At 42.9% G+C, this 72,089-nt stretch overlaps 1 protein-coding gene across 1 annotated transcript; it reads left to right on the top strand.

Annotated features, from left to right (window-relative positions):
- The first annotated feature begins 25,552 nt into the window (after positions 1–25,552).
- On the top strand, positions 25,553–57,879 carry rimbp2b (RIMS binding protein 2b). Its single transcript, XM_056284632.1, has 23 exons — positions 25,553–25,657; positions 28,241–28,291; positions 28,937–28,957; positions 31,412–31,616; positions 32,577–32,725; positions 34,036–34,115; positions 34,903–35,012; positions 35,108–35,983; positions 42,551–42,702; positions 43,080–43,718; positions 43,800–43,949; positions 44,602–44,763; positions 47,550–48,338; positions 49,605–49,713; positions 50,253–50,378; positions 51,790–51,971; positions 52,321–52,489; positions 52,675–52,737; positions 53,138–53,241; positions 53,713–53,739; positions 54,248–54,319; positions 55,137–55,271; positions 57,685–57,879. The coding sequence occupies exons 1-23, from the start codon at positions 25,556–25,558 to the stop codon at positions 57,877–57,879; spliced, it is 4,668 nt and encodes a 1,555-aa protein (XP_056140607.1). The 5' UTR covers positions 25,553–25,555.
- The last annotated feature ends 14,210 nt before the right edge of the window (positions 57,880–72,089 follow it).

The raw sequence follows: 72,089 nt of genomic DNA, 5'->3' as shown, positions 1-72,089 counted from the left end.
TAACCTGCTGCACATCCTTCCCAGCTCAGTCCCTCTGTCTAGCCAATTGGTACAAGTCTTTTTCTCCTTCCTTCGTGTCTAACCTGTCATACAACTCATCATACGTCTTTTGATTGAATTTTGTGTAAAACAGAAAATATTTGAAAAAATAAACTGCAAGGTGTTCAAGGCACTAGATAACAAACTGAGTGGAATTCTTCTTTAATTAAAAATAAATAACTTCCAAAACATGAAAATGGAATAAATTGAACTGCATGGACAGCAGGAAGTAAACTTTGATCAAATTGAATAGTTATAATATTAAAATAACGCCAGATAAGTTGGTTAAAGTGCTCACAGCAGGCTTTGACTGAACTGAATTGAAAAATGTACATTAGTGTCATTATTTTCCCTTTCTCTTATCTTTAAAGTGATAGTTCAGGTTTTTTGAAGTGGGGTCGTATGAGGTACTTATTGATAGTCAGTGTATTACCTGCAGTAGATGGGAATCTGTGCACTCCCAGTTTGGAGATTCAGCAGGAGTAGCCAGCACGAAAGTTGAGGAATGGGACACGGATAAAACCCATTTTAGCCACTTAAAAAAAGGCTCAACTAAAAAAATAAAACTCGTTTAAGTGTATGCTATGTTTTGATAATTTTCACCACTTTTATCTTGCCGTCAGATGGCCCTTTCATGTGGAACTACATACTCTCACCCAAAGATGTCCGTATTCCTTCGCATAAGTGCACCTATGCAGCGCACATTATTACGGCGTAGATCAGCTGAACCAGATGGACGTTCTGCGGTTGAGAGAATGTTGTTCCACGTGAAAGGGCTGTCTGACATGTTCATGCACAACACTGACAATAACACTCTGTATGTACCTAAAATATTATCTTTTTTCTTTTAACCTAGTTACATTTGAAGGTTAAGCAGAGGAAACTGTTCTCTGTTGTCGAGTTCATGCTGGACCGACATTATGATTATGCTCTTTGGTGTGTGTGTGTGGGAGGGGGAGAAAGACTAAGAAGCTAAGGTTAGAGTTTAAAATGAACTAGTTCACGTTCACTATTTTGAATTTTACACGAAGTTCATGTTTTTTTTTTTTTAATGAGCTGCTCTGAGCTTTAAGAGCCTCCTCCTACCAATCCATCCTCAGCCTGCAATCATTGCCACCAGTGCATAAGTAACAATGTGTCCCTAATAGGATTTTGGCGTTACCACCTGACTTCATGGTCTGGGATTAACGATGTTTTATATGACATCAAAATATGTTGTACACTAGAAGAACCCCGCTACAATGTAGTGGTTTGGTTATCCACCCGTCTAAATCTCCCTTCTCTTCATCCTGCCAGCTAACCGCCTTCCCCCTGCCCCTAAACCCCCCCCCCACTCCAACTCCCTCCCCCCAAACGCTCAGAATCATCTGAAATGCCGAGAAAAGTGGTTTTTAGCCATTTTTAGAAAAATGCATATTTATGCATAATTATGCATAATTTTAATTTTCTAGGATTTTCCCCTTACTCTCTGAGACAATACCTACCACCTCCAAAAAGAATTAGGATCATAAGCGCTTTAGTTTTCGGTCCCGCTATCTACACTAACTAACACACACACACACACACACACACACACACACACACACACACACACACACACACTACCATACACACACATTCAGAAAATATATGAGTAGACTAGAAGAACCCCGCTACAATGTAGCGGTTTGGTTATCCACCCGTCTAAATCTCCCTCCTCTTCATCCTGCCAGCTAACCGCCTTCCCCCTGCCCCTAAACCCCCCCCCCCCACTCCAACTACCTCTCCCCAAATGCTCAGAATCATCTGAAATGCCGAGAAAAGTGGTTTACCCCCCCCCCCAAATGCTCAGAATCATCTGAAATGCCGAGAAAAGTGGTTTTTAGCCATTTTTAGAAAATGCATATTTTGCATAATTATTATAATTATTTTAATTTTCTGCTATTTTTCTGGTCCTCTCTGGAACAATACCCACCACCTCCAAAAAAATTAGGATCATAAGTGCATTTTTGCAAAAATGCATATATTTTACATCATGCCAAAACATTTCCAAGTCCCAGAACATTTTTTTTATATAGGTGAAAAAATCAAAGATGCTCAGAATCATCTGAAATGCCGAGAAAAGTGGTTTTTAGCCATGAAGCGGGAGCTGAGCCAGAAGGCAAAGCTCTCAATTTACCAGTCAGTCTTCGTTCCAACCCTCACCTATGGTCATGAGCTTTGGGTAGTGACCGAAAGGGTAAAATTGCATACAAGCAGCTGAAATGAGTTTCCTCCGAAAGAGTGTCTGGGCTCAACCTTAGAGATAGGGTGAGGAGCTCGGACATCCGAAGGGAGCTTGGAGTAGAGCCGCTGCTCTTTCGCATCGAAAGGACCCAGTTAAGGTGGTTCGGGCATCTGATTAGGATGCCTCCTGGGCGCCTTCCTTTGGGGGTGTACCGGGCACAGGCAACTGGGAGGAGACCCTGGGTTAGACCCAGAATTCGCTGGAGGCACTACATGTCCAATCTGGCCTGGGAACACCTTGGGATTCCCCAGGAGGCGCTGGAGGGCATTGCCGGGGAGAGGGACGTCTGGAGTGCCTTTACTTAACTTGCTGCCACCGTGATCTGACCCCAGAGAAGCGGCTGAAGATGAATGAATGACTATATTCTGAAAGGCGCCTACAAATAAAATGTATTATTATTATTATATAACATCAAAATATGTTGTACATGATACCACGTTGAATCAGACATACTTTATATCACTCCCTTCAGGTAATATACAACACCATGGTTCTTCTGTTACTGATGGATTTCCATTCCATCCATTATCCAAACTGCTTATCCTGCTGTCAAGGTCGCAGGGATGCTGGAGCCTATCCCAGCAGTCATTGGGCGGCAGGCGAGGAGACACTCTGGACGGGCCACCAGGTCATCACAGGGACCACACACACGCACGCACACACGCACACACACACACACACACACACTTCGGGATAATTTAGTACAGCCGATTCACCTGACCTGCATGTCTTTAGACTGTCGGAGGAAACCGGAGCACCCAGAGAAAACCCACGTAGACACGGGGAGAACATCAAATTTTAGCACATCCTCGCAATGCTTGGTTGCAACAGTCATTATTGGGCTTGTCTAATTTCGTATATGGGTATGATGTTGTTGTTTTTTTTTAACATACTCTGTAATGGTTTTTGGATTTCTGCCTCATTCAGGCCATTTCTGCATCTGCGTGAGTTTCCTCCGGCCACTCCGGTCTCCTCCCACCATCAAAAAAAGACATGCATGTTAGGGTTAATACTCCTGTCTGTGCCCCAAACCACGGCAATAGGAAGAAATAACTGGAGTTTGTCCCTGGGTGCTGCATGGCGGCTGCCCCCTGCTCCTATACAATAAGATGGGTTAAAATGCACAAAGTAAATTTCATTTATATGTATGTACAAAATGACTAATAAAGAGTATTCTACTCTATTTATGGTGCAAATAATGTTATTTAGCATTACGTATTGAATTGGGGTGTGAGTTGCATTCAGATTTGAGCATCAGTGTGAGGGCTATTATGGCATTTGTAGGCCCATGTCTATCTATGGTGTAAGGTTTCTTGGTTTTGGTCTTACATTTTTCTGTAACATATGTGTTGAATCTGTACTATAGCTATAAAGTCACGTTAATCCGTGTTCTTTATACCTGTTACAGGTCCCAGGGTGTTGGGATCCCATGAACAGGTAATAGTTGTGGACAGCCTGTTAGGAAAGGGGGAAGAGAAATGATAAGGGGGGCCAGTGCTGTTCTTCAGTTCTGCTCGTCAGCATCTTTTATTCAGACAACAGTTAAATTAAATCAAATTAAAAAGTTAAAACAATACCGACTAGCGTTTGACGTACTAGCTAACCAGCATGCTTTGCTACGATCAGAAAACCCAAATTAACATCAGTGAACAGCGAACGTTTACACCTAATGCGGCCTGTCCAGGGTGTTTCCCCGCCTGCCGCACAATGACTACTGGGATAGGCTCCAGCATCCCCGCGACCCTGAGAGCAGGATAAGCGGTTTGGATAATGGACGGATCACACCAAAAACATACTCTCAATGACTGCTACCATGGTGGTTACCACCCCATTTAAATATGACCGGGAGCCATTAATTTGTAAAACACGTTCACATGACCGAGTTTGAATCACAAAATGAAACAGCAACGTGCGGGCGGCCATTTTGTCTCATTGACTTCAACTACAACTTGCTAACAGTGCTCTAGCCCCATTCATTCGAGTAGCGCACTGTAACCTTTGTTCGTTAGCATTTCCTTTTTTTTACACCAAAATCAAGGGCTAACAAGTTTGATGTATTCGTTAACTGATGGATTTATTCATCTTAATTGTACTTCATTCAACATCACCGTCATCAAATCCACCGTCGAACTGTTAAAATACACGACAATGTACTGAATAAGCACGCATTCATATCACAGACAAACTGTAGAAACCTAACTATAAATATGCGCGACGAAACATGAAACACGTAAATAAACATACCTCGCTGGCTGCACACAACCAAGAGGGAATTAGTCTACTTGAACAAACATAAAATCTTCAAACGGGCCTTTTAAATTCAAACTTTTAAGCGGAGTACTAAAAACTCCCACTTCACGTTGCTTGGGAACTAGCCTCTACCCTTTCTTCTTGGAGGAAATTGCAACAACTAAATGTGTCACTGTACAACACAGAACGTAAACGTACTTCCTGCGTAGTTTTAATACAAAACGAATCAATATCCATGAAAATAAACCACATAAACTATATATGCAAACAAAACACATCAAACAATGACACAAATAACATCGGTCGCAGTCAAACTCTATTCATCCCCGAGGGGAAATTGGGTAGCAATGCGTTACCACCCGACGTCATCGCCTGGGATTATTGATGTTGTATATGACATCAAAATATGTTGTAGATGATAGCGAGTTCATGCACAACACTGACAATAACACTCTGAATTTAACTAAAATATCATACATTAGCGTTTTTCTTTTAGCCTAGTTACAGGTGAAAGTTAAGCACAGCAGTGGAAATTGTGTTCTCTGTTTGAATTGACAACCTGTTGACGAGTTCATGTCGGACCGACGTTATGCTCTTTGGTTTGTGTGTGTGTGTGTGTGTGTGTGTGGGAGAGGGGGCGAGAGACGGAGAAACTAACGTTATGGAGTGAGTTTTGTAACTAACGTTATGGCATGCTTTTCTTACCAACCGAATGGGTTTTATGGCACCTGGCATGCTCCTCTTACCGCTTCTCTTCTGTGTTTGTGCGGTTGGAGTGAGTGTCGTGCTGTGCTTCGGGAGAGTGAAGGCTGTGTCGGAAGCGCGCATGTTGCGCAGCAGACTTTCATTTTTTCTTAAATCGGGTGGCCGGTAAAACTACGCCGATAACGATAATGTGAAAAATGACGAATATCTAAACCGATAATCGGTCATACCAATAATCGGTCGATCCCTAGCACAAACTCACAGCTGAGACACAGCCACTCTTCTTGACCTTAGTAAAAATCTGCATGTTGACCTCCGTGTTTTTCTGATGCTACTATGAAATGATGGGATGTTGAGCTCTAAAGGTAGTATTTGTTTAGTTAAATGTGGTTGTTTAGAAAACCATTTATTACTTTCCAGCAGAGTTCAGGTTGTGAATGAACACCTAGTTCCCAGGAGAGCCCGCTCCAAGAGTAGCAGTCAAATAAATGGACAGACTGTAAAGCAGTGAAAACTTTTTATAACAAGTCACCACAGAAAACACGACAGGAAGAGAGGAGAGCAAAGAGAGAGAGGGGTGGGGGCAACAAGACAGACAGGAGCAATTAAATTAATGAAGAACCGTTTTCCAGTAAATTCATCTTTCATAGTCTTACTTTTGCTCACCAATCAAACTGTCAGGCATGAACACGGATTTTCACATAAAACGTTTACCTAACTGAGACCTTGTGCAAAAATCAAACGTTATTGAGAGATGAAAAATATTGCACTGTTTGATGTTATGGCTCAGCCAGGGGAAGAAGAATGCTACCCAACAGGCCAATTAGTCCACACTATGGAAAATGTCCCATGTCTGCTCCAAGGACTCTGGTGGGCCGAGCAGCAGTCTGGAGTACACATGATGACTCCCATTTACTCTGCTGCACATTGGGAGTCATGGATAGAATATAGAGCATATCCATTGTACTCGCATTTGCTTTAGTGCCATTGTGGCACAAATGTTAGATCCAGCTTAAGGGGTTTGTTTCCCTCATCTGTCTTCATCTAATGTGCAAAACGCCTCTTCACTTATCCTGGAGCTCATTACTCACAATGGCAGCCATTTGAATCTTTTATCAGGCGGATTTTTAATTTAACATTGGCAAATGTGTTCCAAACAAATGGGCCCGAGCAGCCCGAGGTGTGTGTGTGTGTGTGTGTGTGTGTGTGTGTGTGTGTGTGTGTGTGTGTGTGTGTGTGTGTGTGTGTGTGTGTGTGTGTGTGTGTGTGTGTGTGTGTACACAAGGGAAGTATTCATATCACAGCTTAGCCGTCTGGTTCTGAAAACTGTACACATTAGATACCAGTGCACAAGGGAGATGGCAAGCTGTCTGCTGGGGGTGTATATGTGATTCACTGGAAGAAAGTAATGGAAATAGAATGTGAAGTGTACAGAATCACCTCCATCGTGTCCGCAGGGTTATTCATATGTTACACCTGCAAATGCTTTTGGTAAAAAAAAATATCCTTATTTCCATTACTGCAGGCCTGTTCATGGTTTAGGATAACACAGTGTGGAACCCAGTACCTTGTGTGCAGCTGGCTGGGATTTTGTCTAGTGAACTGCTTGCAAATTTAAGCATTCTGTGAAAGGTAAATAACTAAATAACCCAATTAGCTAACTGGCAAATCTCATTACTAGCTAATTATGTGAATGGATATAAGGGGATCATTGCTATAGCATAACAAAGTGTGTACATCTTCTATGTTTATTAAAAGCATTTGCATCTGTAATCAGTGTTTAAGGCATGAAAGATTAAAGTGTGTCTTGTGGGACTTAGTGATGGCAACATACACAGTTTCCTGCTGCAATAGTCATGAATCATGTTCATGAGTCATGTTCACGCACACATATGAGCAGTGCAATTTAATAAGAGGTCTACTCATTTATTCAAGAATGAGACACACACACACACACACACACACACACAGAGTTTAGCATGAGCATGGTCTGGTGGATCTTCTGTGACAGATAAAAGGTCAAGGATGTAATCATGTCAGTGCCTGAAGTGAAGCAATACTAGGTTAAAGATCATGAAAGGGTCAAGTCAAAGCTGGTTCCTCCTTCTCCATCTACTCTATCTGTGCTCCGACCTTATTGCTCACTGTCTTAGTAAATATAGCCAACACTCTAAGGTCAAAGAGAGAACCAGCAGATGTGGCTGAACAAAGTGTCTTCCATTTGAATAGATTACAGTAGCTCTTTGCTGTCGAACCGAGCTGTCGCTTAGGAAGTGCACATTCACGTAGGCTTATGTACAGTGTGCATTGTGTGTTCTGGACTTCTGGTGTCCTCACCAGTGCTTATTTCCATCCTGTCTAGGGACACCGTTACACACTACCAAAGTGTGCACACCGGTTGAATACACTGACACAGATAAGATCCCTTTTAATGCTACACACTAATCTTAGCACATCCGGCTGCACTTCAGCACCCTTTCATTCCCATCCTAAGTAAGGATGTTCTTTAAATGTTGACATGGAGCTCATTCTGCTGATGACCAGAGGAGGTGATTAGTGATGTAATATCACTCACAGTTGGACTGCCCCACTAGACTATTTTTCAGCTGTATCGGGGTAATTAAAGCGGCTCCACTACTAAGTGTAATGCATCTGAGGAACCTAGATCGGAGCTGCGCCCAAAGAGGAAACACCAAGGGTGGTCTGACAGGGGCGGAAGCAGGGCAGGCTAAGCTAACTGCTAGCCCATGCAGACCGGCAGTTCCGATAACACCGAGGGCAGTCTGGCAGTGGTCTCACCTAGCGTTGGCTGTGTTGTTGGTGTCATCGTGTGGAGTGCGGGGAGATGTGTCTAAGGTGTCTGGCTAGGAGAGCTGGTGTTGGATTGGCTGGGGGAGCCTGGTCTGCTGCGTCTGGTGGGCCCAGGGACCACAGCCCTGTCTGGAGCTGCACCCGAGGAGGAAACACCGAGGGCAGTCTGACAGCACGTGGAAGTGGGGCAGGCTAAGCTAACTGCTAGCCCATGCAGACCAGCAGTTCCCATAGTCATCCTGGCGTTTGGATATATGTGTTCTTCTAGTTTGGATATGTGTTTTTGTCTTTGTGTTGCACTGCTGTGGGCTGGGAGAAACGATATTTCATTTCATTTCATGTACGCAAGTGCCTGAAATGAAATGACAAATTTCAAATGTTCTTGATTCCCGATTCCTGACATTTCGGTGGTAAGCTATATTTAAGTTTGTTCTTTGAGGGAACTGTCTAAATGCCCAGAAAGACAGCTGGTATGCTCTGTTTAAACATGCATTTTTTCTACCTTTTGCCACTGGATCTACTGAGTTGTCAGGTGGATGAAATTGAAGTGGTAGCTCGATTGGATTAGAGCCACAGCCAGATCAGGACAGAACACCCAGGCAGCTTTGATGGGAACATCACTGTGGGCTGTCTGATCTTAGTGACTATCCCAGTGGTGATTATGAACACACGGGTGACTATATATGTATATACACTGGTAGACTGTACAAATCAGCCCCCATGATAACTACAGCAGATGTCAACTGTATTTTGCTTTCACTGTGAGTGAGATGAAGAAAGATAAACTCCTTTCCTTTTTAATTTACCACATGACTTGCTCAATGGAAAATTAAAAACAGGCATTCGAAGTCTTCGGAAGAGAACACCATATGACCAGTGGACATGGGCAAACGATGACAGGGCTTGCAATACACAGTCGCAACTTTTAGAGGAAAAAAAGTATCTTTATTTCATTTTTAACTACCCACACTGTCGTTTTGAGACCAAGGGATGCATTAAAGAGGGGCACCTGATCAAGACAACTGCATCGCTACGAATGAGCATAACAGCCATAAAAAAATAAAAACCTTAGGAAGTCATTGATAATCTAAGGAAATAATAATGAGTAATTTCTTTCTCTATCTCACCCGCCTTAATAGTTGTGAATAAAGAAATGCTCCGACTGCATTTTCTACTGCTTAATTTCACCATCCAACTGAGTTCTCACAGAAAGCCACTGGTCCTGTGAACCCGTATCAGCCATCTTATGCTTTTTCTCTCTCCTCAGGAGACTGAGATCAGCACCAGAAGAAGGGAGTGTCAAGCACTTGCGGCGGAGGTGAAGAGAAACAGTCAGACATGTCAGACTTTGGTAAGTGCTCGAAAAATATACTCTGGCCTCTCAGTGAATGGAACAGACAATAAAACTGATTTGTACCTGAGAGCCTTGCCTGCTATCATCACACGCGAATGTCCCCAGACCAAACGAGTCGCATTCTGCTGAAGAGTGAGACATTGGCTCTCTCAATTACCAAAACTGGGGAAAAAAAAGGTTGCATGGAAATTCATTCAATTCAGGTTTGCACTTTGTCAAAGTGGGAGGCACAATTATTAAGAGAGACACACTTAAATGTGGGGATTATTTGCTGAATGTGATACTTCAGTTTCACTGGCCTTTTATCCAGAGGGAGTACAGTACATGGGGCTCGGTAAACACCACACACGTTAGGTAAGTCATCCTCTCAGGCTGCAGTTATAGTGGTTATACTGCAGTTATAGTGGTGTCTAGCATAATTAGTAGCACTTCATTGAATAATTCTTGGGGCTACAGCAGTGCTTTTGATTATATATACAGCATAGTTGATAAAGTACAAGTAATGGTTGCCCCCTGAAAAAGGTCAAAGGTGTGTTATGCAAGTCCTCTTCTAACGCCTGTTGTTCTATGCCTCTGGAAGCACATTTTCTGAAAGTGTATCAGAAATGTCACTCCTTGACTTAAGACAAAAGGCCAACGAAGGGATGAGAGGATGAGGTGGAGAGAAACCAATGCTGAAGAAAAAAAGGACATGCTTTGTAAAGTGGCCCTTGTCTACATGTCATACTGTGACATTTTAAGGTCTGGATCGTTAAAGAAAATTGGGCACAGTAGATGCATATATTGGAAAAAGCAGTTCCCTGTTACTCCCATAGGCCATGCTCTGAACCTAATATAATAATATAATCCAAATATAATGAATAACTGCAGTTGTATCTGGTATGGTTGAAGTAATTGACCATATCCTATGTGTTTTATCTGGCTACAAACTGATTGAGTATAATATTACTCTCTCCATCTTTATGTAATGCTATTGTAGCACGGCTAATACCGTGTGAAATGACCCCTTGGTGTGAAGCTGCCCCCAAGTTTCAGTTTTCCTGCTTCACCATTTCAGATGGATTGTTTTTGAATCCTGGGTTAGATTCACCCCTGACATATTCCTACTTTGATGGTGGAATAGGATCACATAAGATGAACTCTATACGCAGGATGTTCAGATTTTATGCTCAGGTAGTGCAGTAGTGCTGGTCAGTGTAGAGTTTGAAGTTGGCTGAGCCATGTTGAGAGCAGGTGCTGAAGAAAATTACACATTCATTTATTGTGATAGTTTGTTTTGTTAAGTCAGACACACACACACACACACACACACACACACACACAATAGGAGCTGTCCATTACTCTGACTGTTACTGCATAAGGACAGCAGTACTGTGAGTTACAGCACAGCTAATGCCAATGTATGTCAGTGACTCAAGTCTGAGGGGTTTCTCCATCACTTCCACAGGGGTCTCTGTATATACAATGGCTAATCACTTCACATCATGCTGAGATGAAGAGAGACCCCTTCCAGAGCTCTGCCCAGCACACAGCTGCTGAAATCAGCTCTCCCTCTGAGACAGAGTTATCATAGCAATACTTGTTGTGTTGCAATTATAGATATTTCTGCTTTGTTGCTGATATTTCAAAGGAACATTACAGGTTTTATTGTTGTTGGCACATGAGCCTCTTCCTATAAGAAAGCAAAGATTGAGCATAGCATTCAGAATTTTATTTACTGGTACAATTATATCAGCACAATAGATCCACACAACTTGTGGAAATAGTTGGTGGCTGTGATCGTTTTTTTTTTTTTTTTGTCGGTTTGTTTGTTATTTTGTGAAAGGAAGGAGAACTGGAGGGCTCCATCGGTAAGTTAAATCACTCTGTTTGGTCCTGGACCATTCGAATTCATTCCCCCATGCCCTCGGGTCTTCTCCTTCAGATGAGCTGTCTTTGTGTGTGGGTCTCTGCCCCAAATAAACACTCCATTAGGGATGGTTTTCTCTGCTCCTATCCTCTCACATCCCCTGCCCACAGCAGCACTACCCTCTTCTACCATTGTCAGCCCCCTCTGTGCGGGGAAGCTACCTCAAAGCACAAACTGTCCCCAAATGGCGTGCAGAAATGGCAGGCTGATCTCTACAGGCTGCACCGCAGCTCTTATCTCCTCCTGCACTGAGCTTCAAGAACAGAGACGCAAACGGAGACAAGACCAATGAACACCAATGTGAGGGAATGGTGGGTTGACAGCAACGTCGCTCCCTGTTTGGTCTCAGCTGGCCTCTCTCTCTCGCGCATGCTCTCTCACTCTCTCTCTCTCTCTCTCTCTCTCTCTCTCTCTCTCTCTCTCTCTCTCTCTCTCTCTCTCTCTCTCTCTCTCTCTCTCTCTCTCTCTCTCTCTCTCTCTCTCTCTCTCTCTCTCTCTCAGGTAAAACTAAATGCAGGGAAGGGGGTGCTAAAAGTTAAGAGTGCAGCTTCTAGCCTCTCTCTGCATTGCCTCTCCGATTGTGTGGGGTGATCATATATTTATTAAACAAGGAGACCCTATGTAGGAATGTACAGTACATCAATGTTTAATATCCGATTTACAGCTGGCTTCAAAACTTGCCTCTTGCAGCAAGCATCGCTGTTGTGTGTATAAACACAGTCTGAGTGAGTGTTGTGAGTGATAATAAACACTGGCAAATCCATCTGGCACCTTCACCTTCCTGGGTACTGTGTGATTATCAGCTGCCATTTTTTCGCTAGTGCATGGCACCAGTGTTTAAGGCCCGTTACACGCTGACAGGCAATTGCCGTGGCATCGCCTCCCGAATGCATAGCACCACTAATCGAAGATCAATAGCAAGGCGGACACCAAGCACAGTCAACAAGTCAAAGCACATAACTGTGTAGCCATGCTCTTTCATTTAGCCAGGTGGGTGTGAAATGCCGGTGTGGTGCACAGTACCTCTGCTTTATATAAAGGATTGCTGCAAATGCAAATACCTTCTGTTGGCATTTTGTCGGGGTGACTGCTGGGATAGGCTCCAGCATCCCCGCGACCCTGAAAGCAGGATAAGTGGTTTGGATAATGGATGGATGGATAGATCCATGATTTAGCACAGTGTGTGTGCACAAAATAAAAACTCAGAGTCATATTGCAAGGTTGCGAGGCCTGTTTTGTAGCTGTCTCAAAGGTTTTGTATTGTGGTGTGAATTCAGTTTCACAATATATTACAATGCAATTTAAGGCATTTATAGTGGCCAATCCTATCCACAATGACTCATGATGAGCCCCACAGTAGTCAAGTCAATTTTATTTGTATAGCCCAATGTCACAAATTATAAATTTTTCTCAAGGGGCTTTAAGCAACACAACATGCTGTCCTTAGACCCTTGCATCGGATAAGGAACAACTCCCTAAAAAGGCCCTTTAACAGGGAGGAAAAAAATAGGAAGAAACCTCAGGGAGAGCAACAGAGGAGGGATCATTCCCCTCATCATATTTTCTTTTTATTAATCCATGTAATTTTTTCTTTCTTTTTTTATATGGTTTTATATGGAGATTCCTCCTCTGTTGCTCTCCCTGAGGTTTCTCCCTGTTAAAGATTTTTTTTTTTAGGAAGTCCGCGGTGGCGTAGCGGTCTAAGCATCGGCTTGGTGTCGATGCAGTTGCCCACTGGGGACTGGGGTTCGCGCCCCGGTCTCGTCAGATCCGACTATGGCCAGACTCGATGAAGCAGCAATCATTGGCAACGCTGTCTTCGGGAGGGGGGCGGAGTCGGCTTGTGTTCGTCATGTGAATGCGTCTCTGTGTGTGTCGGAAAAACAGTGGTTCGGCTTGGATTCGCCTTGTCACGAAAGTGGGGAGGCGCTTTCCTTCGAGACTGCCGGCCGGAGAGATGCAGTTGGCGAACGCATGCAATACGAGGGTGGGTGTTTGAATTAAAATAGGGATCAATTGGCCACTAAATTGGGAGAAAAAAGGGAAAAATCAGAAATAAATTTATAAAAAAAAAAAAATTTTTTTTTAGGGAATTGTTCCTTATCCGATGACAAGGTCTAAGGACAGGATGTTGTGTTGCTGTTAAACCCACTGAGACAAATTTGTAATTTGTGATATTGGGCTTCACAAATAAAATTGATTTGATTTGATTTGATCTCTCTCCCATGATGGACAACGTGCAATGGATGTTGTGTTTACACAATTTACACAATACAACATTGAAAGAGGATAACAGAATTATAATGGAATTATAAAATATACGAAGAATATGATGAAGAGGATGCCAGGCAGTGTCCAGATGCCACTGCGACAGCCCAGGACCCAAGCCACGCAACCAGCATCACCATGTTAAAAAAAAAAATATATATATATATATATATATATATGTAGTATAGTCACACATCTTAGTGAGAGAAAGATATAACATTAAAACAGGATAACAAAATTATATGGATTTATAATGTGTATATAAAAAGAAAATGTGATGAGGGTGATGCCCAGCAGTGTCCAGGTGGCGACCACCATTACCATGGAGACCTGGGAGGAGGACAGACTGCTCATGCACACAAAGGAGACTCACATTACACCACACATACAGAAAAAGAGAAAAGAAAAGACATCATTCAGAGAGAGAGAAAAGACGTGTGAGAGAAGAGAACAGTTGCCAATAGTCAATAATCTGAATGCTGGTCATCCGGGTAGCATAGCAGTCTGTTCCGTTGCCTACCAACACAGGGATCAGCGGTTCGAATCCCTGTGTTACCTCCAGTTTGGTCGGGTGTCCCGACCGACACAATTGGCTGTGTCTGTGGGTGGGAAGCTGAAAGTGGGTATGTGTCCTGATCGCTGCACTAGCGCCTCCTCTGGTTGGTTGGGGCACCTGTTTGGGGGGGAGGGGGAACAGGGGGGAATAGCATGACCCTCTCCCACGCGTTACATCCCCCTGGCGATACTCCTCACTGTCAGGTGAAAAGAAGGGCTGGCGACTCCACATGTATCGGAGGAGACATGTCTGCAACCCTCCCAGAATCGGCAGAGGAGATGGAGCAACGACCGGGATGGCTTGGAAGAGTGGGGTAATTTGCTGGGTGCAACTGGGGGGAGAAAAAGGGGGGAAATTTAAAAAAAATCTGTACGCTATAATCTCATTGGCAGAACAGTGCTTGATAAAATCATTAAGACAAAAGCCGACCCGTCATGCAGTACAGGTTGTGAAGTACTCAACTTAAAGGCAACTAATTGTAGGTTAAGGCAAAAAGACGAGTTTTAAGTTTGGATTTAAAGGACTCAACAGGCTCTGATTGTCTGACGGCAGCAGGCAGGTTATTCCACAAGAACGGAGCCCGATAGGAAAAGGCCCTGCCACCAACTGACTTCTTTTCAACTTTGGGTACACACAGGAGCCCTGTATTTTGAGAGCGAAGAGCTCGAGATCGAATGTACAGTTTAAGATCAGACAGAAGATGGGGCAAGCCCATTTAGGATTTTATAAGTCAGCAGAATCACCTTGAAGTCTGATCTAACATGGATAGGAAGCCAATGAAGGGAGGCAAGAATTGGTGTAATATGGTCAATTTCCTAGTTTTAATTAGGTTTCTAGAAGCAGCATTCTGAACCATCTGAAGACTTGTAGTACTAGCATGTGGCAGACCTGAAAGCAGAACATTACAGTAATCAAGTCTGGATGAAACAAATGCATGTATTAGAGTCTCTGCATCAGCCACGGACAGGAGGGACTGAATTTTAGGTATGTTATGTAAGTGAAAAAAGGCAGTCTTGGTGATTTCTTTAATGTGCTTATCAAAGGAAAGGAGACAAAGCAAGAGAGGCAAGATTGAGATGGCTTGGACATGTGTGGAGGAGAGATGCTGGGTATATTGGGAGAAGGATGTTGAATATGGAGCTGCCAGGGAAGAGGAAAAGAGGAAGGCCAAAGAGGAGGTTTATGGATGTGGTGAGGGAGGACAGGCAGGTGGCTGGTGTGATGGAGGAAGATGCAGAAGACAGGAAGAAATGGAAATGGATGATCCGCTGTGGCGACCCCTAACGGGAGCAGCCGAAAGTAGGAGTAGTAGATCAAAGGAAAGGCTGGGATCAAACGTAACACCAAGATTTTTGGCTGCCACACTGTGAAATCACAGAGTTGTCGATTGTTATTGTTACCCCCCCCCCATTTTGCCCCTTTGTCTCCCTAACTGTATCTGGCCAATTACCCCGCTCTTTTTGAGCCGTCCCAGTCGCTGCTCCACCCCCTCTCTGCTGACCCGGGGGGGGGGGCACCCCGACCGACCAAGGGAGACGCTAGTGCAGCGACCAGGACAGATACCAACATCTGACTTCCCACCCGCAGACACAGCCAATTGTGTCTGCAGGGATGCCCGACCAAGCCGGAGGTAACACAGGGATTCGACCCAGCGATCCCATGTTGGTAGGCAAGGGAATAGACCACTACGCTACCCGGACGGCTGTTGTTATTGTTACTTGATCAAATTGGTGTCTGTGTCTATCAGGGCCAATGACCAGCATCTCGGTTTTATCCGAATTTAGAAGCAGAAAGTAGAATAAGTATATAGGAATAAGTAGAGTAAGCTTGATTCTTTAGATCAGCGACATTACACTACAACTTTCAGTATTGGCACTCAAGTGACAAAGCCACAGTGCTCCTACATTGTGTTATGAATGTACACTACCGTTCAAAAGTTTGGGATCACCCAAACAATTTTGTGTTTTCCATGAAAAGTCACACTTATTCACCACCATATGTTGTGAAATGAATAGAAAATAGAGTCAAGACATTGACAAGGTTAGAAATAATGATTTGTATTTGAAATAAGATTTTTTTTACATCAAACTTTGCTTTCGTCAAAGAATCCTCCATTTGCAGCAATTACAGCATTGCAGACCTTTGGCATTCTAGCTGTTAATTTGTTGAGGTAATCTGGAGAAATTGCACCCCACGCTTCCAGAAGCAGCTCCCACAAGTTGGATTGGTTGGATGGGCACTTCTTGCGTACCATACGGTCAAGCTGCTCCCACAACAGCTCAATGGGGTTCAGATCTGGTGACTGCGCTGGCCACTCCATTACCGATAGAATACCAGCTGCCTGCTTCTGCTCTAAATAGTTCTTGCACAATTTGGAGGTGTGTTTAGGGTCATTGTCCTGTTGTAGGATGAAATTGGCTCCAATCAAGCGCTGTCCACTGGGTATGGCATGGCGTTGCAAAATGGAGTGATAGCCTTCCTTATTCAGAATCCCTTTTACCCTGTACAAATCTCCCACCTTACCAGCACCAAAGCAACCCCAGACCATCACATTACCTCCACCATGCTTAACAGATGGCGTCAGGCATTCTTCCAGCATCTTTTCATTTGTTCTGCGTCTCACAAACGTTCTTCTTTGTGATCCAAACACCTCAAACTTGGATTCATCCGTCCACAACACTTTTTTCCAGTCTTCCTCTGTCCAATGTCTGTGTTCTTTTGCCCATCTTAATCTTTTTCTTTTATTGGTCAGTCTCAGATATGGCTTTTTCTTTGCCACTCTGCCCTGAAGCCCAGAATCCCGCAGCCGCCTCTTCACTGTAGATGTTGACGCTGGTGTTTTGCGGGTACTATTTAATGAAGATGCCAGTTGGGGACCTGTGAGGCGTCTGTTTCTCAAACTAGAGACTCTAATGTACTTATCTTCTTGCTCAGTTGTGCAACGCGGCCTCCCACTTCTTTTTCTACTCTGGTTAGAGCCTGTTTGTGCTGTCCTCTGAAGGGAGTAGTACACACCGGTGTAGGAAATCTTCAATTCCTTAGCAATTTCTCGCATGGAATAGCCTTTATTTCTAAGAACAAGAATAGACTGTCGAGTTTCAGATGAAAGTTCTCTTTTTCTGGCCATTTTGAGCGTTTAATTGACCCCACAAATGTGATGCTCCAGAAACTCAATCTGCTAAAAGGAAGGTCAGTTTTGTAGCTTCTGTACCGAGCTAAACTGTTTTCAGATGTGTGAACATGATTGCACAAGGGTTTTCTAATCATCAATTAGCCTTCTGAGCCAATGAGCAAACACATTGTACCATTAGAACACTGGAGTGATAGTTGCTTGAAATGGGCCTCTATACACCTATGTAGATATTGCACCAAAAACCAGACATTTGCAGCTAGAATAGTCATTTACCACATTAGCAATGTATAGAGTGTATTTCTTTAAAGTTAAGACTAGTTTAAAGTTATCTTCATTGAACAGTACAGTGCTTTTCCTTCAAAAATATGGACATTTCAATGTGATCCCAAACTTTTGAACGGTAGTGTACCTTCTGACAATATTTATGTGTGCTTAGAGGGTTGCTTGGTAAAATACAGTATAAACGTAGCTCCACACCAGCACAATACACTTGTGATAGGTTCCCTATGTTTTCTGTTGAGCAGGACGGGTAAACGGTCTGCACAAGGCTGAGTGAGTCGAAAGAACAAACTTCCTGGATGAAATGTTTTTTGTGTTCGTCTATTTAATGGGAGCGGAGCACTGCTTCATCTGTCTGGCCTGCTCCTATTATACACACAGGTCCAGCACACCGGGTCGAGCCAGACCGTGTCTGGACTTAACACATGGCTGCCTCTGCTCTGACAGGCCTTCAAATGGTAGAGAATCACTGGTTTTCTCCACCATGGACCTAATGACAATGTGCCATAGTGCAACATGCATTATTCACAAAGCAACCCTGGCCCTATAAGAGAGACTAGAATACATTTTAATGAACTGTCTCATTAGTAAAACATCAAGTGAGTTATCTTTTTATTTTTCATTTTTGGGGTGAAGTAAGGGGTTTCATAATGATAAGGGTGACAGACTTGTCCAAATACATTAATCAGCATGAACCAAAACTTGCAGAAGGCTTTTTCAAAATTTCGAAAAGCTTTCAATGGTAAACAACCTGACAAGACTCCAGTTTTCTTCAGCAGGTGCTCCCATGGATGGAAACCTGGAGGCATAGCCAACCCTTATTAGAACTGAATTGATGAATCAATGCATATGAATGGGAAAACCAATGCAATCCAGCCTTTGAGTGGGAAAGATTAAAACTGACAGATCACAATTGATGCTGGTTAAAATGCCAAATGTTTGGATGAGATTACATTGAAATAAGTGGAACAGCAGGTCTGACTTGTCTCTATGTAAGCGTCCAGGGTCTGTTTGCTCATGGACTCTTTGGCAGGTGACTGTGAATGTTCTCATTCATCCAGGTCATGGTTATCCAAAGGAATTGAATCAAGTGCAACTGGACTTGGTATATATCCGTGAAGACATTTCGCCTCTCGTCCAAGAGGCTTCATCAGTTCGTGCCTTTCTGACTAGACCATATACCAAGTCCAGTTGCACTTGATTCAATTCCTTTGGATAATCTTTGGATCCTTTGGATAATCTTTAGTTCCATCATTTGTAGATGGCACTTGAGTCTAATCCCAAAACAAAATGAAAATATCATAACAACCCTTATGATGTAGTCACACTAAATCTGTTTTATATTGCAATATTTATTTTAAAAATGTTAATCTCATATTTTTATAATATACTTATGGTGCTTTATAATACCTTATTTGCAACATTTGAGACAAACTACTGCTTCACATTCTTGTATTTAGATATGTGGAGTCTTTGTGTGTGTATACACATGTTAGTTTGTATGTTTACCTGAGTTTATGTTTGCCCTCTGTTCAAACAGCTGACCCTCATAAGTAAAACATTAAAGAACAGTTGTGCAATGTTCAGTAGCCATTAAGAAGCACTATACGCACTGTAAATCCATCATGCATGAGCAGCGAGGTTGCAACGCTGCCCATAAGAACAACACAACACTCTCCTTGCCTGCTGCTTTAGTTGAAGTAAAAATGCATACATCAAAATGAATAAATAAATAAATAGAGAAATGTCCAGTTGGTGAGGAAAATTGCATCCAGGGCATAACTCATAGCTGTTGATTGAATGTAATTAAGTTTTCCTCCTCTGCAGTGAAGAGATGCATTTTAATCTACCCCTGCCTGACACACTTGGTGGATAAAGGGGCTGGGGGCTAGATGATAGCAAATCTGATATATGCAGTAGCAATATGAAGACCTGGGGAAACATTATTCTATTTTTAGGAATTTCTCACTCCAGCTGTTGTACATCCAACACATCCCAGTGAAAGATTTCATTTTTGTAATTGTTCTTTTGGTGGCTATCATGTGGGGGAAATTAATGCTTTTTCATGACGCATGCATCACATCCTTTTAGTTTAGCTTTCCAGGACAGATGAGAGAACCTCAGGCAATCTCCTCAGATGAATAATGCATGGCCTATCGCTAATACATGTTGAGATGAGTCCTGTGCTGTGCTCCTTAATCTCAACCATGTGGTTTTGTGGGGCCCTAAATACTGTTTTCTTCCCACCTCTTTTGCCTAGGAGAATGAGCTTCAAGATGGTCTTCAGGAGAAAAAGCACTTGAGTCTCCAGTTTTTCAGCACTAGCCAAAAGGCATCCGAGTATGAGAAGGTAGGGTTTGACAAGGGCTAGAATCTTAACTGTACAGTAAACTTTGACTAAACTTTTTTCTTCCCCGACGGTGTCTTCACTAGTTGTAGGCAGTGGAACTTCACATCTAAATGGCCAGTCTTTTCTTCATATATTAAATCTCCTCTGCCTTTATACTGACAAACCATCAGAAGGGTTTCTATTCCCACTTGCCCTTGGCCTAAGCTGCCATATTTACATTTACATGTACTCATTTGGCAGACGCTTTTATCCAAAGTGACTTACAAGAGAGTCAGTAATTAGTAGATAAAGTTCAAGTGTTACCAATTGGAATTATAAAGCGCTTCATAGTAATCATGTCACAGCCAAGAGTACATGTCACATCGAGTTCATAAGTGTTTCTTGGATCATCAAGAGGCTGCAAAGAGAAAAATCAAAATACAAAATAGATTAATATTTCCACAAAATTGTAAAAGTGGCCACCAGGGGTGACTTACACATTAAGCTGGCTGGGTCGGTAAGAGGAACGTTTTTAGGTTCTTGAAGGATGTAGCTCTGATGGAAACTGGTAGTTGGGTACACCATTTTGGGCTCAGGTGAGCGAAAAGTCTGGACCTAGAGCTTGTCACTTTAACGGAGGAGACAGATCATAACCTGGAGTGTACATGCATTAATATGTGTTTGCAGGTCAGTCAAAGTCAGTGCAATTCTATGAGCTGCCCATTGTGCCAACAACAAGGTTTCGAACCTCATACAGGAAGCCACAGGTGGATGAATATGGATAAATGTGAGTATGTTGAGTTGTTTCTACTGCGTCCCGTACTGCATATCAGCACTAACCTTGAGCTCCAAGTCTGTTGGAGCACTACTAACTTTGTTTCAGCCCATAAACCCCCAAGGTTTGCTCAGCTGATAACACAAAGGCAGAGGGCACCAACAAACAAAGAGTACTAGCCCTCTCTATGGAGAGGAAGACAATGGCCTGGTGGAGTTTGACTGGCAGTTAGCTGCCTTGGGGTTGGAGAAGGGCAGAATGCTGGTTATTGATGTCTTATCAGGGCCGGGGCGGCTTTTGGAGCAGCTATCCTTCACTGTTATCACATGGGCGGATATGAGAGCAGCCCTCTTTGGGGCAGTGCAGATATTAGCCCTTGCTCACACCCATGTGTTCGGATCTCTATCGTCTCCCTTTGAACTAGGAGGGGCTGTAAATGGCACCTTCCACTTTATATACTAGTTTGCCCATTGACCCGCTTCTGCTGCATTCAATATTGTTTTGATGTATCTGTCCAGATTAGACGTGAGAGTCATTCCTGTCCACACAGATACTTAATACTGTATAGTGGTGGGCCATTCAGAGGTGGCCTTCCTGGTTGTTATTGTGTGTTGTAGGAGCTTTATCCAGCTGTCATTAGTCATCCATGGTCTGCACTGAAGAAGGGACATTGCCAAATTATAGGTGCTGGAACCAGTCACCTTGTTGCTGATTAGGGACATCAGATAGCTCACTACGATACACTGCCTTCTGGGTAGCAATACAACCGGCCCCCTGAATGGATTGCGCCTGAAGAATTTGCACAAATCAAAATGGTCCCACATTATTCAGAGGTTATGAATGGAGGTGGTACAAGACTCATTGCTACAATAGTTTTAAATTGTTGTATGAACATAACATTCAATCTCCTCAACTGGTATTTAGCTCTTGGTTAACAATGAAGAATGAATAATTTATTTGTGCTTTGGTCTACAAGTGTGAGAGTGGACGAATTCTGTTGTTACAATATTCAAAGGCTTTATCACTGAAACCATCTGGCTTCTGCGTTGCCTCATAACCATTCATAGCATTTACTTACAGAAAACATAAAATATAGCATTGGTTATATCTTTATGTATTTTCTTATCATACAGTCAGCATACAGCTTGAAGGCAGAGCCATGGATCATATGTTGGAAGTGAAAAAGGAAGACAGTTGTGTGGAGTTCAGGGAGGAGTTAAGACAGGCACTGGGTGGTAGTGAAGAGTTGCCGGATGGCTGGGCAACCACTGCAGAAATAGTGAGGGAGACAGCTAGGAAGGTACTTGGTGTGTCATCTGGACAGAGGAAGGAAGACAAGGAGACTTGGTGGTGGAATGAGGACATACAGGAAGGTATACAGAGGAAGAGGTTGGCAAAGAAAAAGTGGGATAGTCAGAGAGATGACGAAAGTAGACAGGAGTACAAGGAGATGTGGAATAAAGTGAAGAGAAAGGTGGCAAAGGAAAAGGCATATGGTGAGTTGTATGAGAGGTTGAATACTAAGGAAAGGAGAAAAGGACTTGTACCAATTGGCTAGACAGAGGGACCAAGCTGGGAAGGATGTGCTGCAGGTTAGGGCAATGAAGGATAGAGATTGAAATGTACTGACAAGCGAGGAGAGTGTGCTGAGAAGATGGAAGGAGTACTTTGAGGGGCTGATGAATGAAGAAAATGAGAGAGAGAGAAGGTTGGATGATGTGGGGATAGTGAATCAGGAAGTAGGGTGGATTAGCAAGGAGGAAGTGAGGGCAGCTATAAAGAGGATGAACAGTGGAAAGGCAGTTAGTCCTGATGACATACCTGTGAAAGCATGGAGGTGTTCAGGAGAGATGGCAGTGGAGTTTTTAACTAGATTTTTTAACACAATATTGGAAAGTGAGAGGATGCCGGAGGAGTGGAGAAGGAGCATACTGGTACTGATGTTCAAGAATAGGGTAGTGTGTAGAGCTGTAGTAACTACAGAGGTATAAAGTTGATGAGCCACAGCATGAAAATATGGGAAAGAGTAATAGAAGCTAGGTTAAGAGGAGAGGTGACAATTGGCGAGCAGCAGTATGGTTTCATGCCACGAAAGAGCACTACAGATGCGATGTTTGCTTTGAGAATATTGATGGAGAAGTCTCGGGAAGGCCAGAAGGAGTTACATTGTGTCTTTTTGTAGATTTAGAGAAAGCGTATGACAGGGTGCTAAGAGAGGAGGTGTGGTATTGAATTAGGAAGTCGGCAGTGGCAGAGAAGTATGTAGGAGTGGTGCAGGAAAGGTATGAGGGCAGTGTGACAGTGGTGAGGTGTGCAGTAGGAATGACTGATGGGTTCAAGGTGGAGGTAGGATTACATCAAGGATCTGCTCTGAGCCCTTTCTTGTTTGCACTGGTGATGGACAGGTTGATGGATGAGATCAGGCACGAGTCTCCATGGACTATGATGTTCGTGGATGACATTGTGATCTGTAGCGAGAATAGGGAGCAGGTTGAGGAGAGCCTGGAGAGGTGGAGGTATGCACTGGAGAGAAGAGAAATGAAAGTCAGTAGGATCAAGACAGAATACATATGCATGAAAGACAGGGAGGACAGTGGAATGGTGAGGATGCAAGGAGTAGAGGTGATGAAGGTGGATGATGAGTTTAAACACTTGGGGTCAACTGTTCAAAGTAATGGGGAGTGCAGAAGAGAGGTGCAGAAGAGAGCGCAGGCAGGATGGGGTGGGTGTAGAAGAGAATAGTGTCAGGAGTAATTTGCAACAGAAGGGTACCAGCAAAAGTCAAAGGGAAGACAGAGCTGATTTTTGTTGGGAGTGATGAAGAAGGGCAGGATTAGGAACGAGTATATTAGAGGGACAGCTCAGGTTGGACGGTTTGGAGACAAAACAAGAGAGGCAAGATGGAGATAGTTTGGACATGTGCAGAGGAGAGATGCTGGTTATATTGGGAGAAGGATGCTGAATATGGAGCTGCCAGGCAAAAGGAAAAGAGGAAGGCCAAAGAGGAGGTTTATGGATGTGGTGAGGGAGGACATGCAGGTGGCTGACGTGACAGAGAAAGATGCAGAGGACAGGAAGAGATGGAAACAAATTATTCATTGTGGCGACCCCTAACAGGAGCAGCCGAAAGTAGTAGTAGTAGTAGGCAATCAGCTAACATCCATTTTACATCTGTATGTAAAGGTCAGCTCTAACAGGCTGACAAAAGTACCAAGATTGTTTAGTTTTGATTCATTCATTGGTGATCTGAACAAAATTAGCCAGGGCAGGGAAAACCCTGACAGTGTTTTCCTGCCTCATGTGTGTTTGTGCTCCATTAACCAGCAGTTCTCTGCTTTTTTCTGTGCACAGGTGAGGTCTGAGTATGCCCAGCTCAAAGAGACCCTCGGTGCTGTGACGCAGGAGAGAGATTTGGCCCTGTGGGAGAAGAACCAGCTCCAAGGCAAACTGGAGAACTTAGAGCAGGTGCTCAAGGTGAGGAACTCAGCACCGTGGCCAGATATTTTCACTCAATTTCTTTGTGATGCGTTTTAAGCACATGCATCCAGGTCCTGGTTCAGATTTTTTTTTTTTGACAGAACCTGAACCCTCTGCCAGTCTGTCTCCCTCCCCCCACCCCATGCCTTTACTACAGTGCCTCCACCTGGTTGTCTTCCTCTATACTGTCTAATGTCCCTAACATGTCTGTTGCCTTCCAGTGCCGAGTTGGGAGGTCTCACCAGGAAGAGTAGAAGCTTGGAGCAGTCAGACCCCCCCCAATCCCCCACCCTTCCTTCCCTTCCCAACTCCTCTCCTTCCCCTTTTATGTGTTGTCCACCCTTCCTGCCCCATCGCTTTATGACCACCAACCCATCCTCTCTCTCCTGTACTAGAATGCTAAGGTATCACTGCTATGTCCATCTCTTGGGGAGCAGCTCTACACGGTCCCATTTCGAATGCTTTCTCTCCACATGGCTGTGCTTACCTTTCCCTCTATATGTGGGCTGCTCACCAGACACACGAATGGCCACCTGGCTATACGACCAGAGCACTGTGGAATGTGATTGTGCATGAGGCAGGCCAAAATAGTTTGGCACTGGGTGGACAAGGTTGGGGAGGGAGAAGGAACAAGGGGATCTGGCTAGAGGTCACTCTTCATGATGATAATGTCACACACAAGTTTTGATGACATTACCTATCCGATACCTTCAGTTTTTTCTTGGCATGACAGTGTCATTTGCTTTTTTCCCCCCTAACAGTGTTGCAAATGATCCCCCCCCCTCCGGTTGTTCACAATATGATAATAGCAGCAAGCTGACTGGATGACACTGGCATATTGGCCTATGACCAGCCTTGCATTCAGTCCTATGTATTGTATGGCTTCTTTTGTTATGGATGGTCACAGACAAGTGGGCACACTGTGGAGTTTGCTCACCCTTTTCATGTAACTAAAAGCCCTGTATTGATTATGCAAAGACATCGCTGAGGACAGCTTTTCAGACGGCCTCAGTAATGAGACTTCTAACAGGTATTGTGTTACCTAAGGGGGGCAGCAAACCTAACTGTGAATTGATGTTTGTTTTTTGTTTACACAGCAAAGCATCTCTAGTCCTCATCCATAATGTTCTGCGCAAAAATGTTTTGACCTGACCTCACTAAAAGATCATTTAACATTAACTGTACATTCATGACATGGCAGTTGTGTAGTTTATGTCTTACTTCAAAGGTTTCTAACGCCAGCACACTGTTAATCATGTGTGAAAATATCACTCTTTAGTTGGAATAGAAGACTGGGGATGCATCTTTTTTGGACTCAGTGCCATGTTTTTCCTTTTAGTTCTACTAACAGCAGCCCTCTCTATGCCCCCCAACAATCCTACCCCTGCCCCCTGCGGACAGCATATGCGTGAGGCTGCAGAGCGGAGGCAGCAGCTAGAGTTGGAGCATGAGCAAGCCTTGGCTGTACTTACTGCAAAGCAGCAGGAGATTGACCTTCTTCAGAAGGTAAGGTGGTTCATGTCATGCTGACGGCACTGAAGGGTCACCCTCGCTTGTTAGCCAAGCCTGTGTGATGTTAGAGGGTCAAAATCCTTTGTGTTGAGCAGCGTTGCTACTATAGCTAGCCCAGTGTACCCCCTAAAACCCTGCCTTCATCTGCCTATCTTGTTCCAAGACTACTTGGACAGAGAGTTCAACATCTCAAGATCACGCCTCTTGTTTGTACAGCAGGCAAATCAGCAGGCTATAACCTAGAGTAAATGTGACATTTTTGGAGGCTTGCTGGCCCTGAATCTTTGGTTTGTCTATCCCCTCTGAAGCAGTGGAGATGACTGTGAGGTCAAAACAAGCATGGCAATGGCTGAGATGAGTGAGGGTGTGAACGTGATAGGAGCTGTCACCCATGCCTCCTCTGGAATCAGTGCTGAGTGGCTGCACCTCAGTGTTGCTGTTGCACTTCTAACTTTAGATTCAGCCTAATGTTTGTAAATTAGCTTCATGTTAGCAAAAAAAAAAAATCACAACTACAGTATCCCTCCTCAGATATATTGGCTATTTTTTTGTTTTGTTTTTTTTGTTTTGCTTTTGCTTAGATTGTCGATTAAGTGGCTTTATGAAATCGGGAAGTCCACATATGTTCACTCAGTCCCAGGGAACATTTTTTTGTTCTCCAAAAGATATTCATAGTTTCTAAAACTGAGCCTCTATATAGGATTTCAGTTTTAAATTTGTTTGGTATATTAAACAGTACAATGATTTTATATGAGCCTAAGATTAGCCTCCCTGATTGCCCAGGAATCATTGGGTTTTCTGTATAACACTATTGCAGATTCTTAATCTCACTGATGGCTTTCACAACAAGTCAAGCACACATTCTGACAAACTAGGTGTGTCACTGACCACCAAAGTTACAAATATTCTGTAAGAAGGAAAGATTGGTCACTGTCAGAGCTGCGTCAACTAGGAGCTGAAAAATAAATCTTACAGCTACAATAAGCCTTTGATTTGATTAGCTTGAAGTACCAAAATGGAAGGATTTACGAAGTTATGAAAACTCAGATGACATGTACATTTTTAGTCAGAGGCAATTAATTGAAATTGACTTTAAATTCAGTCCTTTGATTGTCTTAACTTTGAGGCACTGATATGTCCTGTGTGCCACATCCCATACATCTTGATCTTGTTGTTTCCTCAGCTTTCATCTGGCACAGGTCTGGGTGGGCTGTATATATTTCAAATATTATATACACTACCGTTCAAAAGTTTGGGATCACCCAAACAATTTTGTGTTTTCCATGAAAAGTCACACTTATTCACCACCATATGTTGTGAAATGAATAGAAAATAGAGTCAAGACATTGACAAGGTTAGAAATAATGATTTGTATTTGAAATAAGATTTTTTTTTACATCAAACTTTGCTTTCGTCAAAGAATCCTCCATTTGCAGCAATTACAGCATTGCAGACCTTTGGCATTCTAGCTGTTAATTTGTTGAGGTAATCTGGAGAAATTGCACCCCACGCTTCCAGAAGCAGCTCCCACAAGTTGGATTGGTTGGATGGGCACTTCTTTGAGCAGATTGAGTTTCTGGAGCATCACATTTGTGGGGTCAATTAAACGCTCAAAATGGCCAGAAAAAGAGAACTTTCATCTGAAACTCGACAGTCTATTCTTGTTCTTAGAAATGAAGGCTATTCCATGCGAGAAATTGCTAAGAAATTGAAGATTTCCTACACCGGTGTGTACTACTCCCTTCAGAGGACAGCACAAACAGGCTCTAACAGGTACTATTTAATGAAGATGCCAGTTGGGGACCTGTGAGGCGTCTGTTTCTCAAACTAGAGACTCTAATGTACTTATCTTCTTGCTCAGTTGTGCAACGCGGCCTCCCACTTCTTTTTCTACTCTGGTTAGAGCCTGTTTGTGCTGTCCTCTGAAGGGAGTAGTACACACCGGTGTAGGAAATCTTCAATTTCTTAGCAATTTCTCGCATGGAATAGCCTTCATTTCTAAGAACAAGAATAGACTGTCGAGTTTCAGATGAAAGTTCTCTTTTTCTGGCCATTTTGAGCGTTTAATTGACCCCACAAATGTGATGCTCCAGAAACTCAATCTGCTCAAAGAAGTGCCCATCCAACCAATCCAACTTGTGGGAGCTGCTTCTGGAAGCGTGGGGTGCAATTTCTCCAGATTACCTCAACAAATTAACAGCTAGAATGCCAAAGGTCTGCAATGCTGTAATTGCTGCAAATGGAGGATTCTTTGACGAAAGCAAAGTTTGATGTAAAAAAAATCTTATTTCAAATACAAATCATTATTTCTAACCTTGTCAATGTCTTGACTCTATTTTCTATTCATTTCACAACATATGGTGGTGAATAAGTGTGACTTTTCATGGAAAACACAAAATTGTTTGGGTGATCCCAAACTTTTGAACGGTAGTGTATATATATATATATATATATATATATATATATATATATTTTTTTTTCAAAATGCCAAGAATGGAAAGGCATTTCTAGAGATTAGTGGAGGTCTCTTACTGGTGTTTGTTTTTGAGGCTCACTCTGCATCCCTGTGTCTCCCAGGCTCAGGTTGAGGCAAAAAAGGAGCATGAAGGCGCTGTCCATCTGTTAGAGGTGAGTATTTTGACTCTGTGTGAGTGTGTGTTTGTGTGTGTGGGGGGGCATGTATGGGGGGCAGGATGGAAGGGAGACTTGGCTGATGTGAGATTTTAGTGCGTGGCTGGTGCTGGAATGAGTGGGACAGGTCAGCCAGTCAGTCAGACATGTCAACCAGAAACTATTTTCTGTTTCTCTTGGACTCATTGCCTGAAAGCCTTTGCACTGTTGTCAGTTCTTCCCAGGTCATACAGCTGATATGATGATTTAAATGCGTAATCCAGGTTGCTTTTTCTGTTGTTGTTGTTTTTTGCCATTCTATAGTGACAGCACTGTTTAACTGACCCCATTAAGGGTCCATTTGAACTTGGCGTGTTTTTTTTTTTTTTTTTTTTTTCTCGGAATATACTCTCTCCAGTGAAGATCTAATTCATAAAAAAGGTCCTTTTTATCATAAATTACCATTATCTACTATTTCACTCTTGTTTATTATTGTTCTTAAGTAATAGATATGCTTGAGTGCCGGCACAGATTGTAATTTCACATTTCAAAAAAGTGCTCTTCTTTCAAGATATGTATGAGAGATCATGGGTGTAAATTGTGCTTAATTCCTTTCCCAAATCTCTTTTCATTGTATTGGTGTGTGTGTTTATGCATATACAGAACCACTTGGACAGCATGCAGGTATTTCAGAATTGTTTCATGTTTTTTGGTATTTTTCACCACTCCCAGTACAGCCAATAGGATATACTGTGTCCCCCTACTTTTCTTCAGCCTAAGAGATACGATTATCACACACCAAATTGTAATGACAGTTATGATGTCGGTTGTATTTACGGCAGAAATGATCAGCTGCTCTTGTTAACACATTGCTATACCACAAAAGGTGAAAGATACTCAAAGAGAACATCAGAGAACTGATTTTACACAAGTTATCACTTCCAGATTGAACTTAGTTTTCAATATTGTTACTGTGCTGTCTCAGCACAGTAGCAATCCATTTATCATATGCTATGACACCCACTCGTCTCTAGCAGCACTTTCATAAAGGTGAACTGCCTTTTTAAAGGCGCAAGTGGTGGGATCTTGGCAGGGTTGGAACTTTATTGAAGTGTCTCGGCCTTTGTCTAAAGGAGAGTTACTTTACACTTGCAAAACAATTAATGACTCAATATACATCACAAAACTAATCCCAGAAAGTTGAATCAGTTCATCTGGATAAAACGTTTGTTGAGAGAAACGTTTCATCACTCATCTAAGTGACCTCTTCGGTCTCAACTGACGGCAGGTATCACCACCCTTATAAACAATACAGTAATGACCGAAAACAACAATGGGTTTCATATGCAAATTGCTGTGACCATTAACTAGAGTTTCAATGGCCATGTGTACTATTCACAGAGGACTGACGAATAGTTGCAGTCACAGCATTGTAAGATGGCGACAGATGTACTCTTAGGCCCCTCCCTTGGTTCAGGGATGGTCATTCCCTCTTCACATAGATGTCGTCTTTGACTCCCCATTCAAACCAGGGTTCCTGCCTATCAAGGATGTGCCAATAAATCCTCATACCTGCAGTCAGTTGAGACGGATGAAGTCACTTGGATGAGTGATGAAATATTTCTCCCACTAAACGTGTCCAGATGAACTGATTAACCTTTCTGGGATTTCCTTACCTGGATTATTGAGCTTGCGTCAAGACGTCACAAAACTAATTTTTCAGAGTCCACATATGTAAACTTGAACCAAAGATGTATGTCTGCACTCCGAGTTCACAGACATACAGTAGCGGGAGGTGCATTTTGAACTATTTAATGTCAAGCAATTTTGCATTAAATACCTCAGTGGATACACACAGAAAAACAAACATTATAAACATAAGAATGCATTCAATGAAGGGAGCATATATTTCACCCCTAAAATACACTGTTAAAAACAGTGGCTAGATGATGTCTTGGATCCAGAGGTCTTCAGTGATTCCACATCTTTCAGGACCTACCATCTAGAACTATCACCCTTATTTCTCTCTAGAGGAAAATAGAGCAAAGATGACATTTTACATTGCAGCAAAACACAGGATCACCGAACAACGATGAATGGGATCCTTTTTCATTGCATGTATGGTGTCCGGCATGTGTTCACAAGGCTGTCATACAGTTGAAAACTGTATGACTCTAATAAGCTAATCACCCCTTTCTGTTGATTCATTAACTCACAAATACAGGGACTAGAGAGGTCATCTTTCTCTAATAGCATGTTCATACCCAGCCAAGCAATCACTTGTCTGCATGAAATACGTTAACAGAGCATTGTAGTGCAGCAGTCATTGCTGTGCATTGGGCAGTGCTGAAAATTCCAAGAGCGTTGCAGTGTCCTTTTTTGTGGTTTAGGTTGTCTTGTGTGGACGAAAGGTTGTGTTGCGTTTAAGAGCTGTTTTTCAGCAAACCATCATATAGCCTAGAATACAGTCGTGCATTAGCATTTCTGGAATTTCCACCGTACCTGCCCATGCAATTTGACAAACAATAAATGCGGGGAACAGTATTTTGCTTGTCAAACTCGAGGGTTTGACCGCATGGTTCTACTGTGTCTTACTAAATTACTGTTGCCTCATTTATCAGTCCCATCACTCCTGATTAGCCTTGTCTTCATGTTACTATCTTTGTGCAGTGAGATTGAGGAGTATTCCTCACGCTATGAATAGGAATTCTGATGTTTTTGGTACAGTATGCAAATTTCCTCGTAGCAAGAGGCAACTCCTTGGAATCATGTGCATCACCCGCAGTCCTGCATGAGATTTGCATATTGTCAGTAGTTTAGAGGTTTAGAAAATTTTTCTCTCTGAATGATCCCCCTTTCCTCAAGTGAAATTGTCCCATTCTACATTCTATTTCTGTTTAGATCTTAGACTTAACATGTGTACGTATTTACATACGTATGGGTGCACTCTCGCATTTCTTTTCTTTTTTTTATGCGTGACACTATTCCCTTACATTCTCCTCTTCTGACACTTTGTCTCATTTACCATCCTGCCTCTCCCCTCTTTCTCTCTATCTCTCTGTCTATGTCTGTCTCTCTATCTCTCTGTCTACCGCTGTCTTTATCTGTCTCTTTTTCCTCCCTGGTTTTTGTTGTCAGGCCAAAGTGCGCGAGCTGGAGGAGAAATGTCGGACTCAGAGTGAGCAGTTCAACCTCCTGTCCAAAGAGCTGGAGAAGTTCCGTTTACAGGCTGGGAAGTTTGACATCCTCAGCACTGAACCCATATCTTTGTGCGATTCCCCTGGATCGCCCAACAAATCCCTGTCCCAGCTCCTCAATGGACTGGCCGCCCCCATAGGAAAAGGTTTGTGGAATTGTATTGAAATGCAGTGATTTCCCCCGACCTGTCTGTCCCTCTGGTAGCGAGAACTACAAACGAGGTCCGGCAGCCATTGTCGCTTGTGTGCCGTCAGCTCAGCAGTAAACAGTTTCCACCCTTGTAAAAACGGCATCCTCGGACCAAAGTGAACACAGGAAATCTAATGAATTGCAAACTTCATCAAACTGTAATGGAATACTGTTCTACTGGAATATTAACTGCAAAATTGGTAAATTGCCTGTCCAACAGGAGGATCACCTCATCGTCATCACTTTTTAGTCCTTTTCCTGTTTTAGTAGGAACATGTTTGCTGCTGCGCCAGTGTTTGTCCTGCCCAGTCTAAAAATTCAACAGCAGTATATGGAGCGTCTCCAACCATAGTAAAGATGACAGTATTATATAACCTGATTCCATGGTCCAGATGGATAAAATAGCTATTTATTCATGGAGAAAAATCCCAGATTTCAGCTTTGAATTACTTTACTCCAAAATGCTATTGAAAGAACTTGTTATGGGATGGCCTAATGGTCATTTTACACTGTTTCAAAAAAATGTAAACTGTTCTATAAAATGATAGAACTTTGTCAGTAAAGTTACTCTGACTTTAAAGAAACATTAATTTTAGCAATATTCCAAAGCCCTTTTAGACCGTGATTTTGGGTTATTTAAATAAATGTAACAAAGTTTGTTAAATTTAACAAATAAAGATCATACAAAAAAATCCAAATCAGCTGAGATATCAACATTTTGAAGAAAAAAAAAGGCATCGCCTCAACTGAGTGATTGATTTTACTGAATGAAACAAGAAGTGGTGTTGCTCTATCATAAAGAGAACAGATCCTAACAGGCTGTTAACCTAATTTGATAATGTTATTCCATTTAGCTCAGGTTTGATATGGTCTATGTTGCACCGTCATGTGAATATCTCTGTGGCTTGATCCCCAGGCAATGATACTCCAGTGAGCAGATCTTTGATATCTGAGTTCATCAGGCCTCTCCGGATCAGCGGGGACAAGCCTGAGCTCCTCTCCATCAAGCCAACATTCCTCACCCGCAGTCGAGTAGGCAGCACCGGGAGGTCTCTCCTCTCTGAGGTTTGCCTTCTTATTCCGTTCATCTTTATACATTGCCCTTCCATTGTAGTCATTGCAGCTGACATACTTATCAAGAAGAACTCAATGATTTTTAAACGGCATCTCAGATGAGGTCAATATCCTGATGGCCAACATTACAAGCCATCAATAATGAGAGAGGGATAGGTCAACGCTGCCACATATAAGAAATAACAAACCTCATTCACATTCAGTCAAGTTGGTTTAACCAAGATCTCATTGACTAGTGAAGCATGACGCACCATGCTTCACTGACTACATGAGGTTGATGGAGTGTAAAAGTATAAATGTATGAGACAGAGAGATTGTAAGATCTAATTTCATTAAGGAGATATATTTTATTAAAGACATAGTGTGTTCTATTTTTTATGTATTCATGGAAGGTTTTCACTGAGACCATGAGCTATTTGTCAACAATGCAATGCTTTTCAGTTCTACTCACCTGAGCGCTATCCAGTATAACCAGTCTACTATTCAGATTATTCCTAGCTTTCCAGATATAAACCAACTTCATTATTTTTTAACCTTTAGGCTACAGTAGTTCCAAGTTCAAGTCACTGTAATATATAAGGTTGGGGGTACATTTAAGCACACCATACTAAAAGTCAGACCTTATTCTCACAGTCTAAAGCACAGGAATTGAACTGTGAGAAGTCCAATCTGTCCACTTTTAAATTTTGCAGCTAAAAGATTCAACCCTTAAAAAAGTTTTGAGGCGTCCAGCTGGCGTGGTGATCTAGTCCGTTGCCTACCAACACAGGGATCGCCGGTTCGAATTACCTCCGGCTTGGTTGGGTGTCCCTACACACACAATTGGTTGTGTCTGCGGATGGAAGCCAGATTTGAGTATATGTCCTGGTCTCTGCACTAGCACCTCCTCTGGTCGGTTGGGGCACCTGTTTAGGGGGGAGGGGGAACTGGGGGGAATAGCGTGATCCTCCCACGCGCTATGTCCCCCTGGCGAAACGCCTCACTGTCAGGTGAAAAGAAGCAACTGGCGACTCCACATGTATTGGAGGAAGCACGTGGTAGTCTGCAGCCCTCCCTGGATTGACAGAGAGGGTGGAGGAATGACTGGAACAGCTTGGAAGAGTGGGGTAATTGGCTGGATACAATTGGGGGGGGGGAGTTTTGTTGAAAAAATATACTAGCCTCTGCTGTCATGGGAGGTGAAATTGTTTCAGCTGCCACCGTGAGTTTCCACATTCAAGGTGAAGCTTTGAAAGAGGACATTTAGATGTGAAATTTTTACCTGAATACAGTGCATTTGTATTTTCCTTTTCCTTTACTAGATGGACAAAGAACTCGGCTCAACCACAAGGTCCAAGCTAAGATTCACAGGCAAAGTTCGTCTGTGTGTTGCTCGGTACAGGTATGTCTACACAAATATTACACACCAGACCATATTTTCTCAAGCTGCTTTTTGTCTAGTCTCTTTAGAAGTGAAACACAAGAAACATGAAGGGAAGGTTCAGGATACCACTCCTCATGATTGAGCCCCTCTCAGGGAATTCGACAGGTTGGCATATGCAAGTTTTTGTCTCTGAACTGACAGCAATCATTTGTTTGCATTTGAAAAGAAATTAGTTTGGCACAAAGTCATTACTCACAATTCTGCATGAAAGTCCTTTTTAAATTCTTGCATTTTTTTAACCATGGAACTAAGTATATTGAGGTATTTTCTGCAAGTTTGAAGACAACTGATCACAGCTGTGTCCCAATTTCTTGGAAAAAGCAAATTACTAAAATGAAAACTGTCATGTATTTCAAGAGAGGTCTAACAGGAAAGGCAGCTTAAGATCCTGAACCTTCCTTTTGAAATGGACTGCCAGCTCATAGGCCTGCATAGAGAGGTCTTATCTATATTTGCTTTTTCCCACAAAGCACCAGTCTTAAAAAAAATTGAAGAAGACAAAGCACCAAAGTAATTGGACTCCTCAGAAAAAGAAAAAAAAATATGCAGAAAGCCCAGTGCTTCTCATCCACACGGCACTCTCATTTCACCTGAAAATGAATGTGTCTTGGAAAAAATGAGAGTTGCTGTCTTTCTAATGCTTGGCTGCGTATTTATTGTTTGGGTTTCTTTTCAATTAGTGTGAAATACAATTCAAGCACAACACAACCACTCTGACAGCTACAGTATTTATTTATCTTTTTAGCTATAATCCTTACGATGGGCCTAATGAGCATCCTGAGGCAGAGCTGCCCCTAGTGGCAGGGAAGTATCTCTACGTCTATGGCACTATGGATGAGGATGGCTTTTATGAAGGTCTGATATTCCCATGACCATGTTAATTCAATTTCATCATTTCTTCATATCATAGCATCAACTACCTCTTTATCATCTCTCTTTTTGTTATCCAGGAGAGCTTCTTGATGGACAGCAGGGCCTTGTCCCCTCCAATTTTGTGGACTTTGTCCAAGATGAGGAGACATCCTCTGTTCAGAACAGGGACGGAGCTAAGGAACCGGGCTACGTCAACCACAGTAGCCTGGGTTCTCAGAGACTGGGTGGGGGAATGGGCATGAGCACGGGCACAGGCATAAGCAGCCTGCAGTCTGACAGTAAACTAGACTGTCTAAGCACCAGCAGCCTGGGCATGGACCTCCTGGGCTCCTGCAGCAACGGGACAGGAACCCTGGATGTTAGCATTGATGAGATTGGTGAAGACATTGTGCCTTACCCCCGCCGTATCAACCTAATCAAACAGCTGGCCAAGAGTGTCATTGTTGGCTGGGATCCCCCTTTGGTGCCACCTGGCTGGGGCTCCATTAGTGGCTACAATGTCTTGGTGGACAAGGAGGTGCGCATGAGCGTTCCCTTCGGGGGCAGGACAAAGTCTCTCATTGAGAAGCTCAACCTGGCCACCAACACCTACCGTATCTCGGTTCAGAGCATCACAGACAGGGGCCTGTCGGACGAGCTGCGGTGCACGCTGCTTGTGGGAAAGGATGTGGTGGTGGCCCCATACTATCTGCGCGTAGACAACATCACACAGGTGTCGGCCGAGCTCTCCTGGATGCCCAGCAACAGCAACTACAGTCACACCATTTTCCTCAACGGTGCAGAGTATGACATGGTGAAAGCAGGAGGCTACAAGTACCAGTTCTTCAACCTGAAGCCCATGACGGTTTACAAGGTGAAAGCGGTGGCACGGCCACACCAGGTGCCTTGGCAGCTTCCCCTGGAGCAGAGGGAGAAGAGGGAGATCTCTGTGGAGTTCTGTACTCAGCCTGCAGGTTGGCCCATGTATAATTTTCTCAACTATCACTTGATAATTATTTGTCGAACTACTTTCTCATTCCGGGTAATTTTTCAAATATTTTACATGGTATTCTGTTTTTTTTTAACATATGTATCTACTGTCCAATCTGGAACATTGATAATTCCCCCATTTTTAAATACTTGGGGTCGACTGTCCAAAGTAGCGGGGAGTGCAGAAGAGAGGTGAAGAAGAGAGTGCAGGCAGGGTGGAGTGGGTGAGAAGAGTGTCAGGAGTGATTGTGACAGAAGGGTACAAGCAAAAGTCAAAGGGAAGGTTTACAAGATGGTTGTGAGACCAGCTATGTTATACGGTTTGGAGACAATGGCACTGACGAAAAGACAGGAGGCGGAGCTGGAGGTGGCAGAGTTGAAGATGCCAAGATTTTCACTGGGAGTAACGAAGAAGGACAGGATTAGGAATGATTATATTAGAGGGACTTCTCAAGTTGGACAGTTTGGAGACAAAGCAAGAGAGGCAAGATTGAGATGGCTTGGACATGTGTGGAGGAGAGATACTGGGTATATTGGGTGAAGGATGCTGAATATGGAGCTGCCAGGGGAGAGAAAAAGAAGAAGGCCAAAGAGGAGGTTTATGGATGTGGTGAGGGAGGAAATGCAGGTGGCTGGTGTGACAGAGGAAGATGCAGAGGACAGGAAGAGATGGAAACGGATGATCCGCTGTGGAGACCCCTAACAGGAGCAGCTGAAGGTAGTAGTAGTAGGGTATATGTTAAAGATGAAGGATTGTAGTCATGCAGCTTTCTTGTTTTTACAGTATTGCTTGCTAGTTGAAAACTATCAGATAATTCACTGTAAAAACAACAATCTATTTGCTTATTTACCGACAAGCTTTGAGCCAGTTACATTTACAAAGGCAAACCTGACACACATCTGAGACTTGCTTTCAATTTTTCTCCAGTCTCTCTTGGATTGTCCTCAAGGATTTGTTTGTGCAACTGCGATAAGAGTCATGTATGGTAGAAGTAGAGAAAGTGTAACATGTAGACATTGTAGAAGCATTTGCTGAACTAAGCTGCATATCACCAGAGATGAGGGGGGTAAAACAGATGTGGTTGGGGAAAAGACAACCCTCAAACTTTAATGTGTGTAAATAGTGTGTTTGTCTTTTTCTCATGAGGCTCCTTGCTTTGCTGGTGCATGCAGCATTAAACCTGGGTCTCACCACTTAGCTTTATACTTGATCTCAGTCTGATTTCCCTGCTACAGCAATCCTTTTTAACAGTGCAGTGAGAATGTAATATGTATGATCCTCTCCACAGCCAAGAGAATTTACACGGTTGATATATTTGGGGTGAGGTTTGCAGAGGTACAGGTCCAGTCAGCTACTTGTGTGATCAAACGAAATACAGTGCATGGAGACATCAGTGTTGTTTTACACAGTGACTAAATTCTCCTGAGGACAGTAGTTTGAGGTGGGTGGGTGGGGGGTCCATAGGAGAGACAGATATGGTGTTTGCGTATAGCAGTGTGGCATGGGTTTAGGCCCATCACAGAGAAACACTGGGAGCTGTATCCTGATGACGGCATGGTGGCACACAGCAAGATAAAGACAGCAGACTGGGAAGTGATGTCATTCCTGCAGATTAAAAGCCCAATTGCATGACCTTCCATGTAGCCTACACATTGTTGCTGAAAATATTTGTTATCCATGCCTCTGCTCACTGGGTATTTACACAATATGCAGTCATTTGCTTGAATCTCAATGCTTAATACAATGTTCAAACCATATAAGCCATTGGCTGACATGATGAGTTCTTAAAGTGATGTGCTGTTGAACATTTTAATTGGAGACCTGAAATGCTCCCAGCGTGAGTGCTTGAGGACCACTGACAACAGGGGATGAAGTATCGGTGTATTATTTTTTTTTTCCTCACACAGAACATGTCCTTTAAACGGCTGACAATTCATCTCATCGTGATACAATATTTGTATTCACATTAGTCACAACCAAGCAGACCCAATTCCCCGTGTGGAAATCTGTGTCTATGCATTTAGGAAAAATGAAAGTAGCGCCGCTGAAACACTCATTTCAGTTCTCGTAGGAGCTTGTTATTCTTGATAGGTATTGTTTCAAGATGACAAGAAGAAACGCATTCTTCAAATACACAGCGTAAAGTCCTCCTGCTTTGAAAGCGGGTCTCTACTGACAGCCAGTGGGGAAATGTGATTAAGATTGCATTGATGAAGGTCCTCAGACCCAGCTGTAGGTTGCAGTTCTGTGATAGTGCTGACTGTATCTGCTCTGTGACTGTAGGACTGCAGTGTAGTGGTAGCTCTGCACAGATGGGGCCTGTTGGTTAGTATGCAGGCGGCAGTGACAGACTGTGAAAACAGCACACTGTCTCTGCATGCTCTATAGGATATCATGAGTAAGAATTTGGCAGCAGGCAACGATTAACATTCATTGATGGCAAAATGTGGGCACACTTGTACGTTTCCTCAGCCAACATAATGCTACCACTATGAATGAACACAAATATGTACTATACACAGTCTGATAAACACATATATTATTGTATTATATTATTATTGTAGTAGTTTCACATCACATTCTGTACGACAACCTCCATCATTTGAGCCTCAATTCCGCTGAGGAAAACCTCCACAGAAAAAAACCTTGTCATGAAAAAAAAAAAAAAGAGAAACCTCAGGAAGAACATCTGAGGAAAGATCCCTCTTCAAGGATGGAGAGAAATGCAATAGGTGCCGATTGGACAAAGTAGACAAGCAGTTACATAATATTCACGAGGAACTTTGCCAAATTTAGAACAATAAAAAATGTCAATCTGAGAAATAACTGCCATAACACCATAAGAATAAAACAATAGATAACAAAAAGCTGCCTTATAAAAAAAAAGTTTTTAAGAATTTGCTATTCTGACTTCCTCTGTATCAACACCCCAGAGTTGAGCAGCCCCAACAGAAAATGTTTTTGCATGCCTTGTCCTGAAACTGGACCTGTCCTGAGCACCTCAGACCACATTCGGGTTAACAGGTTAAATGTAGTTCACAGGTCTGCTCCCATAGGGGTCGCCACAGCGGATCATCCGTTTGCATCTCTTCCTGTCCTCTGCATCCTCCTCTGTCATGCCAGCCCTCTGCATGTCCTCTCTCACCACATCCATAAACCTCGTCTTCGGCCTTCCTCTTTTCCTCTTCTCTGGCAGCTCCATATTCAGCATCCTACTCCCAATATACCCAGCATCTCTCCTCCACACATGTCCAAGCCATCTCGATCTTGCCTCTCTTGCTTTGTCTCCAAACCATCCAACCTGAGCTGTCCCTCTAATATACTCGTTCCCAATCCTGTCCTTTGTCACTCCCAATGAAACTTAGCATCTACAACCAGACCCAGCTAACTGCCGAAATTGAACAATAACTTTTTAAAATCCATTCTGAAATTTACAGGTTCCCATTGCAAAGTGGCCAAGTTAGAAGTGTTTTTTGATCCGTTACACTAATCACAAGTCAAGCATTTCAAACCAAATTATGACATGGCATTTCCTTGTGACTAAGGCTGCCGAAGAGACACCTGCAATAGTTCAAGCGTGAGGACACAAATGCCTCACTGACCTTGTCAAGGACAGCAAAATACAAGAATGATCTTTTCAAAACGAATCTCAGTTTTGAGAACAAACAATTTTATAACTTTTTACCTTTTCACTGAGCCTAAGGCCGACTTCCAAAATTATCCCCAAGTTGCTAGCAAAGAGCCTAACATACCCAGTCATGGAACCTTAATTGTTGCAAACTGAACCAATGAAATGGGCTTGGCCAGTTAGCCTTATTTCAGATTTGTCATAGTTTTGTCTGATCCAGCATTTGATGTCTGTGAGGCAGTCATTTAGAGTGAGTCATCATCTCATATGTAGGCACTGTAGCCTGTGTTGTACTGTAACATTGAAAATAGATGTCATGTTTTTAAATTGTTTGACCTAATGAGAGCATATTTAGAGAAAGGGGATTTGACCCAAGACTGAATGCTGGGACACTCTGCATGTGCTACGGAAGATTAGAAGTTACCAAACCTGGGGCGTCTGGGTAGCGTGGCAGTCTGTTCCGCTGCCTACAAATATGGGGATCGCTGATTCGAATCCTCGTGTTCCCTCCGGCTTGGTCGGGCGTCCCTACAGACACAATTGGCCGTGTCGGCGGGTGGGAAGCCGGATGTGGGTATGTGTCCTGGTCGCTGCACTAGCGCCTCCTCTGGTCAGTTGGGGCACCTGTTCGGGGGTGAGGGGGAACTGGGGGGAATAGCGTGATCCTCCTACGCGCAATGTCCCCCAGGCAAAACTCTTCACTGTCAGGCGAAAAGAAGCGGCTGACGACTCCACATGTTTTGGAGGAGGCACGTGGTAGTCTGCAGCCCTCCCCGGCTCAGCAGAGGGGCAGGAGCAATGACCGGGACAGCTCGGAAGAGCAGTGTAATTAGCCGGGTACAATTGGGGAGAAAAAAGGGGGGGGAACCCCCCCCCCTCCCAAAAAGAAGTTACCAAACGTGACAAGAGGAAATCATATCCAAGAGATCAGGTGTGAACTGATGAGCGGTACCTTTTAATAGCAATCCTGTTAAAGGCCATTTAAAAGAATTACTTGGTGCTGTCAAATACTGTGCTGGGATCTAAACGGACTGAAATCGAACATTGTCCTTGTCTGCCGCTAAAAGAAGTCATTAGTCATTTTAAGACGTGCGGTCTCTGCCATGCAACGACTGGGAGCCACTTTGAAAGTTTTCAAAAATGTTTTTACTTAGAAAGGATGTAAGTTGATCGGAGAAGGTTTTCTTTTTCAGCACTTCAGAGAGACATGGCAGTTTTGACTTTGACCTGTAGTTAACAGCGTTTATGAGGTTGTGGCTTTTTTTAAAAGATCTTATACAAGAATGTGCTTGAAAGATGAACGCAAATTGTGTTGATGATTAAAGATACTTAGACCCTTACAATTCATGGCCACTTTGACGAGATGAGAAGATAACGAAAAGGTTGTTGGCCTTGTGTGTTCAACAGTGTCCTCGAGAGGCACAGGATTTATCTAAAGAAGCTCCAATGACACTAGGGAAGGACCAGATGGCAGAAAAGGCTGTTTAAGTATCTTCATCTACTTTACAAATTGTATGTCACTCTCACAACAGAGTGTGTTCATTTAGCCAAGGTAGTGTTTTTTTGGCTTGACGTTCCTGATTTTAATTTGTCCAGTGGAATAAAGAATTGCTGAGCAAATGCTGTTTTAAAGTTTCACCAGCCATTCTGTGTTCTGCAAGGGACGGCAAGGTCACAACTGCAGGAGTAGCTATAAGAAATGTTGTAGAGAATGTGGCTGCAGAGGCAGAATTAAAGATGTGAGCATGCATGGGCCATTTTGGATGATATGGATATGCTGAAACCAAGCGACCTGTGATTAGACGCAACACACCCAGGTCACTGTCTGTTCGTTCCCTTGCCATCGGGCAAAAGATACCACACCATCAAAACCCAGACTAACAGGCTGAGGAACAGCTTCTTCGCTAGAGCTGTAGCCTCCGCCCCCCCCCCACACCCCACACACACTCACACCTGCCTATAGCTGCTGAGGACTAACTGGTGCTAAAGCCGCTGCAATATGGACAACTATGTGCAATAACAACCCCACGCACTGTTTTGAACTTTAAAAGCCGCTGCTGTCTTTTATTGTCTCATCATTTTTGCTACCTCACTTTTTACTACCTCACTTATATATACTAAATGTTGTTTGTTCTTGTTTTTTTTTTTAATCGTTTACCTTGTCTAGTGTTGCTGGTCTGAGAGTCACCAAACGAAGTTTTGTTGTGTGTACACAATGACAATAAAGTATCTTATCTTATTAGATATCGTCATCAATTAGTTTGATTAATTCTGGACTGTAACTGGAAGAAAATACTTGATCAAGAGTGTTTTCCCTTTGACTGCATCGGCAAAAACATATCGTGTCAACAATACGTAAGTGGAAATACTTGGCCATTTCGAGGTTGACATAGTCGAGTCAAGTCAATTTTATTTGTATAGCCCAGTATCACAAATTACAAATTTGCCTCAAGGGGCTTTACAGCAACACAACATCCTGTCCTTAGACCCTCGCATCAAATATGGAACAACTCCCTAAAAAAAACCTTTAACAAGGAGAAAAAATAGGAAGAAACCTCAGGGAGAGCAGCAGAGGAGGGATCTCTCTCCCAAGACGGACAACGTGAGATGGATGCTGTGTTTACACAATTTACAGAAGATTACATAATTATAGTGGAATTATAAAATTTGCTAAGAATATGATGAATATTCTCCACACATGCACACCTGTGAGGCACACTATCCTTTTCCCACAGCATTGAGAAAACCCTTGTTTCATAACATTCTGTCATGATTATCAAACATTAAAAATGTGCATTGCACAGAATCAGGTCAGCACATTGTCAGTTGATCAAAAAGACAAAAAAAAAAATTCAGCCAATGTTTTTTTTATTTTTTTTCCCTCTCTCTCTCCTCATCCAGTGCGTGTGTTGTGCTCCCCAGGGCCCCCATTCCCCCCACAGGAAGTGCAGGTCCAGTGCAGTCAGACTCCCGGGGTCCTGCAGGTTAGATGGAAGCCCCCACCTCTGACCCCTGCAGGAACCTCCAACGGTGCCAACGTAATTGGCTATGCTGTATGCACAAAGGGACAAAAGGTATCAATATCAAGCCAAATTGTCGTTTAGAGTGTGTGTTCTGCAAAAATCAGCTTTTGTCATTCTCAAGAGAAGGACAATACTGCCATCTGCTGACGATAATTGATGTAATACTAATATCTAGCCCATGGAGACAGCAGCATTTATGTAGTTCAATGATTCGCAAACAAAGCTGAAACAGGTTCTGTGTTGCATTCTAAGAGTTTCCCTAAATCTGAGACATTGATTCAAAAACCGCAAATGCACATAGAAAGGCTTATCCAACAGTGAGGTTGCAGTGTGTGTTAATGCTGACATTCTGAATTTGATTCTTGTCCTGGTTCGTGTGTGTGTGTGTGTGTGTGTGTGTGTGCGCGCGTGCATGCGTGTGTCTGTAGATAGCAGAGGTCTTGTACCCTACAGCAGACTATGTGACTGTGGAGCTGAACAGGATCCAGTGTCTGGAGGCCAGGGAAGTGATTGTAAGGACGTTGTCAACACAAGGAGAGTCCCAGGACTCACCTGTGGCCATCATTCCACACAATCTCCTGGGCTCTCCGCATCTCTCCCGCCGCACCACTGCATCTCCCCTCCCTATGCCTTGCCCACACTCCCAAACCCATCCACCTTACCCATCCACCTATCCCCCAACTCACCCTCAACCCCAAGTCCAGCCACTGCCTCAAGCCCAGGCCCACACACTGCCTCATACACAGCCTGTCCGCCACCCCTCTCCTCATCCCCAGCCTCATTTCCAGCCCCACCTCATATCAAAGTCCAAACCCTTAGTAAGTGCCAGAGAGTCAGAAACCAAAGAGCATGAGGTTGGTATGCGGTCGGGCCCACCCTGGGAGCGCTCCCCTTCTCCTCTTCCACCCATGTGTGGACCTACGCTGGAGCCACCGCACTTCCAGTCGCACCGCTCTCCCTCTCCTCAGAGGATCCTGCCACAGCCTCAGGGAGTACCCATTCCCAACACCATCGCCAAGGCCATGGCCAGGGAAGCTGCCCAGAGAGTGTTTGCTGAGGGCAACCGGGTGTGTGAGAACTTACCTAGAATGACAATATTTTCAGTACCCTTGGAACAGTTGAGTATATTTACTTGTTTCATATGTCAGGTTGAGAAGAGGAACATCTTCAGTGAGCGGGGCAACGCTCTGCATCCTTTGAACTCCGATGAAGAGGAAGATGGTTATGACTCTCCCAATGCTCGGAGGAGAGGAGCTTCAGTGGATGAGTTCTTGAGGGGCTCAGAGCTGGGCAGACAGGTACACTACAGAAAACAAGCAAAATGTGTGCACACTATGTATGTACATATTGATAGCTGGAGGGGAAAAAAAAGAAGAAACAACTGAATGACAGGGGTTAAAGCTGATCCCAGAGCCAGGTAAAATTAGAGGTTAACTACTTCCAAACATCCACAAAGTGTTGCATGCTAGAGAGAAACAGATTAAGAGAAATATTGCTTCAAATCAACTGTCTGTGGTGTAGCGGTCTAAGCATCGGCTTTGTGTCGATGCAGTTGCCCACTGGGGACCGGGGTTCGCGCCCCGGTCTCGTCAGATCCGACTATGGCCAGACTCGAAGCAGCAATCATTGGCAACGCTGTCTTCGGGAGGGGGGCGGAGTCGGCTTGTGTTCGTCACGTGAATGCGTCTCTGTGTGTGTCGGAAAAAACAGTGGTTCAGCCTGGAGTCGCCTTGTCACGAAAGTGGGGAGGCGGTCTCCTTCGAGACTGCCGGCCGGAGAGATGCAGTTGGCGAACGCATGCAGTACGAGGGTGGGTGTTTGAATTAAAATAGGGATCGATTGGCCACTAAATTGGGAGAAAAAAGGGAAAAATCAGAAATAAATTTATAAAAAAAAATCAACTCTCTGTGTGGTTTAAGCAGACAACCTTCTTGTCCCTCTCGCTCTCAGCACCATCATCACCACTACAGCCACAGTGAGGAGTACCACACAGAGAGCAGCCGTGGCTCTGATCTGTCTGACATTATGGAGGAGGATGAGGAGGACCTCTACTCTGAGATGCAGCTGGAAGAAGGTCGCAGGCGCAGCATCAACTCCCACAACACTCTCAAGGTACCTACGGCACACCTCTTGGTTTTAGTCATCAGGGAAGATAGAGAGGGGATATGTGCGTGAGGGGCGGAGGGAGGGTCATGCCATCTGCAAAAAGTCCCTGCTCTCGTTCACGAGCTCTACACTCAGGCCTTCTGTGGCTTTGCCTGGCTGAGCGCCCCTGGTTGCTGAATGTACCCCTAGCACTGCTTTGTTCACTTAAATCTGAGTTCACATGAATGGCTTTGTAAACATATATCTATACTTTACATCATGCAAGAAAAGAGGCTGTCAACCAAAGGCATAACTGCCCCATTTCTGGATTGCAATACAATTTTTAAAACACTGTACAAAACTTTGAACAAGTTTTACATCTTTTAAAGGTAAACAGCCAACATGTTACGCACAGGATGTGATGTTAAGGGATCATTCTTTTCTTTTTCTTTTTTACAACCTGGGTTGTATTTTAGGAGTTTTTGGCATCTTGCATATAGGTTATGATATCATTTTACTCAGCAGCTTCATTGTGGAGATTTCAGATACAGGACCACCACTGGCAATGGTGTCTTACAGGGCAACGGTACACTATGTCAAACATGTTTCAGAAAGTCCAGTTTAACCCAGTAAACTAAACCACATCTTTGAAAGTGAAAATGAATGTGAAAATTAAGTTATTACCTGAAATGTCCATTATTATCAATGGTCAACCTTGCAGGAATGACCATCTTACTTATTGTAGGTAGTAGTACTTATCAAATAACTACCTGGCCATGACTGTAAGAAGCCATAGATAATGGGAAATCATGCACTATGCAGTCAAACTGAGGAGTTAGTTGTTGTTGTTGAAAGGACAGGTTTAGTGGCTCGTGTTTGGTTGCCCCATAAGTCGCGTGATGTAAAGTGATGTCTAGCAGTGCTGCCGTGTCCAAAATCTCCAAAATGAAGCTGAGGAATCGACCGATATCATAACCTATATTCACAATAGCAAAAAATAAGAGCCAGGTTGTAAAAGAATGGGAATATCCTTTAAGGCAAAGAATTGATTGTATCATCAGCAAAAAGGGGTCATGGCATATCAAGTGCATATAGGAATCTCATTTAAGTAAACACTTAAATGCAGGTATTCATTTTTGGTTAAGTCTGTCTCATGTCGTAATGATTAATTTCTTTGTTGTCAGTGTAGTTGCTGACCATGTCCGTACACAAACCTGTCTTCATTCAGTCTGTGCAATAAGTATGTGTGGATGTACTGCCCGTTTGGCTGCTGTCCTGTGATTGGTCTGTCGTTTTTACCTTGCCGGTGATCAGAGGGTCAAACATTATTGGGATGGATTAAATTGGGGGACATTTCTTTACTTTTTAAAAATTTTATTAGGGTCTGTTTTTCCCTTTATGTTTTATTGGTCAACTGAGCTGTATAGTAATATGTAGAGTAATATGTTCAACATTTGTATTCATTGGTCTATTGACTTTGTTTCAATACACCAATGTTGCATCAGCCTTTCGTCATTTCCATTATTTTATTAGTCAATATTGTATGTCATTATCCAACCCAACATGTCCCTGAAAAACTATCTGTAGTTTGAAAAAAACAAATCTGGGATGACAAAAAAGAGCATTTAATATGATTAATGAAATTGTGTGTTGATGGACAGAGGGAGAAAATCATTTAACATTCATTACTAAAATGTTAAATTGGCAGGGCGTCCAGGTAGCATGGCTGTCTATTCCATTGCCTACCAACACAGGGATTGCCGGCTTGAATCACCATGTTACCTCCAGCTTGGTTGGGCGTCCCTACAAACACAATTGACCGTGTCTGTGGGTGGGAAGCCAGATGTGGGCATGTGTCCTGGTCACTGCACTAGCGCTTCCTCTGGTCGGTCGGGGTGCCTGTTTGGGGGACCTGGGGGGTATAGCATGATCCTCCCACGCGCTATGTCTCCCTGGCGAAACGCCTCATTATCAGGTGAAAAGAAGCAGCAGGCGACTCCACACATATTGGAGGAGGCATGTGGTAGTCTGCAGCTCTCCCCGGATCGACAGAGGGGGTGGAGCAGTGACCGGGACAGCTCAGAAGAGTGGGGTAATTGGCCTGATACAATTGGGGGGGGGGGAAAGTCCACAAAAAAAAAAGTGAAATTGGCTTACGTGTGAAGTCTCCAATTGTTTTATATGAACACTGAATATAAATTCCCGTGGGATGCTATTGAATACCGGAAATACTATTTTAGATTACATTTGAAATTATCAAAAATATGACCCTTCCCTGCTCCTTTTAGTTGATTCCTCATCACTCTTAGCATTACATTGTTTATTTTTGATGTGAATGAATACTATTTGTTTGCCATCAATTCATCATTTCAGTCACCTCAGAGTTTTAATTTCTTATCTGTTAACACTTAACTGTAGGTTTTCTTTCACTGATTTTCATCTGAAAGATTTTGCATCGAGCTTAATACATCATGTCCTTCTCCCACAAGTAACCCCCACACCTGGGCTCAGTTTGATCAATTGTCACTTCATTTTTCAGCCTTCAGATTCCTGTTCGGAGCATGCCATTTCCTCCTCACGGAATGACTCTGCATGTCTTACTGCACTGCCACAAATAACTAATTCTGTCTTTATTTTGTCTTTTCCCCCATTTATTTCTATTCACAAACTGTGTTGTTTCCTGCCTGTTCTAAAACCTTCGAAAAACTATACAACCCCCTCCCCCAAATCTAAACTGAAACTTTTGAATTGAACTGAATCTGACTGAACTGATGAAAAAAATGTGGACTGTTGCCTCCTCGTCACGGCTGAAGGCATATTACAAACGTCAGGACCTAGCAGAGGAGAGGGACTGCTGGGACCTCCAAAGGGAGGTTGTGAAGCAGAAGTCGCTCCGCAGCAAACGTCTCCACAGCATCCCTGAGGTGGCTGAGGAGGAGCCGGATGGGGTGGACAGCTTGGGCCAACGCCTGTGCTATGAGGAGAGCAGCCAACCAGGGACGCCCCATGCTCAGCGGAGGAGCCCCCGGAGTTACCAGCAGGACCCCCACGTGCACAACCAGCTCTCCCCCAGCAAGAGCTGCCGCAGTCTGCAACGCCAGCGCTCCTACCCCCGCTTCTCTGACAGCCGCTACGGTTACACCATGGAGGAGCGTAGCCTGGGAAGACCCAACCGTCAGAACACCAAGAGCCCTGACAGTGGGCTGGACTGTGGCAGCGAAGAGGAGGGCTCTCTGGGTCGGGGTCGCCGCGGTTACTGCGCCCCAGCCGGCTTCATGCGGGGTCCAGTCCGCATCATCCACTGCGAGGGGCCTGTAGAGCGGCGGGCCCTGGCAATGGGCCGTAAAAGGACTCTCACCCGCCAGTGCAGCGTAGATGAGGACTTCTGTGACGCCCCTGTGTCTGCAGCCAAGTCGGTCCACACGGGGGACTTTAGAAACAGGGAGCACTTTGGTCCTGGTCGAGAGGCAGGGCCCAGGAGCTACTCCAGGGAGGGAGCGCTGAGCGAGGGCAGGCTGAACGAGCTGGACAGGGTCTATTACAGTCCGCACAGGGAGGCTAGGGCCCAGTCTATGTCCAGACTCAACCGGGACCAGCCGCTGGTGTGTGATTCAGACTTTCTGCTGTACTGTGCATTCCATCAGCAAGAAGCAGCCATTCTATTTTCTTAATGTCGTATTGTTTTTTTCTTTTATGGGTATACCCCTTCCTTTCATTTTATTTTTTTTTTCATTTACAACTTTCTAACAAGTTATCACCTGTTCATGGTTGTTCTTATTTGATGTTTTAATGAGTGTATGAGTTTGCTCATAAATGGAACATCAATCTTTTGATTACCTAAAGGCCATTTAACTAGTTTTGGTTCCTCATGTCTCAGAGGGAAAAGGTTCCATTTAAAGGCACGTAGCAGCTAAACCACGGGTGTTTCTCTGTGCATCACATGGGGATGTGCTGTTTGCATCTTCCTCCCTGCCCTTTTCTTCTCTCTGCCAGCCATGGGCTTTGATACATCTTTTACATGTAGTCTTCTAGTACGGTACACCCATTTGCTCTAGCTTGCACTTGGATCTGTATTCTAGCATGTTCTGCCTCTCATTGCTTCACATACAACGTTATGGCAGAACATACCCTTTCTAGCTCGGGTTGATTAATTTTACTTTGGCTCAGGTCTTAACCCACTCTCATACCAGTGCTTAAGAACTAGCTCTCTTGTTTCTCTCTCTCGCTGTCTTTCCAGAAAATACATTTCTCTTTGTCACAGTAGAAGTTAGCTTGGGGAGTACTTATATTTCTCGCATATAAATAAGCTATTAGTCCTTAGCATGAAGTAATGCTGGTTAGTCTGAACTAGTGGTGTCCTCTTCTATACTTCTCTCCCTCTCATTCTTATTTTTGGCCATTTTCTGTTCACACTCACACACACATTGACTCATTCCCCCCTTTTCCTCTTTTCTTTCATCTCCCTCTATCACACTGTCTTTGCTTACTTTCTCATGAAGGAGCTGACATGCACAGAACAAAACAAACCAAACAAATGGTCTTTAGCTAAACATCTGACCCTGCCTCACCCCCAGTCCACATTGTTGTGTTGGGGGTTGATTTAAGTTGGTTGTGTCGATGGTTTCATTGGTTTATTGGATTTTGTTTCTCTTCTTTTGCCTCCCTAAGGACAAATGGAAGCAACATCATTTGCTCTTAAGGCTTTTCAATTGTTTTTAAACAGGTTTTGTGAATTGTTTTGAATGTCTGTAATGGGTGCTTATGTCTTGTTTTACTTTTTATTTTTTGGATGGGGGAGGGGGGTTAGTGGGAGGTTGAGACAAGGCCAGTCATAGCTAACCAAGGTTATGTTGTCTCCTGCTCTAAAGATCATTGGGAACTCGTCATCACATGGACGCTCTGATCGTCTAGACCACTCAGGGAGGAGGCTGGTCCACGTCGGCACCCCCCCACAGCGACGGCCGATCCCGTCCATTGGTTAGTGAGGTCACCTCTTGAGGAGAAGCCTCACGCTCCTCCTGCAGGGCCACTGATGTTGTGAATTTTAAACCGTGTGTTCGTTCCCCCATGTGAGCTGTGCTATATATACATCTCTACCATTAGACACATGAGCTCTAACAACCACGTAGAACCTTGTAGGGGTGTACTAGGCCAACTGTAGTCATCCATCTTCATAAATTGGACTGGCCAAGCATTCATGTGCAGCCTAGAAAAATAGATTGCCCTAGATACACTGTTATATTGTGCCTGTGTTTTTTTTTCTTTTACTGTGGGCTAACATCTTTTCATAAGCACCCAATTTGACCTCCCCCTCCTGCCACGACAGTGCAAGCATTGCTGTTTTACACCAAAATAACTCCAGAGTGAAAGCTGTTGCCTTCTACCCTCCCATGGCTCCCACCATCATCCTACTCTCTCAGCATGACTGAATGGGCCATAGGGTAGAGCGGGGTGTGTGTGTTGCTGGGGTGGGGGGGGGTCTCTGACCGTAACATTGTGATTGGTGTCTTCTGTAGAGATCACCATGGACAGTAACAGTGAGGGGAGTGAGGGGAACCTCTCACCTGTCAAGGAGGATGTTTACTATGGCAGTGTAGCTCGCCGCAGGATATGGCGATCTATGTCCTCAGAGCATCAATATGGTATGTGGTGCAGCTTCTCTCCAGGTGACAATTCAACCTTGACAATGACAGAAAGACCAAAGAAACTGTTGTTTTTGAACATATGCAGTGATATCATACAGTAGGTGAATGGTGGTCTTTTTTTTCCTTCTTTTTTTTATGTTCTGGACAGCTTGTTGATTTGTTCAGTTTAGTTTAGCTGTTCAAGCGCTGACTGGGGGAAGACTAGATGGCTTTTCCCGTGGCTGGAGAATGAGAATCCCCTCCCTGTATGTACCCCAAAAGCCTCAATCCCAGAAATCCCAGCCAACCCACCCTTCCCCATTCACACTCCGTACCCAGCCCTCCACCCACACCTTCCCAACCTCTATTCCTTCTCCTGTCTCTCTGGGCCAGCAGACTTGTTCCTCTTTAAGTTTGCATGACTCCTTCACAATACAATGAGAAGGAAAGATATTCTTGAATGGGTTTGCCCATTCCCGTCACGTTGGTATCACTTCATTGCACATTCACAAATATGCCGCCATCCAAATCAAACACAAGTGTCACACCATTCTAATCGTGATGAAGGACTTGTCCCCAAAACACTAATTTTGATTGGTCCCACCATTGGTTGAGTGTCAAACCGAGTGTAGAATTCTGCCATTTGAACATTTGATTTAACATGGTGATCCATTAGAAGCATGGGCAACTGATATCAGGTTCATGCTTTCCCCCTCACTGCGCCTGATATCCGCATAGAAAAAAAATAACTAATGTGGCATTTGGCATAATGCTCTAATTTCCCTTGGGGATGCCCCTCCCTTTTTGCCGTAAATTGATTCCAGATGTGGATGAAGCATGACATTTCCCCTGTCTGCGTTGATATCTGAATGCAACTTCCTCATTGTCAACACCAGGAAAGCATGTGTTCAGTCAGCCTCTGTGAGATAAGGCAGTGAAACAGCAATGAACCAAAGTGCTATGTAAAATGATCTCCCCCGTTCTCTTAATGTGCATGGTCGTTTGGTTTCCCTTGCACCAAAAAGAATTTGCTTGTTAGAATTTGCTCGTCTTCCCTGTCTGTGTCGTGTCTACACGTATGCATCTGTGTGTTGCAAAAGTGCTCTGCCACATGTGGGGCCTGTCATGCCAGCACTCAGAGATGTGTGAACGTTGCTGCACTGATGTCAGTCCACTGCAAAGAGATGTATTCCTTGCCTAACTATGCATGAATACAATGTGACTGAATTAATGACAAGCGAAGCAGATTAACACTATACTCTAGTATAATTATATCAATTGACCTCTGGCTCTTTTTTCACACTAGTGTCTCATCGCCCTCTCCCCTGTCAGCTCTAATAGAGAGACATCTTCTGCTCCCATTGCCCCTGCAGCCAGCGTGGCTGTAGAAGGCTGGCAGTAGCAGCAGAAGCCTCTTCTGTGTTTTCAGACGGCTATGGCGGGCGCAGGCAGGGCCGGGGGCGACGCTCCCCGGAGTACTATGAGGAATCAGAACCGGAGGACCTGACCCGTATATTTGTGGCTCTGTTTGACTACGACCCCCTGTCCATGTCCCCCAACCCTGATGCTGCAGATGAGGAGCTGCCCTTCAAGGAGGGCCAGATAATCAAGGTGGTGGCTTGACTCTGAGACACTCGGCCCTGCTCCCAGATCTGACCTACATTGAAAAGAAACCAGAAATGAAAAACAAAACATTCTAATGTGGCCTTTTCTATCTAGTTCTAAATGATTTACCAAGAAGGAACTTAAGGAACATTTGTTTCTGTGAGCCAAAAATATTGTCACTGTAGGAATTAAAGTCTATTCCAGTTTTGCAGTAATTCTATCTATACTGAAGCAGGAGCTTTACCTGTTTAAGATGTAAACATTGTAATTACTACTTACTTTTCTAACTGTTGTAAGTCATGGATATCCAGCTGCTGTAAGAATTATCAAATGAACATTGTTTTTTGTCCTTAAGGTGTTTGGGAATAAAGACACAGATGGGTTCTACAGAGCAGAGATCCGTGACCGGATAGGTCTAATCCCCTGTAACATGGTCTCCGAGATCCAGACGGAGGATGATGAAATGATGGACCAGCTCCTCAAACAGGGCTTTCTCCCACTCAATACTCCCGTGGAGAAATTAGGTATTAACTGCGTATTTCACTTTCCCCACTGCTCATTTCCTTTCTCTTTTATTTTGCCTTTATCCTCTGCGTCTGCCTGCCCAGCTTTGCGCTGTTCTAAATTGTCCTTTACTGATAATATTCTCATCTCTCTCTAGCTATACTCTTCCCTCTTGATTATTGTTTTCCTCTGCTTTCTTGTGAAGTGAACTGCAACCGTTTCAAAGATGGCCGCTCAATAAATCGCAGGTCCAGAAAGTCCAAGAGAGGTGTGTCTAGTGAGACGATCTTCTGCCCTCTGCGTCATCTTATACCTTTCATTTCAGCCATCACAGTCTTAAACCATTTTTAACTGTTTTCCATTAAAAGATGAATTTCACCTCAACGTATCGCCACTGAGAATCATCCCCTAATTACTAACATGCTAACCGTTAGCCTTGTGAGCCAGAGAGGTCACCAGAAAGTCACAATAAGTGACTTTCTGGTGACCTCTCTGGCTTGTGTCACTCTATGGCTAGCAAGGTTATTGATTAATTGGTTGCACATTATGTCATTTGCCATTACATTCTTCAGCCAATGTGCTCAAAAATTTTTCCCATCATTCCCAAGTGACCACTCTCACTCCATCTTCTTTCTCTCGTTCTTTTTCTCTCTCTCTCCGGTCCTTAGAGAGGAACAGGCGAAGTGGGCGTCAACACCCAATGTCTACACGGAGAATGGTGGCCCTCTATGACTATGACCCCCGAGAGAGCTCTCCTAATGTGGATGTAGAGGTATTGCATTTCTGGAGATACTTCTCTACTTTTATCTTCCCTATTCTCAGTTCATGTAACAGGCGCATAAACAAATAAACAGGTCACAGATCAAATTATGAGAGAATTTTCGAGTGCACAGACATTTATAAATTCAATTATAACTAACAGCTTTAAATGGCATTAAGATAACTACCTGTTGTTTGTACTTTGTTGAGTGTATCAGACAAAATGTACTGAGGTATGTGCAGATATGGTTTTTGAGTCAAGCAAACTGAACACCAAATGTTGTTAAATGACACACTGCTCAGACAGCTCAGTCTTAAACATGACCACCTCTTGAAATATAAACAGGCATAAATCTAACCCATGGACTTAAAGGAAAGGCCTAGCTCCATGTGTTAATTGTGTTAGACGTGACTCTGAATGTGTGGCCCCTCCCCACTGGTTTCACTCACTCTCACCTTTCTATTGGCACGGCCACCGACACAGTATGAGGGCAACAGACTGAATGATGAGGTGAGTGAGGATGGAAGAGGGTACGGTACTGTCTGCTCCGTGTGTGTTTCCTCCCCGTTTGTTGGAGTGCTTTGAGGAGGTGGGCTTCAGATGATGGGCCTCAGCCCTCGCTCCCTGGTGGTCTTGAACACAGCCCCTCGTGCATTGCTTGAGTCAGCATCTCTCCCCAAAACCTTGGTCTGTCATTTGTGTCAGGCTGTCTCCTACATACACTGCGTTTGGTTTCTGTGTTTTTAGAGAGCCCCCCCTCCCCAAGGAGACATGCCTGATGTGTTGCAATCCTCTCCAAAGTTTCCGCATTTGATGCATTTACAATTGTGACAGCCTTGTCTGCTGGAACTGAATTGACACTCTTAATTTATGATGCATCATATTGATTTGGAGAAGGAAGCACAGCATTTCACACCTGTCAAATCCTAGTAGATCTGATGTCTTTTGAAGACTCATACTGGCATAAACAACAGATGTCAGGGACAAGCAAATCTCAAGCTTCTTTCTTCTTTGACAGGCTGAATTGACATTCTGCGCCGGTGATGTCATAACAGTTTTTGGTGAAATAGATGAAGATGGCTTTTACTATGTGAGTACTCAGCATTTGAGTTATATATCATATGTTCAGAATGCAACAAGTCTTTAAAGGTCTACACAACACTACAACAACTTACTTTCACTAAATACTGATGTACTTGGACACATCCTAGTCAGAGACATCGACCCTGGTGCTTTTCTTGACATTTTAGTGCAATCTATACACAAACAGTGAATGTCAGCAACGTGCTGCTTCTGGAGTTTAACTGCATTATTACAGCCATGGACTGTCGTAGGCTTGGCTACGTGATGGGATATGAGTTACGACCCCCGACTACACCCTTCTACTTTCTATTGCATTTTTCAGTAGTTCTCATTTGATCATGGGCTTTTTTTTATAGCGCTTGTGTGATTTTCTAGTTTTATAAGTAGTTATATATAGTTTTATAGTTAGCTTACAGAATTAGTGTTCTAGCTTCCCCTACGTGGTTGCTGTTGAACTTAGAGCATTATTCAGAGTAGACTGAGCTTTTCCCAAAGGTAAATAAAAAACAAACTGCAGGGTGTGGTTTGATACCTGTATGTAGCCCATCCCAACATTTTCCCCAGATTCTGGCATTTTTTTAAATCGCAGATGGGGTCCATGATCTTATCTAAACTGCAGTGTTTTGTTGACCTTTTAATGAGAACCTAACCAATTTCTTTCTTTTTTAAAAATTTTTTTTGGCAAATCAATGGTTTGCATACACAAACTCCATACCTTGTTCTATGAGTTGGAGAACAAACTGTGTGTGTACATGCATGCAACATTTACACTTCAAGAGATTCATGGACCAGAGGAAACCTGACTATCTCCCTGTACTCCCCAGGGTGAGCTCAATGGACACAAAGGACTTGTTCCATCCAACTTTCTAGAAGAAGTGCCTGATGATGTAGAGGTTTTTCTCACTGACTCACCATCTCGATACCCCCAGGACACTCCGGCACGGATAAAGACCAAAAGGGTACATGCTCCTTCGCAGTACTAGCCCTCTGTCATCCATTTGCTCTTTTCCGTTCCCTCTATCTCCCTGCTCCCTTAGTTTTTTGTGTCTTGTGCTTGTGTCATTGCTCTAATTATAATGGGAATTCTGACATTGGAGCATTACACTGTAAAGATGTCTGAGACCTATGGAAAAAAAATAAACTTTAAAAACGTATACCTGAGAGGGGTACTTTTATTTTTCATGTTTACTGCTGTGAAAGGGAAAAGATATGCATTGTATCGTACAAGGATATACTGTATTCATAAAGCATTTTTCAAAGAGAATTAAAGAGAAGGCTGCGAAGGGGCACCTGTGACTTTTTACTTTTTCTGTCATGTCTTAAAAAAACAGCAATTACAATTTTTTTTTGCACATGTATATTTAGCATTGTAAAAGATGCTTTATGAATATATTCTGTGTTGGATCTAAAATCATTTCTAATAGAGTAAATAGTTTTGATGTACGAAGAAATGAACTATGTAGTCTGTAGCTCAGCATGTTCTATATCCCAGATGCATGAATTCCTGAAAGTTTTTTTTATGGAAGAAGCCTAGTATAGTACAACTTTTGTATCTGCTCTTGAAAGCCTTGTTTTGTATATTGCTTTCTTGTAAAATAGCACGCAAAACATTACTTAGCTTATGTTGCCATCAGAGAATAATTTCAGAATTATTTAGTAATAAATGTAAATATGTGATGCTAATTATATGTTTAACAATGGAATTGTTTGAATATCAACAGGTATCATCAGATATTTTCTTTCTTTGTGTTATAATTTGTCATTCTCATAGTGCAGATTATTATAAATGCCATCACCACATTTTTTTTTACTTCTTTTTCCTCACCCGCTTGGCAAAACAGAAGAAGAGTGTTCATTTCACACCTTAAAGGCTCTGTTTCCGTCACGTAAGTGAGCAACTGAGGATACCAAGATTACGCTCCCCTCGTCTAATGCAGATGACATGGGTGCCCTTAGTTTCTGGTATGCAACATGTACACCTCATAAGACATTCATATAGCATCATTGTGCATTTAGGATGAGTTTTAGGCTTGTCTTTTCCTCGAAATACTTAGGATAGCAACCCTAGCCAATGCATTAGACAAGAAGTATGGTATCTTCAGTTGTTTCTCTGAGTGTTGTATATGACAATGTCCGTCCTCTGCAATGAGACTCCTTCTGTAACTCATGGTAAGCTAAAAGGCCATTGTTGCACGTCCAACTATCCTTTCTAGTCAAAAAATTTAGTTAGAATTTACTGTACTCCGAAAACAACCTTGCACTTACTTGACTCATCCCATCCTGGCACTTTTAGTCAAGTCAACAAATGAGAAGAAATTATAGACTACCAAATCTGCACACATTGAGGGGTCTTTAAAAAAAAGTGGCATTCTTCAGCCACATTGTTCCACTGATGTTGGATCTTTGCCACAACCTTTGCTAGAAGACTGAAATTAAGTTGTCTAAAGGACGTACCTTTCTCTTTTCTACTAAAGACAATTACTTATGTGAAATAGCAAAAACAGATAGCATCTTTCTCATCGAAATTGACTTCAAACTAAATGATCAAATTTCATTTTGATGATCGCAAGACATTGCTTCTCCTCATCTTACTTGCATTTGTTTCTTGAATTTTACTTGTGAAATAGTGATCGATTCGTTAAAAATTTTCAATAAAAAGCCTCTCCTTTTCCATATAAAAGTTAAAAAAAATAAATAAAGCAAAGATTTTTAGGCTGTTATTGATCTGGACTCATAAAGATGGTACAGTTTTGGCACACAATAATGAAACAAACAGCCTGATGCTATTCAAATTGTGAACCTTACATTTTCCCTAAGTGCAATTTTAAGGAGCCTTTTAGCTCATGATTACAAAAAAGGAATATTAAGATATTAGTATGTAGTTCTCTGTAACCCAGTTGTATGAGTGAATACATATTTAAAAGGAAAGTGAATGTGATAGAGATATATCCCATTTGTCCTAAAATGCAATATCATACTACTGTATCCCTTGTTCATATGTGGGAGGAACTGCCCTTGTCTTTATTAATCATTCTTGAGTAATCTTGTCTCCATAGAATTGGTTGTTATGTGCGTTAACATGTATTGGAGGTGAACCATGCTTACATTCTATGGTGTTGTAGCTTAATTATACAGGTTTGACAAAAGAATCTACATGGCAGAGAGGGGTTAGGTGGTACACCTGAGTGCACAGGACAACATCCAAACATTAAGTAAATGTGAACTACCAAGATCAGCAAGATAGACTTGGAAATTTAGAGCCGTGGTGGCCCTACTAAGAAAGAAAGGACTAAGTGAAGGGGAGTAGTGACTGAGGTGTGAGACGGCTGGCTTTTTAACACCCTGAACTGTCCCTTACGGGTCTCCCATTAGGTTCCATTGGAAAAATCGGGTCTGTCCAGAGGAGCTGCCACTCCCACTGTCCGCCCACACATCCCTGGCTCTGGCCCAGCCACCGTGGGGCCTGGCAGTCCCATCAGGGGCCCACTGGACATGTACTCCAAAAAGAAAAAGGGACTGCTCTCCAAAGGGAAGAAACTATTGAAAAGACTTGGCGCTGTAAAATAATTTACTGGCATATCTGAGTATGTCAGTTAACATCCTCATGGTTAACCCTTTGTTATATCAATTTTAATTCAGTTCACAAGAATAATTACATTGGATGGGTGGCATTTGTGAGCTTGGCAAATGCTATATTCTTGTACATCTGTTGTTGTATACTAGAAAGCTGTATTTTGTAAACCAGTTACATTACATATTTTGAATGATACAATTGATATTATGGTCAAGAGACCTTATGCTGCTGGCTGATATAATATGGAGTGTCTTACCTCAAAGTCTTTTTGGTTCAAGTCTTGCTGCCCTAAGAAAGGACAAAATAGTGTTAAAAACACTTTAGGTACTAAATGCTTCAGACTGAGATCAACATATAGGACTAAAAAAGTTGCATATTCATCACTTTAGCCACGGAGTCCGTTTCTGTAAAGGCCTATATAAGTAGTCTAGGAATATATCAGAGGTTTGACTCAACTTTGTTCAGTAAAGCCAGTCATCTACACTGTAGAGAGGTTTGCATGCTTAACTTCAGCACATTCCCTCCCGACCCTAAAAAAGCACACGCAGATACGCGTCTCTAAAATCCATTTGAAGCGTGCAGTACTTTAAAAAAACGTACGATCTAATATCGCCGTGTTGGCATTATTCCCCACCATTTCGTAATTATACTGCTGTAGGACCAATAATGTTGCAATGTCGCGCCTTTGCCACACGGGAGAAAGGACTGAAACGAACCTAAAACAAACTCAACCTCAACCTAACCAAAACACTTACCTGACCGATAGCTAATATTAACCGGTAGCTAACCCACCGGTCGCAAAGGCACGACAGCACAAAAACGCGATTGGTCCGTTGCAGTTATGGTCCTGTTGGACCAACATTAATTATGGTGTCGTGGGAGCAATACTGTAACGTTCACCGCTATACAGATCGCACTTACACGACTTACAACCGAACGTCGTCTTTAGTCTCGGCTGTTGTCGGCCACTTCCACGCCGTACAGACCGCCATTAACTCTACTCACTGGTCGTCTCTCCACACGCAAATCAACACGATCAGTACCCAGCGCGCAACCCTCCAGCCTCTGCTCCACCAACCACAGGCACACACACTGACCGACGTAACTCTCTTGCCAATCATCCCGTGATTGGCAAGTGAGCGCGGGATGATGGACTGACTCCGCCAATCAGCATTCCCAGCAGTACAGGGTCGCTAAAATACCGACACGGCGATATCAGATACACCCTTTAAAAACCAAAAGTGCGGCATAGGAACTGAAGATTAATCTACAAATCGCTGAACTTCTCTTGTACTTTTCACATAGTTCAACACTTGCGATAACAGCCGGTGGAAGACTTTAACCCTTAATACGACATTTTACCAGACGTCAGATAAAGAAGCACATGCTGGATGCTACAGACTTGTACAGTAGGTCGCGCATCACTTTATGATTATTGGTGATTAAGTGTCTAGTGGACCCATCCCCCATACATTTGCCTTATAAATGCACAATGGTGTGTTCTCTGTCAAGCTGAGCGTCCAGTGTTCAATAATTTTTACTTAACTAAATTAAATGTCTTGGTCTTAGCGATGTGCAGCTTAGTGTGACTGTCTGTTTCTTGCGGAGCAGCTTTGAAATCTCAACAAGGCTCCGGTTTGTCTTTGTCCGTAAAAGATGGTTATTTATTCATTCGTAAGCACTGTGAAAACAAAACCGGCGACGTGACGGACAGAAATACACAAAAGTCCGCTCCCCTATCCAGTTGCGAGCTGGAAATGACCGTGAGGGTTTCGTTTTCGACGTCATGCACACGAACAAATAACACTGATAGGCTTCAGGGACAAAAGCCAGTTATCTAAAACGTTTGATGTGCAACTATGTGTGTAATTTTTTTATCCACAATTCAAAACAATTTTGGACTTCGCTGGAATATTTCGTTGCCGGATGTTTCGTCGACTTTTAACTTGATAGGTTTTGGTTTGTTTTGTTTATTTTTTTCAAGATAGTATTATAAAACACAATACTACCTCTAAGAAGCCCCCACCATTTTCCCAGTCCGTGCTGAATTTGCATTTTTCGAAGGAGCCAACAATTTATTCAGTCAGTAGTCCCAAGTTCTTGAGTGGCCCGTTATGACGTCATTTTGCAGTTCAGTAGCCGCAAGATGACGGATGGCTTACGGTCCAAAACACTGATTTATAATCAACTCGACTGTTTACTCAGGCGCACTAAACGTTGTGTCCAGATGAACTGAGCCAACTTCCTGAGATTTCATTACCTGGATTATTGAGGCATGCATCAAGGCATTCCTCAGATGCAGTTTATAAGTGGTCCAAAACCACATTTCATTTTGAAAACACAACCACCTCGAACATGCCCTGTAGTTGACACAGACCGATTTTATCTCTGAGCGAAATGCTTCTTTTTGATGTGACGTCTACACAATCTGAAACAGTCACTCAGAAGCGCAACTCGCAGTTAGGTAGCATTTTGGTTAACAATAGGTTCCTTCTAAGTAAACTGCTGCTTCAAAATTAGTCAGTGCTACCGTAACAGCATTTGACTCGACTTTACCCTGTGCGAAACCCATATTACGCACAGGGTAAAGTGTGCTAGTGGTAGCTCAAGATGAACCATGCGCCATCTTGCGGCTACGTTTGTCCTACAACGTGCTATGGCGGGGCACCAGTCTGGCAACGGACTGAGGACACCTCAAACTCCTCCGTCGTTGGTTGTTTCGCTCTCAGGCAACTGGTGACGCTCTGGGTATTCGATTATTGCAAGTGGTTAAGGTTAGCGGTGGGAGGTGTTAGAGGACATGGGAAGGAGTTGGAGGTGTGCTCAGTCTGCCGCCAGACCCATCTCTGGTGGGGCCACACACTGCCGCAAGTACTGTAACGTCAGCATACAAACAGCCCAGCACAGAGTAGTGAATGTATGATGAATTGAAAGCCAATGTATTTCTCAAAGCTACCCAGAAGGATTGTGCAGTTGTCAACTTTGTATGTGAGATGAAACATTTTCCACCTTTTATCTCTTAACACCATTCTGTTCCCCCATCTCATTCTCTCCATTTAAAAAAATATCTAGCCCATCTTTTTCTATACACCAGATTTGAACTTAAACTGCCAAAAGAGGAATGTATAAAACATTCTAATACTTTCTGTACAATTCTCAGCCAAACAGCCATGTCAATCTACAGCTAATTGATGAAGCATCTTTTCCTATGGATCATTAATCATTGGTTTTATTCAGTTTGACTGTTGCTCTTTTTGTACTTTGTCCATTTGTAAATTGTTCAGATGTTTATAATTGATTTTCAAACTGCCTTTTTTGTACATTTAACTTTATAATCAAAACAGTGCAAGCTTTCCCCATGGTGTCTTCAGTACCATATTGTTTAAAAGTCTGCAGTTGTGTGCCAGCTTCATGATAAGAAATAGCCTATATTGATGATTATAAATAAATGTGTGGGTGTGCATGTGAATTTTTTTAGAAAATCAAAATAAATTTGATATTTTGTAATGTTTGCATGCCTATTTGTTTCCCCAAAACTCTGGCTGGTATAAATATCAAGCCACATATGCAAAAACTATTTAACAATCTAACACCTCATTTACACCTGGTATTAAAAGCGATCTGTATCCGGATAATAAATGATTGGACCTCCCCGTTGAGAGGTTTAAAAAAAAATCATGTACAGATTCCCACAGCCCCGTGGCATGTCCCAGGTGGTAATTGTGGTCAGAGGTCAGAGTGGGAATGATGAAGTTGTGCAGGTATGCCAGCACATTGTACAGACTGCATTTACACCTGCCTTACACCCCATTTACACCTGGTATTAAAATGCAATCTGTAAAAGCGAAGGAGAAGGGGAAGGCATGACCAGAGGCAGCGGGAGAGGAGGAGGGGTAAGAGTGTGGAAATGAGAGTGGGAACTTTGAATGTTGGTTCTGACTGGTAAAAGGAGACAGGTGGCTGATATGATGGAGAGAAGGAAAGTAGATATACTGTGTGTGCAAGAGACCAGGTGGAAGGGGGGGGGGGTAAGGCCAGGAGCATCGGAGTGGGTTCAAACTCTTCTACCATGGTGGGAATGGGAGGAGAAATTGGGTAGGGGTAATTCTGAAGGAAGAGTATGTCAGCTGTGTTGGAGGTGTAGCATGTCGGACAGAGTGCTGAGTATGAAGCCAGAAATCGAAGGTGTGATGATGAATGTTATCAGCGCATATGCCCCACAAGTTGGATGTGAGATGGAAGAGAAAGAATAATTCTGAGTCAGTTGGATGAAGTAGTGGAGAGTGTACCCAAGGGGGAAAGAGTGGTGATTGGAGTGGACTTCAGTGTGCATGTTGGTGAAGGGAACAGAGGTGATGGGCAGGTATGGTGTCAAGGAGAGGAATGTGGAAGAACAGATGGTGGTGGATTTTGCAAAAAGGATGGAAATGGCTGTGGTGAATACATATTTCAAGAAGAGGGAGGAACACAGGGTGACATAAGAGTAGAGGAACGTGCACACATGTGCACTATATCTTATGTAGGAGTCATGATCTGAAGGGGATTGGAGACTGCAAGGTGGTGACAGGGGAGAACATCGCTTGGCAGCATCAGACGGTGGTCTGTAGGATTACTTTGGAGACCAAGAGGAGGAGAGTGAAGGCAGGGCCAAGGATCAAATGTTGGAAGTTGAAGATGGAAGACTGTTGTGTGGAGTTCAGGGAGGAGTTAAGACAGGCATTGGGTGGTAGTGAAGAGTTTCCGGATGACTGGGCAACCACTGCAGAAATAGTGAGGGAGACAGCTAGGAAGGTACTTGGTGTGTCATCTGGACAGAGGAAGGAAGACAAGGACACTTGGTGGTGGAATGAGGAAGTACAGCAAAGTATACAGAGGAAGAGGTTGGCAAAGAAGAAGGGGGATAGTCAGAGAGAGGAAGAAAGTGGACAGGAGTACAAGGAGATGCGGCATAAAGCAAAGACAGAGGGGGTGAAGGTAAAGGAAAAGGCGTATGGTGATTTGTATGAGAGTTTGGACACTAAGGAAGGAGAACAGGACTTGTACGGATTGGCTACACAGAGGGACCGAGCTGGGAAAGATGTGCAGCAGGTTAGGATAGAGATGAAAATGTGCTGACAAGCGAGGAGAGTGTGTTGAGAAGGTGGAAGGAGTACTTTGAGGGGCTGATGAATGAAGAAAATAAGAGAGAGAGAAGGCTGGATGATGTGGGGATAGTGAATCAGGAAGTAGGGTGGATTAGCAAGGAGGAAGTGAGGGCAGCTATGAAGAGGGTGAAAAGTGGAAAGGTAGTTGGTCCTGGTGACATGTGGAGGCATGGAGGTGTTTAGGGGAAATGACAGTGGAGTTTTTAACTAGATTGTTTAACACAATCTTGGAAAGTGAGAGGATGCCTGAGGAGTGGAGAAGTATACTGGTACCGATTTTCAAGAATAAGGGTGATATGCAGAGGTATAAAGTTGATCAGCCACAACATGAAGTTATGGAAAAGAGCAGTGGAAGCTAGGTTAAGAGGAGAGGTGACGATTAGAGAGCAGCAGTATGGTTTCATACCATGAAACAGCACTGCAGATGTGATGTTTGCTTTGAGAATATTGATGGAGAAGTATAGAGAAGGTCAGGAGTTACACTGTGTCTTTGTGGATGAAGAGAAAAGCATATGACAGTAGGGCGGGTCATACTCAGGTGCCAACACGAATCTGAGGGAAATCCTTACATGTGGGGTGTCTAGATTATGTGTTGTTGTTTTTTTTTTTATGGGGAATTTAAATATGAGTTTATTTTTGTATAGGATAACTCTAACCGACATCATTTGTATTTCTAAATTGCCAATTTTACCCTTTTGAACCCTTTTATTTTTTTATTTTTTCAAAGAAAACAAATCGAACTGAACAATTACAGTTGAAAAACTATATTTTTTAACATTTTAACTTCCCCGATTCCATTTCCCCACATCCTGCTCCCCTCTATCTACTCCTACCGTGTCCCGCAGGCCCCTTCTCAGAACAGAATGAAACCACATTAGAGTCGGTTAAAGATAAGTATGAAAAGGGGAAAAAAATTAGATGAGTAAAATAAAATAAAATAAAGAAGCGAGTAAATAAATAAAAGGATAACTACTGTACTAGCATCTGGGCCATTTTAATGATCTTTTTTGGCTTTATGACGTTGGGTAACTGCTGGCTGTGAATGTGGTGGGCAAGCCGCAAGGTATTCGTTCACCCCAGGCCCAAGCCTGATTCCTATAGCGCCATCTCGCCAGGAGGGAGGCAATAAACATATTCAATCCATGGCTTCCAGTGAGAATAAAACCTATCAGAGGAGCCCCTCAGTGTAAACTTTATTTTTTCCAGTTTAAGTAGAAACAAACTGTCCGGTAGCCATGCTTTGATAGAGGGTGGCTGAGAGGATTTCCAAAGAATGAGGATTTTTTTTATGGGCGATTAAAGAGGCAAAGGCAATAACATTAGATTGGATAGCCATTGTAGTGATTTTGTCTGGGGGTCTTCCAAAGATTGCTATGTGAGGGGACGGACAGATTTTCAACTTCAAAATTTCTGAAATCATGTTAAAAATGAATGCCAGAAGCCTGTTAGTTTGGCCCACGACCAGAACATATGAGCCAAATTGCAAGGGGCAAGGAAACATCTTTCACAATTTCATCCACTTTTATTGGGTAATGTTTGGCCAGCTTAGCCTTGCTATAATGGAGTCTGTGAACTACTTTGACCTGTATGAGACTGAGCCGAGCACAACTAGCGGAAGAGTTGACAGCTTCCAGAGCCCTTTTCCAGAAAGCATCTGAAAAAGTGGTCTGCAGTTCTTTTTCCCAACAAACTCTAATCTTATTAATGACCGACTCATCTGCTGGGGATAAAAGGTTGTAGAAATAGGAAACATGACCCTTGGATAAGGTTCCCACCTTGAGTAATAAGTCTATGCTACTAGGAGGAGTGATTTGAGGGAAGATGGAGTGAGTTGTACCTATAAATTTCATAGCTGAAGGTATCTGAAGAAATCGGAATGATCTAAGTTAAAGGCTGTACGCAGTTGATCAAAACTGGCAAATAGACCATCTATATACAAATCTGCCAGGCAGCGGAGACCTCTCCTTTCTAGCTAGGAATACTGATGATCTATCTTGGCTGGCATAAATAAGTGATTTTTACCTACCGGAGTCACTTGGGGGAGGGAAGACCAACCAAAATGGCGCCTGACCTGTGCCCAGATCTTCAAGGTGCCTATCACGATGGGGTTAGAGGTAAACTGTAAAGGGGAAGGGCACTACACACAAGAGCTTGGAGTGAAGAAGAGGAGCATGTCCTCCTAGTAATTATAGATGGGAATTCAAATTTGGAATAGAAGACAGCAGCAATTTCATAAAGTTTTTGGTCGTCCCAGTTGGGAGCATAAATAGATGCTAATACAATTGGTTTCTGATAGAGTATACCGATGACAATGACATAACGGCCGTTTGAATCTATGATCACATCCTTAGGTGTAAAATTCACATTTTTCCTAATCAATATGGCAGCGCCCTCGTTTTCAAGTTAAATTTAGAGTGGAAAATCTGTCCTATCCAAGGCCTTTTCAGCTTCCCTTGGTCAAAGTTGTATAAATGTGTCTCCTGAATAAACATTATGTCTGCACTTAGGTTTTTAATATGTGTCAGAATTTTTGTTTATTTAACCGAGGAATTTAACCCACCAGTGTTTAGTGAAATGATCCTGACCGCCTGCCCACCACCAGCCAGCACATCACGTTTGCCATGATATAGCCCATGACTTCAGAAGTGTCTGACCTGACTCAGGATGCAAGAGACAAAAAGCAGGAGAAATGAGGCACTTGAAAACAATATGGCAAAATATAAGCGACATAATCAAAGTGTTTTTTTTAACAAACAAAAAAAAAACAAAGAAGCCCTTTCCCACACAGCCTTGGCATCTCCATGCCGTCTCACCCCCGACCTCCCGGGCCAACTGCTCCCAGGTCAACCACCCCTTCCCCGTGTTCCACCCCCCTCTGGCCCTCGGCCTCCCCACCTCATTACATTACATTACAGTCATTTAGCCGATGCTTTTATCCAAAGCGACTTACAGTAAGTGCATTTAACGTAGGAAATCAGGAGAACTACTAGTCATCAGAGGTGAATCTTCTCTCTAAACAAGCATCTAAGAGCAAAACCAGTGCTAAAGTAAAAGCACAAAAGCTCACTTCCCCAATATCAGCCATGGCTTCCCTTTCTGCAACGACTTTCTTTCTTTCCCGAGATGTCTCAGTATCTACCCTTCATAAAATATCACCCCAAAAACTTAAAACAATATATAAAAATAAACAGTTGTGAACGACATCAAGGTTGTATAGTGTGTGACTTCTAACACTAATGCCATTGTAAAATGGAATAAAAGTGAAACAATAAAAGAAAAGAAATCCCAAAACATTTAACAAAAGTAAGAGAAAAATGCCTGAACGTGTTGTAGACTGGATTTACAGTACTCGACCAAACTTTGGTTAGGAGTCCCAAGGGTTTAATGTCAGCTCTTCATTTTTGCCGGTAGCCAGCCGCAAAAGTTTCTGCTTCCTCGGGCAAGGAGAGCTGTTGTCTAGCCCCGCTTTGAAGTGTGATTTTTAAGCTAGCTGGATAAAGCAGGGATGGCTTGAGGCCTAAACCGTACAGCTTCGACATGACTTCTCGATACTTTGCTCGCTGCTCCAGCACCTCTGGGGTATAATCCTTGAAAATCTGTACAGCTGAGCCGCGATATTATAGTTTAACTCGACGTTTGCTAGCCTCCCTGATCATCTGGTCTTTGATCTGGTAGCGGTTTAGGCAAGTAATCGCAGGCCGCAGCCTCACTTCATTTTGCAGTTTAGCAACGATTGCCCTGTGTGCTTGGTCCAGTTCCGGTGGTGACGAAAGTGTCTCCTCGCCCAGTAGTTCAACCAGGAGTTGCGAAAAGAATTAAGTGGGTCTTGGTCCCTCAATGGACCCAGGGAAGTCGATGATTTTGATGTTGTTTCTGCGGCTCCGTCCGTCCAAATCCACTGTTTTACCCATTAGCCTAGTGTTGCTTGCGGCTAGAGCCTCATATCGTTCCTGTAGTTTACTGATGCGCTGGTCCTGAAGGTTGGCGTTTGATTCCAAAGACTCCATACGTTGACTGTGTTCCATCACTGCAGACTGTATTTTATCCAAGTTTACCTCCAGGGCCGCGAAGCTCATCTTAATCTCTGGCCTGAGGTCTGCTAGCGTGCTAATGACCCTCGTCTCAGAGGAACCGCTACTTGCAGGCAAACCGTCTGGTTCATCTTGTTTTGATAATTTATGATGTTTTGGCAGCTTTCTGGAATGTTAAAAGACAGTTAGCTGTTCACAACTCTTCTTCAAAACTGTCTGGGATGGTGAAAAAAGTACGAATTGAAAGAAATTAGTGCGAGCACCTGAGGTTGCGCTTCCCCTCACATGTTCCCCAAACTGGAAATCTCCTACTGGAGGCACTTTTCGAACCCCTTTATAAGATATTAAAAGATATAAGGGAAATCATTTATATTGACAAAGCCAAATCAAATTTAAATATTTATTAACAGGTGAACTGCATGTTTATCACTGGATACAATTACAAAGATCAATCTCCTGACCTCTTGAACTTTGCCAGGTTGCACAAGTCCTGCTTTGAGTCATTCTTGGACATCAGCCTCCTGCTGGTCTCCTGAGCCCTGATCCCTCCATCCCTCTTTTCCCGTGAGAAGTACTTAACAGAAACTTCAGTCACCATTTTAACAACCCTCTCAATGCTTTGTGTGTGGCAAGGCCAGTTGAGCACCTCCATGGGTGTGTTGATGAAGTTCTTCACCTCCGAGGTGCTTAGGGAGCAGGTAAGAGGTGGCTCTGACACACCTTCTGACCAGTTGATCAATTCACCAATGCTGGAAGCATCACAATTGATGTCAGGTGTCCATCTGGTCCTGACAGATGGATCTTTGGAGAGATTATTATCCATCAGGCCGTGATTATACTATGTATTCATGCCCCCATGATGTATACTCAAGGATAGATTTTTTTTTGTGTTAAAGTGAGACCGCCATAGAATGCATTGCTGTGATACCGGGGGTATTGTCAATCAATTGTTGAAAATGAGAAACGAAATAAATATATTGTATTCACAGGAAATTGAAAAAAAGATATTTACAAAACAGAAACACTATGAGTCAGGCTCAAAATCAACTAAACTTTTCGCAAGGAAACTATAAAAACAAGTGGATAACAATATACAAAATAAGGGACTCAGACTCTAAGACTATACAATATAAACAAGACGAAATACAAAAAACGTTTAAAAAGTACTACAAATCCTTGTGCACACAACCCCACTTAGAGGACTAGCAACAAATTGTAAATTTCCTTGAGTCTCTCAATTTACCTGTTCTAGCAGAGCAACAAAATCAAACATTAACAGCTACAGTAACTGAGACAGAGCTAAACATTTGCTTTGAGCCAGGCTCAAAGCGAATAAGTCACCTGGTCCAGATGGCCTCCCTTCAGAGTGGTATAAGGCTTTTCGACTCGAGTTAATACCAAGCCTTATTCTGGCTTGCAATGCATTTTTTAATGGATGCTAAAATGCCTCCATCATGGAGCGAGGCAGTGATCTCAGTTATCCCAAAGGAGATAAAGGACAGATTAGAATGTGGATCATACAAGGGTCCGCGGTGGTGTAGCGGTCTAAGCATCGACTTTGTGTCGATGCAGTTGCCCACTGGGGACTGGGGTTCGCGCCCTGGTCTCGTCAGATCCGACAATGGCCGGACTCGATGAAGCAGCAATCATTGGCAAACGCTGTCTTCGGGAGGGGGCGGAGTCGGCTTGTGTTCGTCACGTGAATGCGTCTCTGGTGTGTCGGAAAAAAGCAGTGGTTTGGCCTGGAGTCGCCTTGTCACGAAAGTGGGGAGGCGGTCTCCTTAGAGACTGCCGGCCGGAGAGATGCAGTTGGCGAACGCATGCAGTACGAGGGTGGGTGTTTGAATTAAAATAGGGATCGATTGGCCACAAAATTGGGAGAAATCAGAAATAAATTTATAGATAATGTGGATCATACAGACCAATTTCAGTGTTGCATGTTGATTGCAAATTATATACAGCCATCCTTGCCAAAAGACTGGAAAAGATCCTTCCCCAGATTATACATAACGACCAGACTGGATTTATCCCACAAAGACAAGCTCACAACAAAATTAGACGATCGTTGCACATATTAATCCATATCCAACAGAATAAATTGGAAGCCTTCTTCGTCTGGATGCTGAGAACGCTTTTGATTCAGTGAGTTCGCCGCTCTTATACAATGTTCTTGAAAGATATGGCATGCACAAAAACGTTGTAAAGGGCATCCTACACTATATAATAAACCATTTGCCCGAATAAAAATAAATGGGTACTTTTCAGACACCATTATATTAGAGCATGGTTTGAGACAAGGGTACCCAATTTCACCGTTACTCTCACACAACGGATAAGGCAGACTGAAAGCATCAAAGGCATCTGCATAGATGGACAAGACCACACACTGGCATTGTACGCTGATATTTTGATTTATTTAAGTAAACCCCCTAACGCGTTTTCTGAATTAATGAATTTTCTAGAAACATTTGGTAGATATGCAGGATACAAACTAAATGTAAAGAAAACGCAAATTTTGGCTTTTAATTATACACCCGCAAAACATCTTAGGTAAAAATTCCATCTTAATTGAGACCAGAACTCATTGAAATATTTAGGAATATACTGACTGGGAAAAAAAATCCCAACATTGGCAGAGATAAATTATGGTCTCCTCTTAGCAAAAATTAAAGACGACATACACAGATGGAATGCTGTCTCTTTCCTTGGTCCCAGTCATGGAATTGATTCTGTAAAGATGAACATCCTTCCACGATATCTCTATTTATTTCAAGCACTCCCTGTAGAAATTTCCTCAAAACAATCTCCGAATTCAATAAGATCATTTCCAGATTTATTTGGCAGGGGGGAAAAAAACACAGGGCTAAACCCTCTACAACTACCAAGGGAGGGGGGGGATTATTTTTATGCAGCCCAGACTAAACCCTTAATGAACATATGTAACCCAACATTTCATACCAAATGGATATTGTACTCTCCATTATGAATGATCCTCCAATTCACACAGTATTGGCTCACAACAATTTAGGAAGGTTTATATAGATGCAAAATCCATGGATCAGTGCTCAACTAAAAATCTGGAATATGATAAGAAGAATATAAACTGGGCCATACATTACAAATAATTCAATGGTGTACTTATGATCCAGAGTTCAAACCTAATAAAATTGGTCATAGATTTAAGTCCTGGATTTCAAAAGGAGTAACAACATTCTGTTCCCTAACAGAAAAGGGACTCGTAAAAGATGGAAAACTTGAGGAAAGAGTATGGTCTTGAAAAATATGATTTTTATAGGTATCTCCAGATACGTAATCATTTTGAACATAACATTAAAGATAAAACAGACTCTAATGATCCTATACTGAGGATATTTATTGGTGCCTATCAAAAAGACTCAGATAAGGGTGTTATCTCAAGATTTTATGAAGGCCTTATGACACAAAAAAAACTACAGAATACATTAAAGAAAAATGGAAAAAAGAAGGTAACTACAATATCAAATGAGAATTCGCTTGATGTATGTAAATTCCAGTGGAAGTGCAGTGTTTTATTCAATTTCTTATACACCAAAACAGAAAGTACATACTGATGGGGGTAATACCAAATGTTGGAGACCGGTGTGGACTTCAGGAAGCCAGCCACTGCCACATATTCTGAGTGCCCAATGATAAGACCTTTCTGGACAGAGCTTCACAAAGCATTGAAAAGCATACTGAACAATGATCTGCCCTCCCAGTTTTCCACAATATTCTTAAGAAATGCTGATTTCCAGGCAGGACAGCCTGATGAATAGTTATTTGGTATTTTGACATCCGCTGGTAAAAAAAAAAAAAAGCACTCACAAGGTGTTGGTTATTCTCTGAACCCCCCCCCCCCACACACACACACACACACACACACACACACACACACACACACAATACAGGAGTGGATAGATATAGTAAATGACATTTATGCTATGAAAAAGATTACTTTTTCCCTCCGTCTTCAGAAAAATAAGTTCATTAAATTCTAGACCAAGATTTTGTGGATTTATCTAATAAATGACATTTTAATGTTGTTTTACTTTTTGAATGCCCTGAAAGAATGACACTGTAATGTTTGATTCATTATTACTTTTTTGTTTAAATTTTATCTGTTAACTTTATTTTCTCTCAAGCCCCCCCCCTTTTTTTGTTTTTGTTTTTTTGTTTCATTGCTCTTATGTACACATTTTCACACAGTCGGAGAGCCCGCACACCCTCTCTACTCTCACACTTCTTTTCCCTACCACACATTGGGAACCTTGACACTCTCCCTACCACAGACTGAAAATCCTCATATCACCTCTCTCCCGTATAGACTCTTATGTACACACTTTTCCTCTCCCAAATTGTATAAAGTTTGCTTATTTTTATATTTCGTTTTTTTTTTTTTACTTTCCCATGAAGTTAAAAAAAAAAACCTGGATGGCAGACAAAAATAACTTTTTGCATTGATATAAATTTTGTAATACTGCTGTGAAAAATAAACTTCAAAAAATAAATTCATTGTACAAAAGATGCCAATGGGATCATTGTACCTTGGCTACTCAGTCCTTTTGGGTTTTTTTTTAAATTTTACACAGGAAATCATCTCAAAATAATACAAACTGAACAGAATAAAACAAAATTAATACCAGAGTGCTTTTCTCCTGGGACAAGTTCTCCAGGTCCCTCACAGGTAGAAGAGGTAGTCATCCAGCTCCATGTTGGGCTGCTTGTGAATGTTCTGACCCATCAGGAAGGCCAACTTATGGGCATACTGACAGGGTGCAGGAATGCTGATGATCGCCTTAAAAAGAAAAGGAAGTTGTGTGACCAGGGTTCTGACAATTCCAATCAGTTTCATACTCTCCCTAGACTTCAGCTGACTGGACAAGGTAACAGGGGTTGTGTTAAATTAAACTAACCTGGGTAATCAAACGTCAACTAGGCCACTAGAGTTTGAATACATGAAAAGTAGTCACATATCTCAAAGATAGATATACGTAGCTTGCAGCTGTGATT

Source organism: Lampris incognitus, chromosome 1 (genome assembly GCF_029633865.1).
Source record: "Lampris incognitus isolate fLamInc1 chromosome 1, fLamInc1.hap2, whole genome shotgun sequence".
NCBI classification, from domain to species: Eukaryota; Metazoa; Chordata; class Actinopteri; order Lampriformes; family Lampridae; genus Lampris; species Lampris incognitus.
The sequence above is the reverse complement of the archived record's forward strand: the minus strand, read 5'-3'. Positions and strand labels throughout refer to the sequence as shown.

Bases quoted from the DNA above. Each gene is read 5' to 3' on its own strand.
- rimbp2b (XM_056284632.1), top strand. From the start codon at position 25,556: ATGCGTGAGGCTGCAGAGCGGAGGCAGCAGCTAGAGTTGGAGCATGAG. The intron at 35,013-35,107 runs GTCTGATATTCC...TTTGTTATCCAG, and splicing joins TGAGGATGGCTTTTATGAAG to GAGAGCTTCTTGATGGACAG. The intron at 44,764-47,549 runs GTACCTACGGCA...TCACGGCTGAAG, and splicing joins ACTCCCACAACACTCTCAAG to GCATATTACAAACGTCAGGA.